The 59837-nt window shown below is 37.9% G+C and overlaps 3 protein-coding genes, 2 long non-coding RNA genes, 10 other non-coding genes and 3 pseudogenes across 19 annotated transcripts; all 18 read left to right on the top strand.

The window, feature by feature from the left end:
- Positions 1–8590: 8590 nt before the first annotated feature.
- Positions 8591–11219, top strand: LOC122004809. The gene is made up of 2 exons (XM_042559637.1): positions 8591–8794; positions 10835–11219. Exons 1-2 carry the CDS (start codon positions 8676–8678, stop codon positions 10968–10970), a joined length of 255 nt encoding a protein of 84 aa, XP_042415571.1. The 5' UTR covers positions 8591–8675; the 3' UTR covers positions 10971–11219.
- Positions 11220–11679: 460 nt separating this feature from the next.
- Positions 11680–16281, top strand: LOC122007254 (protein NETWORKED 2A-like). Of its 2 annotated transcripts, XM_042563083.1 has the most exons (4): positions 11680–12034; positions 12145–12369; positions 13479–15925; positions 16006–16281. In XM_042563083.1, the coding sequence occupies exons 2-4, from the start codon at positions 12276–12278 to the stop codon at positions 16009–16011; spliced, it is 2547 nt and encodes an 848-aa protein (XP_042419017.1). In that variant the 5' UTR covers positions 11680–12034; positions 12145–12275; the 3' UTR covers positions 16012–16281. The 2 variants fall into 2 exon arrangements, with proteins under 2 accessions (XP_042419017.1, XP_042419018.1); XM_042563084.1 differs by having other exon boundaries at positions 11686–12369.
- Positions 16282–16446: 165 nt separating this feature from the next.
- On the top strand, positions 16447–16519 carry TRNAE-CUC. Its single transcript has one exon. It is a non-coding gene; the product is annotated as a tRNA-Glu (tRNA).
- A 551-nt stretch (positions 16520–17070) lies between these two features.
- LOC122007658 lies at positions 17071–17291 on the top strand. Its single transcript, XR_006119106.1, has one exon. It is a non-coding gene; the product is annotated as a small nucleolar RNA U3 (small nucleolar RNA).
- Positions 17292–19421: 2130 nt separating this feature from the next.
- Positions 19422–19563, top strand: LOC122007621 (annotated as a pseudogene).
- A 4744-nt stretch (positions 19564–24307) lies between these two features.
- TRNAE-CUC lies at positions 24308–24380 on the top strand. The gene has a single exon. It is a non-coding gene; the product is annotated as a tRNA-Glu (tRNA).
- A 197-nt stretch (positions 24381–24577) lies between these two features.
- Positions 24578–26324, top strand: LOC122007253. Of its 2 annotated transcripts, none has more exons than XR_006118876.1 (3): positions 24578–24760; positions 25830–25900; positions 25979–26324. It is a non-coding gene; the product is annotated as an uncharacterized LOC122007253 (long non-coding RNA). The 2 variants fall into 2 exon arrangements; XR_006118875.1 differs by having other exon boundaries at positions 25827–25900.
- Positions 24917–25131, top strand: LOC122007656. Its single transcript, XR_006119104.1, has one exon. It is a non-coding gene; the product is annotated as a small nucleolar RNA U3 (small nucleolar RNA).
- Positions 26325–27846: 1522 nt separating the features above from the next.
- Positions 27847–27989, top strand: LOC122007663 (annotated as a pseudogene).
- Positions 27990–33246: 5257 nt separating this feature from the next.
- On the top strand, positions 33247–33319 carry TRNAE-CUC. Its single transcript has one exon. It is a non-coding gene; the product is annotated as a tRNA-Glu (tRNA).
- Positions 33320–33517: 198 nt separating this feature from the next.
- Positions 33518–35215, top strand: LOC122007252. 3 transcript variants are annotated; one of them, XM_042563081.1, is made up of 3 exons: positions 33518–33700; positions 34732–34804; positions 34881–35215. In XM_042563081.1, the coding sequence occupies exons 1-3, from the start codon at positions 33595–33597 to the stop codon at positions 35041–35043; spliced, it is 342 nt and encodes a 113-aa protein (XP_042419015.1). In that variant the 5' UTR covers positions 33518–33594; the 3' UTR covers positions 35044–35215. The 3 variants fall into 3 exon arrangements, 2 of the variants coding, with proteins under 2 accessions (XP_042419015.1, XP_042419014.1); XM_042563080.1 differs by having other exon boundaries at positions 34729–34804; XR_006118874.1 differs by lacking the exons at positions 34732–34804; positions 34881–35215 and adding an exon at positions 33871–34294.
- Positions 33853–34071, top strand: LOC122007660. The gene has a single exon (XR_006119108.1). It is a non-coding gene; the product is annotated as a small nucleolar RNA U3 (small nucleolar RNA).
- Positions 35216–38026: 2811 nt separating the features above from the next.
- On the top strand, positions 38027–38096 carry TRNAE-CUC. The gene has a single exon. It is a non-coding gene; the product is annotated as a tRNA-Glu (tRNA).
- A 538-nt stretch (positions 38097–38634) lies between these two features.
- LOC122007655 lies at positions 38635–38849 on the top strand. Its single transcript, XR_006119103.1, has one exon. It is a non-coding gene; the product is annotated as a small nucleolar RNA U3 (small nucleolar RNA).
- Positions 38850–48228: 9379 nt separating this feature from the next.
- On the top strand, positions 48229–48371 carry LOC122007671 (annotated as a pseudogene).
- Positions 48372–58293: 9922 nt separating this feature from the next.
- On the top strand, positions 58294–58366 carry TRNAE-CUC. The gene has a single exon. It is a non-coding gene; the product is annotated as a tRNA-Glu (tRNA).
- Positions 58367–58564: 198 nt separating this feature from the next.
- LOC122004808 lies at positions 58565–59285 on the top strand. The gene is made up of 2 exons (XR_006118245.1): positions 58565–58808; positions 58921–59285. It is a non-coding gene; the product is annotated as an uncharacterized LOC122004808 (long non-coding RNA).
- LOC122007657 lies at positions 58903–59122 on the top strand. Its single transcript, XR_006119105.1, has one exon. It is a non-coding gene; the product is annotated as a small nucleolar RNA U3 (small nucleolar RNA).
- Positions 59286–59837: the final 552 nt, after the last annotated feature.

The following is a 59837-nucleotide window of genomic DNA, read 5'->3' as shown; positions in this document are numbered from 1 at the left end:
AAGCCGGGCATTCGAAATCCTGGTGAGTGAAGCGGTGAAAATCCTAGTGAGTGAAGCTAGGTGAATGAGAAAGTCCTAACGGGATGTTAGGCGGTGTGGAAAGTCCCGTGAGTGAAGCCAAGAGTGGGAAAGTCCCGTGAGTGAAGCCAGAAGGAGAAAGTCCTAACTGGGATGTTAGGCGTGTGGAATCTGGTGAGTGAAGCTGGTGAAAGTCCCGTGAGTGAAGCCAGCAAGGAAAATCCAGATGGATCGAGGATGATCGGACTTCTGGTGTTGAAAGTCCAAGTAGGTCAAAGGATTGACCGGACACTTGGCGTGGAGTTCTAGCAGTCAAGGAGTGACCGGATGCTAGGGATGAAGTACCAATAGGTCAAGGTTGACCGGATATTGGTTTGAAGTCTTGGGACTTGGTTTGGGCAAAATTGCTCGGATCGGTCACCGCATCGATCCGGATACTGTTGCTTCGACGGTCCGGTGACCGATCGATACAACAAGCTCTGTTGCCATCGATCGGTCCGGTGACCGATCAGATTAGTTCTGATCGGTCTGCCACCGATCAGAAACATCAGGCGCAAAGAGCAGAGAAGAGAAGCCTGATCGGTCTACGGACCGATCAGAGGTTCCCGGACCGATCCGAGGTTCCCCGATCGGTCCATGGACCGATCGACCGAAGGGACGGAACAGAAGCGAATGGATCGATCAGGGAACCTCCCGATCGGTCCATAGACCGATCAGTACCAGCCGCTGACGCAACGCCAGATTTCTTCCGTTTTCTTCGCTTTCGCAGTTATAAAGGAGGGCTGCCGCGAGCCTCTTCTTCTTCTTCCTCCTTCCTGTTGCTGCTGTGCTTGAGCCTTGTTGAGCTCGTCCAAAGCTTTGCGTGAGCTTCCCCGACTGGAACAGCTGCTGCTGTTAGAGTTTTTGAAGCTGCTGCTTCATCCGGACTCCAGTCGACGAGAAAGCAAGATTGGTAGAGTGCTTGAGTATTCTTATTGTATTTCTTGCTTATTCTTTGTACTTGTACTTTTTGTTTGCTGTTGCAAACGTTTGTGGCGAGGTTTCTCCACCCACAAGGAGTATATTGTATTAGCCGGTTCTCCGGGGACTCATCCACCGACGGATTGACTGGACTCGTCCACCTTACGGACACGCCGAGGAGTAGGAGCCCTAATCTCCGAACCTCGTTACATCCTTGCGTTGAGGTTTGATTTCTTCTCCTGTTTTCGTTTCTATTTGTATTTCCGCTGCACTAACCTAATCGTAGGAAGAAACGAGTAATTTGGGGTCGGCTATTCACACCCCCCTCTCTAGCCGCGTACGAAGGATCCTAACAAGTGGTATCAGAGCGAAGGTTCGCTCTTCATCGGATCAACACCCGTGGGAGCAAAGCTAGAGAATGGATCTCTATGGAGAAGACGTCACCATTCCACCCTTCTACGAATGCGGCGACTTCGCGTATTGGAAGGTAAGGATGAAGTATTTTCTTATGACTAACATAATGAATTGGTTTTGTGTACAAGAAGGATTTACTCCTCCGGTGGATAAGGAAGGAAAACCACTTGAGAAGAAGGAGTGGACAAGAGAACAAATTCACAAATCCGAAATCAACGAAGAGGTAACGAAAATAATTGAATTTTCATTGCCTACTAACATCTTGTGTAAGATAGGTTACAACAATGCCAAGGAATTATGGGATAACTTGGCTAAGTACCATGAAGAGAGCTCCACTTCAAGCCATGAAGAGGAGCCTAGTGAGCCAAGTAGCTCACATCATGGAGGGAGCAAATTAGAAGTTGAGGGTTACTCAACATCTAAGGACGAAGAGGAGGAAAGTTCTTCTTCAAGTTCGGAGCAAGAAGAAGAAGCTTCTACCTCCGAAAGAGATGAAGAAGAGAGCTCGCATCCACCCTCAACCCTAGGTAACTCGAGCAATTTAAGTTCAATTAAATTACACATTATGTGCTTTGAGTGTAGGGAACATGGACATTACAAGAGTAAGTGTCCAAAGAGGGTAAGAAAGACTCCACCGGCGCCAAAGGTCAAGGTAGCCAGAGTCCCGACACGCAAGGGCAAGGAGCACGTGGTGTGCTTCCAATGCAAGCGAAGGGGACATTATCGGAGTCATTGTCCGAGGGGGAGGCAACCTCACAAGAGCAAGAGACCGAGCACTTCTATAGGGGGAGCTAAGGCAAACCTTAAGGTATCATTTAAGTCTCATTCGTGCAATACTAGTAAGATGCATGCTAGAAATTTTATTGCACTAGTCAATAATGATAAGCATGATAACATTAGAAATCGATACACATGCTTAGGTGCCAAACATGTGAGCCTAGATAAGGATAACACTAGGAAAGCCAACCCTAGAATTACCTCATCTAAGGTTAAGGAGAACCTAGGTAGGAATCCCAAATCAACTAGACACATGCCTAGGAATGCCTCAAAGAAAAATGACAAATCAAAAATTGAGGTACTAGAGAAGGAGAATCAAGTCTTGAGGTCAAGACTTGATACTTTGGAAAATGCTCTTAAGAACTTGGAGAAGTCATCTCTAGGGTTTAAGGGTCAAAAACCAATGTCCAAGGACAAAAAGGGTTTGGGTCACAAACTTAAGTCCCAAGTGGTCAAGCCCACTTATCATAATGTTCCATTCGATTATGGAACAAAACCTAGGGCTAGGAAGACCATTGCCAAGGTCACAAGGGGAGTCACCCCTAGAGTTGATCTTGATGAGTCCCAAATGGCCAAGGCTTTAAAGCCTAAGAGGGTCATTAGGAGGGTTGCTAGGGAAGTTATCCCTAGTGAATATTTAGTGAACCCAATGAGCTCAAGTAGGTATTGGGTTCCTAGGAGCATTTTCTCTACCCCATAGATGGGTTAGAGAGTGTCAACTCCAATAAGAAGGGTAGTTAACCCAACTTTGAGGAAATTGACACTCAAGGAGCATTTTCAAGGTTTTGTTAACCTTTGAAAATGAAATAGAATTACTAGTTACTCCTTGAAGAGCTAAATGTGCCTAATGGTGGAAATATCATTTTTAATCTTAAGTGGCACAATTTGAGGAAAACCTAGGGAAATACCATAATTGGGATTTTGGTTTCCCTTAGGGATATAAGGGCAATCTAGGATTAGATGTTAAATTAGCTAAGTGATTAAGGATACTTAGATAGGTAATCTAGGTATTTCATTTGTGCTAACTTACCATGATTGTTTGCCATATGCCATGTCATGACATCATATTTAATTTATGATCATTTGAAATGTCATGATAATGCTTAGGTTATTTATATGTCATGCTTTAGTTAAAATTCAAACTTTATGCCATGACATCATGACATTGGCACATGTTTTTACTTATGATATCATTATATGCCATGTCATCATCTCTTGCATTATAATCAATAAAATTGATTTAAGGACAAACATATAATTTGATATTGAGATCAAATTGATGTTTAGAAAATGCATGAGAACTTAGCCTAAGTTGACCTTAACCCATATCTCACATCAAATTGACTTGAATGTGGTTTGATACACCTTAGATGTGTGTGAGATATTAGGATCATGAGTTAGGATCAAGGTGCATAGTTTTTTTTACCTAGATGAGCCTAATTCAAGAAAAGGAGGATCATAGGGAAAGCTTGTGTACAAGTCATGTACATCTAGCCCTAAGATTATGGTCCTAAATTCAAATGATTTTAAAAGCATTTTAAAATTGATTTGAAAAACCTTGATGAAGCTTTCCTAGTGATAGCATTCATCATTGAACATTGTGATACAAAGTTGAGTTAAACTTGAACTATTTCAAAGTTTTGAACTTTGTATCAAGATTGAAAATGGAAACTATTTTCATAGAAAATTATTTTTCCGTGATAGTATATGGTATGAGGAGTGTATCCTCAAAATTTTACGATTTTGGAATTTTCTGGAATTTATTAGGAGTTTCTGAAATTTCCGAAGGGAAATCGAAATCGATTTCAGAGTATGGATCGGTCACCGGACCGATCCAGGAAGTTCGATCGGTCCGGTGACCGATCGGGCGTGCTAAAATGCTGAATGTGGTCTGGGGACCGATCCATTGGGATCCTGATCGGTCCGGTGACCGATCGGGCGTGCTAAAATGCTCTGAAATTTCAGCTGGAAGTTGGGTTTTGTGGATTTCTAAAGGTTTGAAACTCTCCAAGACATTATTGGTGCAATGGTCAAGGGGGAGTTGACTTTTAGGGGGAGTTTTACTCCAAAAGATTTTTAAGGATTAGTGATATGGGATTATCACTAAGTTGATTGTTGAGTTTAGTATCAAGGGGGAAATTAAGAGTTTCAATGAAAGGTATGGGACTTTCATTAGGAAGAAACTCTTGACCTTGATACCCTCCTTTTTCTTTTTGATGTGTGTCAAAAAGGGGAGAGTGTTCATTGGAGAATTATTGGAGAACCCAAGTTAGGTTATCGGGTTAACCTAAGCTAGGGAAAGAATGCCAAGGAATGTTCAAGGAAGAACTTTGGAATTCTTTTTGATGTGTGTCAAAAAGGGGGAGAATTATTGGAGAACCCAAGTTAGGTTATCGGGTTAACCTAAGGGGAGAATGTCCAGAGAATGTTCAAGGAAAGAACATTGGACATTGGAAGATGATTGAAAACCTAAGTTAGGTTATCGGGTTAACCTAACTTGATTATGGTTTTGTCAAACATCAAAAAGGGGGAGATTGTTGGTGCAACCTTAGGTCAAGGTTGACCTGGTTGACCCGACTCGAGTTGACGTGACTCGAGTTGTATTTTGATGTTTGACTTGGGAAGATTGTCGGTGCAACCTTAGGTCAAGGTTGACCTAGTTGTGTTGCATGTTGATGTTTGACACTCGTGAGAGAGTTCTATTCTTGATGTGGGACAAGAATAGATGTTTGGGAGATTATTGGCGCACCGTAGGTCAAGGTTGACTGGTTGACTGATCGGGAAAAGTCCAAGTATAAAGACTTGCACGGAAAAGTCCAAGCAGGAGCTTGGCGAAAAGTCCAAGTATGGAGACTTGGCACGGAAAAGTCCAAGCAGGAGCTTGACGTGAAAAGTCCAAGTATGGAGACTTGCACGGGAAAGTCCAAACAGGGAGTTTGGCACGGGAAAAATCCTAGTGAGTGAAGCTAGGTGAAGGTGAAAGTCCCGGTGAGTGAAGCCAGGCATTGGGAAAATCCTGGTGAGTGAAGCGGTGAAAATCCTAGTGAGTGAAGCTAGGTGAATGAGAAAGTCCTAACTGGGATGTTAGGCGGTGTGGAAAGTCCCGTGAGTGAAGCTGGGAAAGTCCCGGTGAGTGAAGCCAGGAGAAAGTCCTAACGGATGTTAGGCAAGGGAATCCTGGTGAGTGAAGCCGGTGAAAGTCCCGTGAGTGAAGCCAGCAAGGAAAATCCAGATGGATCGGGGATGATCGGACTTACGGTGTTGGAAAGTCCAAGTAGGTCAAAGGGATTGACCGGACACTGGGCGAGGGTTTCTAGCAGTCAAGGAGTGACCGGATGCTAGGGATGAAGTACCAATAGGTCAAGGTTGACCGGATATTGGTTTGAAGTCTTGGGACTTGGTTTGGGCAAAATCCACTGGATCGGTCACCGACCGATCCGATGGCTACTTTCCTCGATCGGTCCGGTGACCGATCGGGCGTGCTCTTCCCTCGATCGGTCCGGTGACCGATCGGGCGTGCTAATGCTGATCAGACAACGATCAGAGGCGCGAGAAGAGAAGCCTGATCGGCCTACGGACCGATCAGGTTCCTGATCGGTCCTGCGGACCGATCAGAGCTTCCCTGATCGGTCGTGCGGACCGAAGTTTCCCTGATCGGTCCATGGACCGATCGGGGGAAGCAAAGTTAGGAATGGATCGGTCCGTGGACCGATCAGAAGGACCTGATCGGTCCATGACCGATCAGTACTAGCCGCGACGCAACGCCAGATTTCTTCGTGTTTTCTTCGCTTTCGCAGTTATAAAGGAGGTCGCCGCAGTCTCTTCTTCTTCTTCCTCCTTCCTGTTGCTGCTGTGCTTGAGCCTTGTTGAGCTCGTCCAAAGCTTCCGTGAACTTCCTCGACTCACAACTGCTGTTAGAGTTTTTGAAGCTGCTTCATCCACTCAACGAGAAAGCAAGATTGGTAGAGTGCTTGAGTATTCTTATTGTATTTCTTGCTTATTCTTTGTACTTGTACTTTTTGTTTGCTGTTGCAAACGTTTGTGGCGAGGTTTCTCCACCCACAAGGAGTATATTGTATTAGCCGGTTCTCCGGGGACTCATCCACCGACGGATTGACTGGACTCGTCCACCTTACGGACACGCCGAGGAGTAGGAGCCCTAATCTCCGAACCTCGTTACATCCTTGCGTTGAGGTTTGATTTCTTCTCCTGTTTTCGTTTCTATTTGTATTTCCGCTGCACTAACCTAATCGTAGGAAGAAACGAGTAATTTGGGGTCGGCTATTCACACCCCCCTCTCTAGCTGCGTACGAAGGATCCTAACACCAAGAGCTTTAAATATTTAGGATCATTTTTACAAAATGATGGAGGGATTGAGAGAGATGTCTTATATAGAATCAAGTAGGATGGTTGAAATGGAGGAGAGCGTCGGGTGTTTTATGTGACCGTAAAGTACCTTTAAAACTTAAAGGAAAGTTTACAAAATCGCAGTTAGACCTACTATGTTATATGAAGCTGAATGTTGGGTTATAACTCGAGTACATGAGCAGAAGATGAGAGTTGCAAAGATAAGGATATTAAGGTGAATGTGTGGATATACGAGGATGGACAAAATAAGAAATGAGAGCATTAGAGAGAAAGTCAAAGTTGCATCTATTGAGAAAAAACTCCAAGAGACACGTTTAAGATGGTACAATCATATACTTAGATGACCAATGAATACTTTAGTTAGGCGATGTAAAACTATAACAAACACACATATCAAATGAGGAAGAGGAAGACCAAAAAGACTTGTTAGCAATAATAAAATAAGATAAAATTTATTTAAGTATAGATGATGATATAGTAAGAGATAGAACTTAATAACGTAAAACGATCCATATATCTGACCCCATTTAGTAGTTGTTGTTGTCATTTTTATCATCTTTTTTGTTTTAAAAAAATAAATATCATTTCAAAATCTTTAAAATAATAAATAGGCTAAATAACTTTAAGCTCCCCTGTGTTTTCTATCAAGTCACAATTTGCCCCCTATATTTAAAAAATAACACTTAACCCTTTTAACCTCAAGTAAAAATTAAAAAAAAAATAGTAATGACCAAAATAACCCTAAAAGAGAAAAACATTGCAATGACCAAAATAACTCTAAAAGAGAATAAACCCTAATTCTGAACGTTGAAAATTTGTGTGTTGACCTAAACCCTAATTTTGAACGTCGAAAAAAAATTGGTAATGACCAAAATAACCAATTACTTTTTATCCTGTCCGAAAGCTGAGAAGACGGCTAGTTGGGAACGTGACTCTGGTGTTGACTAGAAGAAGACTCCATGCTGTGTTGCAAAACTAGGAGCGTTGGTGTTGGGCCATGAAAGGGGTCATCGGCATTGACCCTCCGACGCTCAAATCAGTCTTCAGTTTCAGAGGAAAAAATAGTAGCAGTGAATAGTAGTAGTAGCAGAGAGCGTGTAGAATAATGAAGCATCGTATACCTCCGCTTGTAGATTGAGACCCCCTTTTATAGTGTCACTGTAGCGTCTGCGCACACATCCCAAAATATATGCACGTTTTCTAAAGTTTTTTAGGAAAATATAAGCCAAAAAGTGTTCCTGATATCTTTCCTTAAATGAGCACACAAATCTCTGATGTGACAGGCTAGAAGTTTCGAAAGGATGATTTGCCTGTAGGACATTCTCTGTTATCGATGACACAAACTTTCAAAAGAGTACGATAAGATGTGTATGTGGGTCCCGTTGTAGGTCAACCGAAGGCCACCCAGTCGGGACGTCAGCAGCTTGACCATGCTGAATGGAGCTATCGACTTATTCTTCACTCGACCTTACTATTGTCGGAGAGGCGTATTACGTCCATTCGGACCTAAGGTCCGATCGGCCAGGGCTATGGACCGGATAACTTAGTATTTGACTCTTAACCTTGGTTGCAAGTACGAAGGATGACCACTCGGATGGTCTGGTCGACCCTTCATGTCCGACTGACTCTTAGGGTTCGTTCAACCAACTTTGCCTGATTCGCACTCTGCGATCTCATAGTTCACCCAACCTAGCTAGCCATCTTCACGTCTCACCAGAGTCACATTCCCAACTAATCATCTTCTCAGCTTTTGAACAAGATCAAAAGTAATATATTATTTTGGTCATTATCATTTTTTCAACGTTCATAATTAGAATTTAGGACAACACTTAAATTTTTAACGTTCAAAATTAGCGTTTATTCTTTTTCAGGGTTATTTTGGTCATTATATTTTTTTTTCATTTTGACTTGAGGTCAAAAGGATTAAGTATTATTTTTTAAATAAAAAAGGATAAATTGTAATTTGATATAAAATACTGGGGCTTAAAGTTATATGTAAAAATGGGGAATTTTAGCATTTTGCATAGTGCAAACGCATTGGGTTAAGATGAAATTTCTCCTTTAAATAAATAATTTGTTCTCGCTGTGAACTGCCGACGGAAAACCCTAGCCAAAACCCCGTAGTTGATCCTTGATCGATGGAGTCCATGGATAAGCTTAAGCTGGGGCTCCGAGCTCTCCTGCCGGAGCCGAACGCATCCTCCGGATTCTCCTCTCCTGGTCAAACCGAAGTTCTTGTTCGCCGTGCTTCCATCGGGTACTTGGATTGCTCATAATTTTCTGTTCCTTGTCTCTTCAATTTGGGTTCTTAACATTCTGAAAATGGAATGAACTTTTTATGCTAATTTTCAATATTCACTTTTGCTAATCTGATATAGATTGGGTAAGAACACATGTCGGGAAAAATCAGAGTTTTTTTTTTTTTTTTTGGATTCAGTTCCAACAACAACGAAAAATCATGGACAGATCTGATGAAAGTGCAACTTTCTTTCTTATTCTATTTATTTAGGGTTTAGGTGCATCCTTCATAATGAATATTTTCCCCAATAATACTGATTTCCTGGTAGATTATGGAGATTTTCCGATAGAAATAGCATGGTTATAGTTCTACGCTCCCTTTTTGTTTTCTTGGCGTTTGCAGACGCCTGCACTAGCCTTTTGACCTTTACAGAAGTTTGATCGAAAATGTTACTGGTCCATTTTCCTTTGAACAGCATGATCCTCACTTCTATGTTAATTCATTATGTAGCTAATAAGCTCTTTGATTTTACATTTTTCTTGATTCTTTTGCTATCGCTGAATTCTGACTTTTTCTATTCCCTAAAGAATCATATTTGGATCCTTTATTATCATACACCGTCAATCTTATTTTTCACTGGTAGCTCGTAGCCTCATATTGGTTGATGCTCCTCTTGCATTAGAATGAACTCATGTTGTCGAAAGATATTTTTGAATCTTTAATGCTTTGACATGATCATACACAGTCAATCTTCTATTTTACTGTTACCCAAGCCTCATATTGGTTGATGCTCCTTTTGCATTAGCATGATCTCATGTTGTTGATTGGTTCTAAATCTACACATGCCATCATTGACCAAAAAGACAGTGAGAATCAAATTGAACACAGAAGTGTTTCTCTTTTGAAAAGAAGAATTTGTTTCATCAAACCCTAATTTTCCTTCTCCATTTAGCTAGCGAAATTTTACCATGGCACATAAAACTCAATTTATATGATAGTGAAAGTTGAATTCCTTGTTTTTTTAGGACTTGTTATTTTATTTCCATTCTTCGCTTTGTGGAAATGACTTCATACAAAAGTGCATTTACTCTGCGAGAGTTTTGCAAAGAAATACTAGATGCAAATAACATTTTCTTGCACTGAAACAAATGGTCTATATTTAGGAATTTATGATTGTTCATGAAATATATCTACGAACAGCAATTCCATGCTCTGGATTATGAGATCACTTTGCAAATGTTCCATAAAAATGAACCGAACGATACATGAATTTAAGAACCAGAGTGATACTTGTAAGTGAGTGGCTTGCCTTATTGTTGCAATGTTCATTGACTGCACTATCTAGTAAAACTATGCTTGATGATGTAATTCAAGGTGAATTCATAAAAAAAAGCACAAAAATGTTAAATGTTATTGTTGTCTTAGTTTCTTTAATCGCTAGACTCATTGAAGTAAAACTATGCTTGATGATCAGTTGTCTATGTTGCAATTTTTTTTTAGTTGGCGCTGGGTATTCAGGTTACGTTGTTTGTTGCAACCTTTGATGTTATGAAAAGTGTTGGACATTGTCGGCTGATGTGGTTGGCATTTAAGGGTCAGCACAAGCAGTTGTATGCACCTAGCCACTACGATCCTTTGTTGTTGTTGCATCGTAAGCAATATAATTATGTCCTTATTGACGATGATGCCTTGGCTCCAACCAAATAGCAGATTTGTCGAATAGTAGAACATAATAAGAATCTAAAGGCTTGGGAGTGTAGAATGAGAGATGAGAGCGGAGAGATCGGAGAATGACAGCTGAAAGATGAGATTGAAAGAATAAGAGAAGAGATGAGGATTTCAATTGGGATGCTTTATCTTCTTCCATTCTCGATTTCACATAGGCAATAGATTGTCCTTGACTGCCCCTTGTATTGTACTCTAATTCCATAAGCCTTCTTAGGCATAGTTCAACTAATAAGCAAATGACGAATATGTTCCATCTTTCTTTTAAATTCCATGAAGACGGATCATCGTTGACATGCATACTCACAACTTCCAGTCTGTTTAAATTCACAGGCGGGTGGTTTCTCTATCGACCTGTGGTAAGATTTGTGCATTCAGCTTTGTCGTAGGAGTTGTTGTCGGCTTCACGCTAAAGAGACGCTTGAGGAACTGGGCGAAAAGGCTGCTCAAAGGATTGAAGGACGATTAAAGCTCGCAAATGATGGATATGTTCTTCATAATCATCCACCCCTACCCCCATGATGTACCTCAAATTTACACATCTCTTAAACGCTGATATTTGTTGGATATTCAATGCCTTTTGTGATTACGATTGTGCACGACTTAGAGGTCACGGATTCGAATCGTGGAAAAAAAAGAAACTTTTAGGATAAGATTGTGAACCCTAGACTCAATGTGGTCGGATATTTTTCTAGTATCTCTTTTGTTGTTCGTTTTATACTTCCCTTTCAATGTCTTGTATCCTTGTAAATTGATTGTTAGTTGCTTTAAAATAAAAAATTTTGATTACGAACTTTTTGGATTTTTTTTAGTATATTCAAAAGAGATTATTCGATTAAGATTTTGTATCCTTGTAAATTATTTTGTATTTTTTTTTGTGATAATTTTTGAAGGGTAAGTTAAAAATTAGCCCTGTCACTCGAACCGTGGTCGAATTAACTCTCCCCATTAAACTCCAGTTTGATTCGTCCAAGTTTAAATAATTAAGGTAGTGTTTGGTAAGGTAATTTTTTATTTGTATTTTATGAGAAAGGGGAAAATATTGATTGGTTGGTAATTTTTATATTTATTTTTTGAAAAAGAAGATACCATTTTATGGAAAATAAAAAAGCTTTATTGTCTATTGTTTTTTTTTTGTTTTCCTGAAATTATTATCATTTTTTTCATGTAACAAATGATTTAGTATAATTTTAATGCAGCTAATTCTCCGACGTTCACCGGCAGGTTGTCCAGCAGCTCCTACTTCCGCATTTGTCTTGATGGCCGGTCTGTGCGGCGACCGGCGATCAGATCAGCCAACGATCACGTCACGCCGCAGTCACCACTCCGGCAAATCGTTGTCCATCCACCGTCATCGTCTTCAAGACCGCATCCGAAGGCCGTCGACGAGTAGAGCTACGTCTTCGTGCCGCCGTCCTCATCTTTGGCCTTGAATCAGTAATGCCGCAGCGGCACTCCAGTGCCGGCGCCGCCCAATTCGGGTGCTTCCGTTATCGATTAGCTCGAGACAGAGGTGAAAGCGATTATGTTCTGGTAACGCAGCTTGCGCCGTCCATTTCTCCTCTTCCTCCCTTCGTTTCGGAGCTCCAGCTCGTATTTTGCCAATCCCTTCTTTTGATTTGCTATTTTTGTCTCTATTGCAGATGGGAAAAAGTGATAATTCCTCTCCCCAGAAGGAAATTTTGTTCTTTTCCTCTCCTTCTCCACCTCCTCCCCCCTTCTCTCTACGGAGAAGGCGCTAGGAGGGAGGAAGCCGGAGGAAGAATTTCACGAGATGCTGGAGAAGGCTGAGAGCAATGCCTATTCATGGTGGTGGGCGAGCAACATCAAGGCGAAGCAGTCGAAATGGCTCGAGAACAACCTGCGAGGCTTGTGCCCTAACCTTTTCTTTAACGGATTTTTTTTTACTTGTGCATATGATTTCTGTTTTTGCTTTTCCGATTAGAATCGTGATCTAATTCTCTCATCTGTCATGAACTTGTTATATGTATTTCATGATACTTTTCGATCGATTCTGTTCTTGTTTTTCCAATTTGAATCATATTCTTTTTCCTCGTTTGCAAGGATTGTTCTTTCTCACTTGAGAGATTTCTAGATTTCTAGATTGGAAAGCAGGCAATTTTGGTTCCATTTTGAAACAATTTCTCATATTCAATGGTAGAAACATCATTCTGATTCTGACTTGCTTAAAATATGTAGTGGAATTCTGGCCAAAAGAAAGTCCAACCAAAAGAACGATGGCCATGGATAACTTTTTTGAATCGATTTTCTTGATGAAAAGACATCAAACGAAAGAATTTGTATGAATTGGAATGTTTATGCACCATTTCCTTTAGCTTGTCAAATCTTTGTCTTTTGTGAAAACAAATTATATTTTATACACCTTATCAAACTCATTGAAACCAGGAAAAGAACTTTCAATTTCATGAAATTTTCCCTTGGCCTCACCATCTTCGTAAATCACCAAGGATCTGATTGCTTGAGAAGCTCGTTGATCAAAGACATAAACATGCAGTTTCCCATGAGTTACCGATTGAATCTCTGTATACAAATTCTTCTTCAAAAATATTAATCCCTTTCTTCTTTTGTGACAATCAAATGAACCATGTTTGAGAATGTAAGAGTACTATACTACTAAATTATTGCTTTGATGCCAGAATATACATAGTGAAACTTGATTTTAGACATAGATCTTCAAAGCACTTAAATTATACGGCAAGATTTTTTTTTTTTTTTCCTCACGAACTCACTTTGTGTGGATTTCAAAAAAGTAGGATTGAAATTTAAGACTGTTCAAAATGGAAGTTCAAGATAGACTTTTACCTGATTTCTGTATGCCATAGTTGTTACTGCTCCTGAGTTCTTATATCGAATTGTCTCAACTAGATATTCCAAAACTAGAATCTTTTTACATTTCTAGCTATGAACATTAGTCTCTGTGTCGGTATTTTCTTAATGTGGAAAGTATTGACTGCAGAGATGGAGTATACAGTCACAAATATGCTTCAGGTTGTCGAGTCAGATGCTGATTCCTTTGCTAAAAAGGCAGAGTTGTATTTCAAGAGGAGGCCAGAATTGATAAGTTTTGTGGAAGATGCCCACAAAGCATATAGAGCATTGGCTGCAAGATTTGACCGCGTCTCTGGAGAACTACAAAAAGCCAACCACACGATTGCAACGCATTGTCCTGACCAGGTCCAATATGCCATGCTAGAGGAGGAGGAGGAGGAAACTTACCCCAAAGCAATTACCCCAATTGACTCAAGTAAAGTTAACAGGAGAACGGTTGATGGACTGATGAAGAAGAGGAGAGAAAGTGAATCATCCATAAAGGCAGATGAGATAAGGGACAAATCTCAGGCAGATGAAGGAAAGGCGCAAGAGGAGATACATAAGCTTCATGAAGGAATACTATTTCTGCAAGCTGAAAAACAATTCATCAAAAGCTCGTATGAGAATGGTATAGTCAAATATTGGGACATTGAGAAGCAAATCGTGGATATGTATGATGAGATGTGTTGGTGGCGTGATGAGTTTAGTAGCAGTGATGTCCTCAAAGATGTTGAAGAGCGTATGATAATGACAGAACAAGCCCTTAAATCTTGTGAAGATGTCATAGTTAGATTGCAGGAGCAGAGAAAGACATCATTAGAACAAGTACAACTTGAATACGAAAGAATCAGAATTGCTAAAGAAAAGTTGAATGCTTTAAAGAGAGGCTGTTATCAATCTGAGATGGATATGACAGAGTTGGCTAGCGAAACAACAGAGATAAATTCCACTGCTGAAAACATGGCAAAAGAAATTGATTCTCTAAACAAGGCAAAGCTAGACCTGCAAGTCATACAGGACAAGATCAAGGAATACTTTGAAACAAACACTGAAAGTTCCACAGCTGATATTATTGGAAACATAGATAAACTTGTTGACAAAGTTGCTGGATTGGAACTTTCATTTTCATCACAGGTTGAACAAATAAATCAATTTATTTCAGTTAGTAATGAGCTTGAGAAAAATGTAGAGAACTTGGAAGAGGAGGAATTGATTCTAACCAAGGACTCGCATGTGTTGCCTGAAAGATTTAAGAATACCCAAGATGAGTTGAGGAAAGTTGAGGTGATTGGCAAAATTATCCGAGATGAAGAATCTAGTTTCTGTGAAAATGCACTCGAAACTTGTCATAGCATCAATGCTATTTTAGAGAAGATTCTGCCTCCTACACGCACAGAAAATGTTTGTGATGAAGTTGCATTCCCAGAGGAAGAGGCAGCCTCTTATGCTTGTAGCATTGAATCACATAGTGAGTGTAAGGATATAGAAGTAACTGAATTCCATGATGTCAAAGAAGAATTGTTAGAGATCGATGCAACTCATCCACTTGTTGAATTTCTAGAAGAATTTCTCCAGAAAAAGGAAGATGCTTCACTTAAATATGCTTCAGAAGTAGAGAACAAGAATGAAAACTACATCCGAGAGATGATGGCCCTGATAGGGGAACTAGTGAATGTCATTGCATCGAGAGATGAGGAAATCACCTTGCTGAGAGAACAATTGGCCTCTCTAAAGGCAAGGTTTGATCTTTGTCAAGTTGCTTCATATGTCGACTCTTGTCACAGTGAGTTGATGATCTCAAACACTGCAACTATTGTGAAAGATTCTGAGATGTCTCAATCTACTCTGCAAAGAGATTCATCTGTCAGTGGCATTAGTGTAGAATGTGTCTACGAACAAAAGATAACTCAACCTTTTGAAGAGAAGCTTGGGAAGGATGTTCATCATTTACTTGGCAAAAACTTAGAATTCTGGTTAAGATTCAGCACAACATACCACTATGTACAGAAGCTCAAAGCCAAGTATGTAGAGTTGCAAGCTGATATCAATAAGCTGGATGCCAATAAGACAGAAGGTGGCAAAACTTCTGATACTGACATTCAGACTAGCAATGCTGAGTCAGAATCAGTTTCTAAAAGACTGAATGAATTGAAGACTGAGTTCTTACTATGGTCGGAGCAGAGCATGTTGTTGAGAGAAGAGTTGGAGAAGAGGTTCTTATCCCTCAACAACATGCAAGAGGAGATATCAAGTGTTGTGAGCAAAAGTTCATCTGTAGGAGCATTGTTTACTCCTCATGAAGCTGCGAGGTTACAAAGTGAAGTGATGAACATGAAGCAGGTGAGCAGTAAGGCTTCAGGCCACCTGCTGGTAGGACTTGATCAAATCAAGGGGGTCCAATCTGAAATCGAGAGGCAGTTGGCTAAGTTGTATGAAACCTTCCAAATATTCATATCACGAGGCAAACATGATCCAAACAAGTCAGGAGTAGCATTGAGTGCCTTCCTTTATGGTTTCAAGCCTAAAAAGCCATCGATATTTTCACGCATTCTACCTATTTTCCGGAAACAAAAGGCTAAAGCTCACAGTCGGGTAGGTCGAACACAATTTGAATAGCTTCAATCTGTAACTAGTTTCTAGTGTGTGTCAACTTGTGGAATTTTTTTTAACAGGTCTAGGTAGATTCACTCATTTCGAGTTGGACGATGTGGATACCATCTCATGAAGGCTGTTCAGGGACAGATTCATCTCTTGCTGAAATGTGTACCAAGGTTCAGATTTTGAATCACATATCGATGATCAATGAATCTTTGGAAGGATAAATGCATTTATCATTTGAACACTGATCTTTCATTTTCTCTTTGTACTTGAATAAACCAGACACATTTTTCCTTCTCTGTCAACATTATCCTTATGATTCCTGAACAATACATTCCGATGCATATAAATACTCTCAAATTCCAAAAGATTTATCGTGATCTATTTTGTTTAAGCATATCGGCTATATAAATGGAAGGAACAAAATAGAAATTGCCAAGTCACTGGATCATTCTTGTGTTCTTGTGCTAGGAGGATAGAGATATATATCCATTCCGTAGATATCAAAACCAGAATCCGTTGTAGTCTAGTTGGTTAGGATATTCGGCTCTCACCCGAAAGACCCGGGTTCGAGTCCCGGCAACGGAAGTTTTTTTATTTGCCCTTCAATTTTAGGACGACCGAACCGAGTCATGCGAACCCGGCCGACCAAATTGAATCGCAACCGTTCGAATAATGACAAACGGGAGGGCGGTCTTCTTCATCCAACGGCCACCATTTCGCTACCAGAACCTTCTTCCTCTATCGGCTATAAAACCATGAAGCAGAGTAGCAGACGTGCGTTCGCAGATACGCAGCTTCTCCCTCTTTGTTTTTTTTATCCTTTGCCTCTTTTTTTCCTTAGGCGCTTGCGCTTCGTCGTCGCTGTTTCCGACATGGGGAATCGTACAAGGCCGCGGTGGTGAAGGTCGAGAGGAAGAAGCTCGGCGGACTGGTCGCCGAGGAGAACTGCGGCCCGTCGATGCTCCGCCTTGCATAAATGAATCCCATCTTACTTTGATTTCGTGTTTATGAGTAGATCCTTCATCCTTGAAGGACGGTCGGGCCGTTGCTGTTTTTATCATCTCGTTATTTAGTCCCACATCTGTTGTTTGTTCTGAAACGAGTCTTTTATGTATGAGGCGCTGGCCTTGCTTGTCACGACCTTACTTGAACAGGATCTGTTCTATAGGCTCGTACCACTGTGTTCTTGAGTGTTAAGGAGACAGGCAACCTAATCTGGATGATGACATAAAGAAGATTCGAGATCAGAGCGTGATTAACGGCTCAGATTCTATGGGGATTGGAGGCTGTGGAGGATCGTTCTCAGTGGGGGTCTCTACTCGCCTGCTGAGGTGGTCTCGAATCTGTCTGACAGACTCAAAAACACTTTTTTTGTAGGTTCATCTCGTTTTATGTTTTTTATAAATTCAAAATTAAATAACGAGATCAGGACATTAAATCTAAATAAAATCTGACGGAAACCATCAAAAAATAGTTTTTGCCTTAACAAAGAAGCGACGTAGCAGATTAATATAATAATTTTATGTTTTTTATAAATTCAAAAATAAATATCGAGATCAGAACACTAAATCTAAATAAAATCTGATTTTCCTCCATTACAACAGCAGCCGTGTTATAGATACGTATATTTTCTTCCAGTAGATACGTGATTTTCCTTTCCTTTCCAGCTGGCTTTAATAGCATTAGTATTTCCATTTTCATTGACACAATGATGCATTCAGAAAAGGCATACATGAAAGACAGTATGACTGTAGAAGTTGTACATTGCATCTCATGTATTGTTTATTTCCGAAACTTGCCACTTGTGGGTGCGCTATCAGTGTCATCTCAAGCTTCCTTCTTCTGCCTTCTGAAAATTGTTAATTTTTCATCAAAATTCAGCAGGTTCTGATCACCTCAGGGATGTATTTGGACACATGGGCCTCAGTGATCAGAGGACATCGCTGCACTGTAGATAAAATATTATGGAGTTAGTAGATAGAGATTGAATATTATGAGATGATAATTAATGGATAGATGAGGTGATAATTATGGATAAGAATGAGAGTTCATGGTAAAAAAAATTATTTAGATTCAATTTGTTTGAGATAACGGTGATGTAGTTAGAAATAAATGTGGAATTAGTAATTATCTAATAAGTCTATAGATATGTTAACATTTTTAATGAATGAAATTTGTGTTTATGTGTTTTTTTTATTCTTCTATTCCATATAAAGTGTATTTTTTTCATAATTTTTTTCTTCCAATAAAATAATAGATATATGACTCCGTTCTGAATTTTGATGTTCAATGTGAATAATTATAATAATTAAAGTATCAAGATAAAAATATTTTTTTTTGGAACTCATGATATTTTGGAGGTGCTATGATTGTCCATGTGATGATTCAACATTATCTCTGATTCAAATAAGACATTAAGAAAAAGAGACAAAAGTGCACACTTTCTCATTTTTCAAGTTTAGGATAGTTTTGAGAAAATTTAAGTGTCATTTCCGTCAAATAAGCATGGAAAAAATTTTATGTCTTATATCAAAGAGAAGAAAAGGCAAATCAAGAAGCGAGAGGTTAAAAGAAGTAAATATCATTGAGAAATTTTTTTTGATCATTGGATTCAAAGATTGACAGTATTACAATCGAAGAGATCAAGGATCTACAAGCCATAATGATAGAGTAACTCCTGGGTGCATTACAAACCCATGAGGAAAAGAAAAAAAAAAATGAAGAGATTACTCAATAACTCTTAAAGATAACTATTCAACCAATAAAGAAAGATAAAAGATTTACTAACAATAGAAGTCAACGTGGAAGAGACCGTGGATATGGATGAGGTCGTGCTAATGAGCAAGGATGGGGTTCTAATAACAACAATGAAAGAGAAGAAATTCAACAAGAGGACATGCAAAATTCAGGTACGATAAATCTCAAATTAAATGCTATAATTGTGATAAGTTTGGACATTATGCTAAAGAATGCATATTACATAAGAATAAAGTATATGAATGACCATATTACATAGAAGAAAAAACAAAAAGATAACACCCTACCGTTAGCATTTCTTACTATTTTATTAAGAATTTAGATCTTTAATTAACTGATTTTCAATTAATTTAGTGAAACTCGAAATTAAATTATGTTAATATTTTTTTCACATTGAAAATAATTTCAAAGTTTATTAGTGATTTCCACAAACACATTATTCAGGAATCTAGAGTTCAAGACTTAGTTATCGTGTATTTTTAGGATTTTTTTTCTCATTAATCAATCAGTGATCTAGAGTTCGAGAGTAAGTTGCAACATATTATTGAGAATTTTTCTCATTAATCAATTTAGAATATAGAATTCGAGATTTAGCTGCTGTATTATTGAGAATTTTTTTCATTAATCAATTAGGAATCTGGAGTTTTTCTTTAGTCTCACATCTTAGGATTGATAATACTGCGAACGTAGAAGTTTCTATAAATACCTTGGGTCGGCAATATTAGAAAACATATTTTCTCGACTTTTTGGCTAAGATCAAGTATGGTATTAAATTAATTTTTTATGAGGGGGAGTTCGTTATAGTAGCTTGTTGCTGAGATTCTCGAGCGTAACTCTTGCATTATAATATTGCATGGATCTGCCACACCCTTATCTAATTTATGGGCGACCTTTTAACTAAGATTAAATATAGTATTTGTTCTTATCAGTTTAATATCTGATATAAAGAATTAAATGATTTTTTATGAAGCAGAGTTTGTTACAGACATAAATACGACACTCGAGAACCCAAATAATTCAGATTCTCAGAGAGACAGGTACTTTGGTATTCATGTATTATATTCACAAGCAACGTGTGTACACGATCGCTAGTAAAGATAAAGAAAAAGGGGAAGATACAATATGGTCTCTCGACAATGATGTGAGTAATCATATATTTGGAAAAAGAAGTATGTTCATAGAGTTTAATGAATCAGTTGGTGGTAATGTATCATTCGAAGATGAATCAAAAATGGGCGTGAAAGGCAAAGATAACATTTTCATCCATTTGAAGAATGAAAAATATGAATTTATTTCAGATATTTTCTTTGTGTCAAATATGAAGAGTAACATTTTGAACTTATGATAACTCTTGGAAAGAGGACATGATATTCATCTAAAAGATAATATACTCATCTTAAAAGATTATATTAGTTGTTTAATTATTGACATGCTTATGTTCAAAATAGAATGTTCTTACTTAATATTTAAAATAATGTTTCCAATTGTCTCAAAACTTGTTATAAAGACACCACTTGGCTATGACATCTTCGATTTGGGCATCTCAATTTCGGAGGGTTAGAATTGCTTTCAAAAGAGGAAATGGTGAGAGGACTATTTTGTATCAAATATCCTAACCAATTATGTGAAGCAAGCCTACTAGGGAAGCAATTTAGAAATGGTTTTCCAAATAAGTCAAGTTCAAAAACCCAAAAGCCGCTTGAAATTAAACACATAGATGTTTGTGGTCTAATAAATCCAAATTCACTTAGTAAGAGTAATTATTATTTTTTATTCATAGATGATTTTTCTTAGAAAACTTAGGTATATGTCTTGAAGCAAAAAATCAGAGGTGTTCAGCATATTCAAGAAATTTAAAACTACTATAAAAAGGAGAGTGGTATCGAGATCAAAGTCATGCAATCTGATCGAGGAGGAGAATTTACCTCAAAAGAATTTCAAGAATTCTATGAAGCCAATGGAAAACAGTGACCTCTGATAGTTCCAACATCCCTCAACAAAATAGATTGACGGAAAGAATGAACAAAATCATCCTTAACATGGCAAGGAGCATGCTTAAAAGCAAGAAACTGCCAAAGGAATTATAGTTAGAAGATGTTACATGTGTAGTATTGTCACGCCCCGGAGGTCATGTACTTGCCCGATAGAATGGACGTTACCCCCTTGTAATAATATTTGATACAATATGATAAAGCCCACATGGCTGGTACAAAAACAAACCATACAAGATAACAATTCACAACCCACACAGTTGGTTCCAGCACAAACCATGCAAAATAATAATACACAGTCTACATGGATGTATAAACATAAACCACGCATGATAAACAGCAATCATGCATAGTACAATCAAAATAGACTACGTGCCGGCACGACTTAAATACAATAAGTACAAATATCGGAAACAAATATCCAACCAGAATTAAAAATTCACATACAAGTGAATTATTATAGAAACAAGTCCAAAAGTCTAAAGTACAATTAAAATGCAAATCAAACGTGGAAAGCTCTCGATGAGATATGGGAATGATAGATAAGATCTTCCAACGACTTCGCTTTATCTCTGTCTACTACTTGAGAAAGAAAAATATAACTAGGGTGGTGAGTCCAAATGACTCACGAGTAATATAAGATAAACAATGCATGAACAGAATATATATCTAGAGAATTAAAAATATACAATTTCATGAGAAATAATAAAAATAACAGTGATGCTATAATAAATGTCCATTCTTAAACCTATATACTAAGCAAGTAATAAAAGCAACTACAAGAATGGATCTATAACAGTATTGCTTGTATCTACAAGAGCATCATATATGACATATACAAATACTAATAAATAATCCAATGTCGAGCACACGCAACAGACATATCTCAATCATATATAAACATATCACAAACATATGGATACAATAAATCGACAACATACTCAAACACATATCATATGCATATGCACGAGCATGGTCATTCCCGCCCACCCCTCAAGTTACTACGATCCCTGTGTGGTTGAGAGGCTAGTATAATGATAATTGTACGACACTCCAGCTACCACTATTCTCAAATAGTCGAGTGGATAGTTTGTAAAGTAGTTATCTAACTACATAGCAATGAGGTCTCTACTTGCTCGCAACTCTAGCTACCACTACCCCTGAGTAGTTGAGTGAGCACGACAGGACATACTGCATGCACTCCAGACACCACTACCTTAAGTGGTCGAGTGTCCAGAAATGACTGACGACTCTCTCAACCACAATAGAGACATAGTCACCGACATACATGCAATGTTATGATGAGCAAGATGTGAATAATCATATCTATAGATCTAATAATCAACTATACCACAATAACACAAGCATGTCTAACAATATATATATAGTAACCAATGTTAATAAACAAAATAATCAATGTCAACTAATATCATGGATAACAACAAGAGACTCTATAGATATCAAGTCAATCATCTCAAAGATCAGGCAAAATAGGTATCAAACTCAAGAAGTAACATGAATAATGTCAAGGTAAATATAGTTGACTATCTAATCATAGCTTATGTACTAAGGACAAAGCACTAAAGAAACAAAGTAAAAAATATCCGTCTCAAATGTAGATTAAGCGAAATATCCATATGTAATGTTTACCACGAGCTTAAATCCTACATTATACAACACTAGTTATTACAATTCTCTAACATAAATCAAATAATTAACCTAAATCCGAATCCAATTAGGGAACCCTAATTGGATCAACCTAATCATCGATTAGCTCTGATTAATCCAGCTCTTTTGATTAAATTAGGTGATCCTGTCCGAAAGCTGAATCAACGGACGCTGGGCACGTGGCGCTCTCCAGGTCGATGACGTAGATTTCCGACTGGTCACACGAACCTCCTGTGAACCTGCACAGAAGTCGGGCCGGGAAGGGGTTCCCGGCGACGACCCTCCGACGCTCAAGTCAGGTAAACGAGTAGTGAAAAAGTGGCTCCAAATATTGTAGAATGCGTACCTCCGGCGAAGTATAAGGCTCCTTATATAGAGCGGTGAAAGAGCTCACACACACCTACCGAGGCAAACACGTGTCCTTAGCCCATACCTCGGTATGTGTTTGTCAGAAAGCTTACCTGACACCATACTGCTACAGTCCAGGCACGTCTTCGATGGGACAGCAGAACGCCTCATCGCCAGATTTGGAGTATGGCCTAGTCATAGGACTTGACAGCTGTCATAAGATGTTCCTTGTCCTTCTCTCCCTACCCCATGCCGGGGCGTCCGTCCGGTCGGCTGGACGGGGCGTCCGTCCGGCCGGCACTCATCTTACGCCCGGCCGGACGGCACCCACATCACGTCCGACCGTCCGTATGCTGGGGAGATCCTCGGTAAGGTGCTATGTAGGGACTGCTAGCAGTATGTTACCTTATGTCTTTGGCCGAGCATGACTTCCGCTCGGCCCTTCGTTACTGTTCAATCGAGCGCCGGAACCCCAACTCCTGTCGGGGCGCCTTTTGCCATCGGTTATTCATCGGTCGGCCCATCCTTCCCCGGTCGGCCGACCGGTCCGCCCTTCTCCGGTCGACCACCTGGCCCTTTGACTTCCACGTGGCGTTGACCCATTAAAATGGGGGTCCCCTGTTCTAACTGCCGGATCATTAGGTTTAGCCAAATTCTGAAACCTAATTCTAACCGATTAAGAAACATTGCTTAATTCAACCTTTAAGATCATTACTTAGCCAATTGATCACCCATTTGATCTTTCAATCAATTATGGAAGATGTTAGCTAATCAACATTAGACTAATTCTTATCAATAAAGTATCAGTCATCAATCAATCTAAACTGATCCGAATTCTTTTTTCACATGCTTCAATATAATTCAAGCAAGACATGAATTAATAATCCAAAGAAACTCTTAAATATAATAGCTCATCTACGACGGAAATCAAGGAGGGGAAAAACATTGAAGGGAACATATATCGACGAATGGAACAATGATCGAATGCCTATGTCTTAGCGATGATTTGATGGAGCTGCTCCTTGTCGACCAAAGGATCGACCGAGACAGAAGAAGACGACGCGTCCTCTTCCCTCAACGGTGCGATAGAGATGTGGCAACAATGGTGGCCAGTTGGTCATAGAGACACGCAAATGCTCTAGAGAATGAAACTACGGAAGTAAAACCTAACTCATGGTCAACCCGAGCTCATAGCCAAGGCAAAGGCAGGTGCCCAACGAGGTAGACAACAATGGGGATGCTGTTGGAGCACAATCCCGGCGATGACATGCAAGAGGGACAGGTGACGGTGAGAAGGAAAGGTAAGCCAAAGGCATGAGTCTACCGTCTCTACAGCAAGTCGGCAAACTGAAAGAGAAATAGAAGATTGAGCGGATCAATTTTTCGCTCGGGAACGGATTAGAAGACCGATTGATTCCTATGAGGACATCCGCATCATATTGTTTTCCAGGGATTCTATTTATGCTCTGCCTCAAGTACTTTAAGAAATATTTGTGATCATTGGCATCCTACTTTCTGTTAGCGCAGTTAAGTTGCTTCATGTTTTTATGCTTATTTGGTGCTGGTTAGTTATGTTATATTAGTTTTAGTGGAAGAAAGAAGAACACAATCCGTTGTAGTCTAGTTGGTTAGGATATTCGGCTCTCACCCGAAAGACCCGGGTTCGAGTCCCGGCAACGGAATTTTTTAATTTGCGCTTCAATTTTAGGACGACTGAACCGAGTCATTCGAACCCGGCCGACCAAATTGAATCGCAACCGTTCGAATGATGACAAACGCGATGGCGGGTCTTCATCATCCAACGGCCACCATTTCGCTACCAGAACCTTCTTCCTCTATCGTCTATAAAACCATAAAGCAGCGTGCGTTCGCAGATACGCAGCTTCTTCCTCTTTGTTTTTTTTTTGCCTCTCTTTTTCCTTAGGCGCTTGCGCTTCGTCGTCGCTGTTTCCGAGATGGGGGGAAAACGTACAAGGCCCCGGTGGCGAAGGTCGAGAGGAAGAAGCTCGGTGGACTGGTCGCCGAGGAGAACTGCGGCCCGTCGATACTCCGACTCGCATAAGTGAATCCCATCTCCCTTTTATTTCGTGTTTTTGGGTAGATCCTTGAAAGGACGGTGCGGCCGGTGCTGTTTTTTATCATCTCGTTATTTAGTCCCACATCTGTTGTTTGTTCTGTAAACTAGTCATTTATGTATGAGGCGCTAGCTTCCCTTGTTACGACCTTACTTGAACAGGATCTGTTCTATAGGCTCGTACCACTGTGTCCTTGAGTGTTAAGGAGACTGGCAACCCAATCTGGATGATGACGGGAAGGTTCGAGATCAGAGCGTGATTAACGGCTCAGATTCTATGGGATCGGAGGCTGTGGAGGATCGTTCCTAGCGGGTGTCTACTCACCTGCTGTGGTGGTCTCGAATCTGTCTGACAGACACGAAACATGTTTTTTGTAGGTTCATCTCGTTGTTTAGTCCCACATCCGTCCGTGATTGATCGTTCTCTGCAGATCTCTACTCCTGCTGGGGTGGTCTCGAGTCTTTCCGACAGACCATAAAATAGTTTTTACCTTAACGAAGAAGCGACGCAGCAAATTAACGAGATCAGAACACTAAATCTAAATAAAACCTGATGAAAATCATCAAAAATTGTAGCGATCAGGGCACTACCGTCATTTACTTATTTCTAGTTCAACGATACATGTACCACATCGCGCGGGCCCCATCGTCCGACCGTAAGTGAATCATTATGGTTCAAATAGTGACAAAGTGACGCGACATCTTTTTCGCCCAATCTTCCAGTAATGTCAGAGCCATCAAATCTTTTCTTGCGCCTTTACAACAGCAGCCGTGTCGTAGATACGTATCTTTTTTTCAGTAGACACGTGATTTTCCTTTCCTTTTCAGCTGGCTTTAATAGCATTAGTATTATCATAGTATTTTCATTTTTCATTGACACAATAATGCATTCAGAAAATGCATACATGAATGACAGTATGATTGTAGAACTTCTACATTGCGTCTCAAGTATTGTTTATTTCCCAAACTTGCCACTTGTGGGTGTGCTTTGAGTGTCATCTCAAGCTTCCTTCTTCTGCCTTCTGAAAATTGTTAATTGTTCATCAAAATTCAGCAGGTTCTGATCACCTCAGGGATGTATTTGGACACATGGACCTCAGTGATCAGAGGACATCGCTGCACTGTCTGGTGGTCACATGTTAATTGGTAACCTTGCTTTCTGATAATTATCTCTAAACCTTTTTCCTTTCATTTTGTTTCTGGCAGGGAAATCCTAAGTGGTGAGAAAAAAACTTCTCCATCTGCCTTCCGACAAGGCCCTATTAGTTGGGGATTAAATTTAACAGCAGATAAAGTTAAAATATAATGGAGTCAGTGGATAGAGATAGAGATTGAATATCATGAGGTGATAAATAATGGATAGATGTGGTGGTAATTATTAATAAGAAAGAGAGTTAATGGTAAAAAAAAGAAATTATCTAGATTCAATTTGTTTGAGAAAAACTCGATGTAGTGGGAAATAAATGTGGAGTTAGTAATTATCTTATAAGTCTATATATATATATATATATATATATATATATATATATGTTAACATTTTCAATGAATGAAACTTGGGTTTATGTTTTTTTTTCTTATTCTCCTTTTTCATATAGGGTGTATTTTTTTTCTTCCATTAAAATATTATCAGAGTTATGACTAATAGAGATATGATTCCCTTCTAAATTTCGTATTCAATGTGAGTAATTATAATAATTAATGTATCAAAATGAAAATAAATTTTTAGAACTCATGATATTTTGGAGGTTATGGATAAAGATTATGATGATCCAAGTGATGACTCAACTATCTCTGACGACATATTTAAGAAAGATAGTACGAGAATTTAAGAAAAAATGACAAATGCACTTTTTCTTATTTTTCAAAATTTTGACTTAGGATAGTTTTAATAAAATCTCAAATGTTTTTTCCATCAAATACGTATGGGAGAAGTTTTAAGTCTCATATCAAAAAAAAAAGAAAAGACAAATCAAGAAGCGAGAGGCTAAAAGAAGTAAATATCATTGAAAAAAAATTTTGATTATTAAATTTAAAATTTGATAGTATTACAATCATTATCGAAGAGATTAAGGATCTATAAGTCATGATGATAGAGTAACTCCTGGATGTATTACAAGTCTACGAAGAAAAGAAAAAAATTAATTAAAATTAAATGGAGAGATTACTCAATAACTTCTAAAGACAATTCTTCAACTGCTAAAGATAAATATTTAGTAACAATAGAAGTAGAAGAGACTGTGAATATGGATGAGGTGATGCAAATGAGCAAGGATGGAGTTCTAATAACAACAATGAAAGAGGAGAAATTTAATAAAAGGATATGTAAAATTGAGGTACGACAAATCTCAAATTAAATGTTATAATTTTGTTAAGATTGACGTAATGGTAAAGTTGTTATGTGACCGGGTTCGAATCCTGGAAATAGTCTCTTGCAAAAAGCAGGGTAAGACTGCGTACAATGGATCTTTCCCTGGGACCCCGCATGACGTGACCTTCATGTACCGAGCTATTTTTTTTTATTAAATTGTGATAAATTTGGGCATTATACTAAAAAATGTAGATTACATAAGAATAAAGTATATGAAAGACCATATTATATAGAAGAAGAAAAAAGACAATACTCTACCGCTAGCATATTTTACTATTTTATTAAGAATTTAGATCTTTAATTAACTAATTTTCAGCTAATTTAGTGAAACTCAAAATTAAATTATGTTAATGTTCTTTTTTTTTTCACATTAAAAATAATTTCTAAAATTATTAGTAATTTCCATATACGCATCATTCAGAAATTTAGAATTCAAGACTCAATTATCGTGTATTATTCAGATTTTTTTTCATTAATCAATTAGTGATATAGAGTTCGAGACTCAGTTGTGACATATTATTGAGAATTTTTCTCATTAATCAATTTGGGATATAGAATTCGCGATTCAATTGTTGCGTATTATTGAGAATTTTTTTCATCAATCAATTAGGAATCTAGAGTTTTCTTTAGTCTCATAACTTAGAATTGATAATACTGCGAACAGAGAAACTTCTATAAATACCTTAAGCTGACAATGTTAGAAAATATATTTTTCTCGGCTTTTTGACTAAGATCAAGTATGGTATTAAATTAATTTTTTATGAGGGGGAGTTCGTTATAGTAGCTTGTTACTGGGATTCTCGAGCGTAACTCTTGCATTATAATATTGTGTGGGTCTGTAACACCCTTACTTAATTTATGGGCGACTTTTTAACTAAGATTAAGTATAGTATTTGTTCTTACCAGTTTAATATATGATATGAAAAATTAATTGATTTTTTATGAAGTAGAGTTCCTTACAGATGTAAATATAACACTTGAGAACCTAAATAATTCAAATTCTCAGAGAGACAGGTACTTTAGTATTCATGTATTATATTCACAAGCAACGTGTGCCCACGATTGCTAGTAAAGATAAAGAAAAAGGGGAAGATACAATGTGGTCTCTCGACATTGATGTAAGTAATCATATGTGTGGAAAAAGAAGTATGTTCATAGAGTTTAGTGGATCAGTTGGTGGTAATGTATCATTCGAAGATGAATAAAAAATATACGTGAAAGGCAAAGGTAACATTTTTATCCATTTAAAGAATAAAAAATATGAATTTATTTCAGATATTTTCTTTGTGCCAAATATGAAGAGCAACATTTTAAACTTATGACAACTCTTGGAAAGAGGACATGACATTCATCTAAAAGATAATATGATCTTAAAAGATGATAGTAGTTGCTTAATTGTTGGTGTACCTATGTTAAGTAATAGAATGTTCTTGCTTAATATTTAAAATAATATTTTCAATTGTCTCAAAACTTGTTATAAAAACATCACTTGGTTATGACATTTTCGATTTGGGCATCCCAATTTCGGAGGGTTAGAATTGCTTTCAAAAGAGGAAATGGTGAGAGGATTATTTTGTATCAAATATCCTAACTAATTATGTGAAGCAAGTCTACTAGGGAATCAGTTTAGAAATGAATTTCCAAATAAGTCAAGTTCAAAAACCCAAAAGCCGCTTGAATTTAATCACATAGATGTTTGTGGTCTGATAAATGTAAATTCACTTACTAAAATTAATTATTTTTTTTATCTAGAGATGATTTTTCTAAATCCACGCAAGATAACAATTCACAACCCATACAGTTTGTTTAAACGCAAACCATGCAAATTAATAATACACAATCTACATGGTTGTGCAAACACAAATCATGCATGATAATCATCAACCGCGTATAGTAAAATCAAAACAATCTACGTGCCAACACGACTTAAATACAACAAGTACGAATATCGGAAACAAATACCCAACCAGAATTAAAATTTCACTTACAAGTGAATTATTATAGAAACAAGTCCAAAAGTCTAAAGTAGAATTAAAATGAAAATCAAAGGTGGAAAGCTCTCGATGAGATATGGGAATGACAGATAAGATTTTCCAGTGACTTCACATTACTTCTGTCTACTACCTAAGAAAGAAAAACATAACTGGGGTGGTGACTCCAAATGACTCAACGGGTAATATAAAATAGACAATGCATGAACAAAATATATATCTAGAGAATTAAAGATTTACAATCTCATGGGAAATAATAAAAATAACAATGGTACTATAATAAATGTCCATTCTTAAACCTACATACTAAGTAATAAAAGTAAGTGCAAGAATGGATCTACAACAGTATTGCTTGTATATACAAGAGCACCATATATGACATATACAACTATTAATAAACAATCTAATGTCGAGCACACGCAATAAACATATCTCAATCATATATAAATATATCACAGACATATGGATATAATAAATCAACAACATACTCAAACACATATCATATGCACATGCACGAGCATGGTCACTTCCGCCCACCCCTCAAGTTACCACGATCCTTGTGTGGCTGAGAGACTGGGATAATGACAATTGTACGACATGTAGGGAGATCAGTGGCCGGCATGAAAGGGGGTTGGATAGACGGTACCCCCAAATCTTGTGCTTCCTACCAATGTTAGCTTGCACAGGGAAAATACAAACAAAACAAACAAACTAAACTAAAACTAAGACAAGAAATTAAAATGCAAACCAATACACGTCCGTTTAACGTGGTTCGGAGATTATGGCTCCTACTCCATGGCTGTCCGCAAGGTGGACGATCCCGATCCTTCGGTGGATTACTCCTCGACAAACTCCGTCTAGCTCACGTAACTCCTTGTGGGTGAAGAAATCTCACCACAACCCTCACAAGAACTCCTTTGACGCTAGGGCACAGGTAGACTACTAATAGAGATTAACTACCTCTATTTCGTCAACCTCAACTAAGCTTCCAAGGTTTGGTTATATAGGCCGCAGGTTAGAAAACCCCGCCTACTAGTCGACTGCCAAAACATGCAGTCGACTGCCCTCTGTGGAAATTCGATCGTTACATCTCAACGGCTCGGTACCAGTTGATTGCTAAAACATGTAGTCGACTACTCCACATTAGCTAAGCGAACAGAAGCATTCTGTTCGCTCCCAGTCGACTGATGAAACATGCAGTTGACTGGTGCCGAGTACATTCTCTCACAGCATTTGGACCCTCACTCTTACGACTCTTTTGATGCTTCCTTCGCAGCCTTGACCCCTTGCCTTCAAGTCTACTTTCTTTAGCTCTCGTCCCTCGGATGCATACAAGCCCGTGGCTCGTCCCCAATGTCATCTTTCGCATATGCCTCGAAGTCGTTTCCCTCGGCCCTTGTCCTCGCTGCCTTGTCCACGGTCCCTCGGATACATACAAGTCCGCGGCTCGTCTCCAATGTTATCCTTCACCGAACCCGAAGCCGTCAACCTGAGTCTCATGTGTATCCTGCGGTCCTACACAACTCAAGTACACATATCAAATACAAGGGTGAACCTAACTTAAACTCTTTGCTCAAACACCAAAACACATGGTCCCACGGACCATTGGGATTGCTCCAACACGACATTTCAGCTACCACTACTCTCAAATGGTCGAGTGGATAGTTTGTAAAGTAGTTATCTAACTACATAGCAATGGGGTCTCTACCTGCTCGCAATTCTAGCTATCACTACCCCTTAGTAGTTGAGTGGGCATGACAGGACATGCTGCATGCACTCCAGACACCACTACACTAAGTAGCTGAGTATGCAAAATTGACTGACGACTCTCTCAACCACAAGGGAGACATTGTCACCGACATACATGCAATGCTATCATGAGCAAGATGTGAATAATCATATCTATAGATCTAATAATCAACTATACCACAATAACACAAGCATGTCTAACAATATATATGTATATATAGTAACCAATGTTAATAAACAAAATAACCAATGTCAACTAATATCATGGATAACAAGAGACTCTATAGATATCAAGTCAATCATCTCAAAGATTAAGCAAAATATATATCAAACTCAAGAAGTAACATGAATAATGTCAAGGTAAATATAGTTGACTATCTAATCATAGCTCATGTACTAAGGACAAAGCACTAAAGAAACAAAGTAAAAAGTATCCGTCTCAAATGTAGATTAAGTGAAATATCCATATGTAATGTTTACCATGAGCTTAAAATCCTACAGCATACAACACGACAATTCTCTAACATAAATCAAATAACTAACCTAAATCCTAATCCAATTAGGGAACCCTGATTAGATTAACCTAATCATTGATTAGCTCTGATTAATTCAGCTCATTTGATTAAATTAGATTTAGCCAAATTCTGAAACCTAATTCTTACCGATTAAGAAACATTGATTAATTCAACCTTTAAGATCATTACTTAGCCAATTGATCACCCATTTGATCTTTCAATCAATTATGGAAGATGTTAGCTAATCAACATTAGTCTAACTCTTATCGATAAAGTATCAGTCATCATTCAATCTAAACTGATCCGAATTCTTTTTTCACATGCTTCAATATAATTCAAGCAAGACATGAATTAATAATCCAAAGAAACTCTTAAATATAATAGCTCATCTACGACGGAAATCAAGGAGGGGAAAAACATTGAAGGGAGCATATATCGACAAATGGAACAATAATCGGATGCCTATGTCTTAGCGATGATTTGATGGAGCTGCTCCTTGTCGACTAGAGGATCGACCGAGGCAGAAGAACAAGACGTTTCCTCTTCCCTCAACGGTGCCATGGAGATGCGGTAACGATGTTGGATGCTCTAGAGAATGAAACTACGGAGGTAAAACCCAACTCACGGTCCAATCGACCTCACAGCCAAGACAAAGGCAGATGCCCGACGAGGTAGACAACAATGGGGATGCTGTTGGAGTACAATCCCGGCGATGGCATGCAAGAGGGATAGGTGGGTACAGGTGACGGTGAGAAGGAAAGGCAAGCCAAAGGCATGAGCTTGCCGCCTTTCACGTAGCCAAGATTTTAAACTAGGAGGGGCGATTTTTAAAAATTTCAAAGTTTAGTATAGGTCAATTTTCATAATCTAAATTTTGAATTTATGGAGACAAGAATGAACTTAAATTTAAAATCTTTAACATTAGTACTAAGTTCTAGTTGAAACAACAATCTGTCAATCTCAAGTGCTTATCGATGACTTAAAATTAAAAAATCAATTATGATATTGCTTCCTTATAATATTTAGCATTCCTAAATCGACGAAAGGGTATGACACAGCAGTGCTGTAGTGTGTATAGGAAGAAAAGAAGATAGAGAAATTTTTTTTAAAAATATAATAATTCATTTTAAAATGATCAAAAATTTTAAATTTGATTCGATCATAACTTGATCAAATCTACTCCAAATTAATCTCAGTTTAAACCAACGTAATTATTATCTTCGTGCCTACCAATTGGATTTAGTTCGAATCCAATCCAATTCAATTTTAATTTAGCACCATCATTTCATGGTCTACATTTAATTTATCAATTTATTATTATATATTTTATTTTTAAAATTCAACATTTAACATTCCAAGACACGGTATTTTCTCGTAAAAGAGGTACCAATGTATAGCTTAGGTCAAGGGTTTTTAAATATGTGATCAATTTTAATTTTTCGACGACGAACGGTGGTGAATCAATCAATCAAAATAGTATTGGGGACTTTTCAAATATATACTATTAGTGTTTTTCTAAATTTCAGAGGGGGCGTTCGCACCCCCTCCTCACAATATGGCTACGCCTTTATTTGTAGCAAGTTAGCAAATTGAAAAAGAAAGAAAAGATCAAACGGATTAATTTTGTGCTCGGGAGCTTATTAGAAGACCAATCGACTCTTAAGAAAATATCCACATCACATTGTTTTCCAGGGATTCTATTCATGCTCTGCCTCAAGTACTTTAAGAAATATTTGTGATCATTGGCATCCTACTTTCTGTTAGCGTAGTTAAGTTGCTTCATGTTTTTATGCTTATTTGGTGCTGGGTACTTATGTTATATTAGATTTAATGGAAGAATCAAAAACAGATTCCGTTGTAGTCTAGTTGGTTAGGATATTCGGCTCTCACCCGAAAGACCCGGGTTCGAGTCCCGGCAACGAAAGTTTTTTTATTTGCCCTTCAATTTTAGGACGACCGAATCTAGTCATTCGAACCAGGCCGACCAAATTGAATCGCAACCGTTCAAATAATGACAAAAGGAATGGCGGGTCTTCTTCATCCAACGGCCACCATTTCGCTACCAGAACCTTCTTCCTCTATCGTCTATAAAACATTCAAGCAGACGTACGTTCGCAGAAACGCAGCTCTTCCTCTTTTGTTTTTTTTGCCTCTCGTTTTTCCTTTACTCGCTTGCGCTTCGTCGTCGCTGTTTCCGAGATGGGGGAAATCGTACAAGGCCGCGGTGGCGAAGGTCGAGAGGAAGAAGCTCGGTGGACTGGTCGCCGAGGAGAACTGCGGCCCGTCGATGCTCCGCCTTGCATAAGTGAATCCCATCTCACTTTGATTTCGTGTTTTTGGGTAGATCCTTGAAGGACGCTCAGGTCGTTGCTGTTTTATCATCTCGTTTTTTAGTCCCACATCCGTTGTATGTTTTGTAAACGAGACTTTATGTATGAGGCGCTGGCTTTTTTCACCTCGACCTTACTTGAACAGGATCTGTTCTATAGGCTCGTACCACTGTATCCTTGAGTGTTAAGGAGACAGGCAACCCTATCTGGATGATGATGTAAAGATTCAAGATCAGAGTGTGATTAACGGCTTAGATTCTCTAAGATCGGAGGCTGTGGAGGATCGTTCTCAGCAGATCTCTACTCCTGATGGGGGTGGTCTGGTCTCGAGTCTGTCTGACAGATCATAAAATAGTTTTTGTAGTTTCATCTCCTTGTTTAGTCCCACATCCGCCTGTGATTGGTGGCTGTGGATGATCGTTCTCAGCAGATCTCTACTCCTGCTGGGGGTGGTCTGGTCTCGAGTCTGTCTGACAGATCATAAAATAGTTTTTCCCTTAACGAAGAAGCGACGCAGCAAATTAATATAATAATTTTATGTTTTTTATAAATTAAAATTTAAATAACGAGATCAGAATACTAAATCTAAAATAAAATCTGATGAAAATCTTCAAATATTGTAACGATCAGGGCACTACCGTCATTTCATCGCGCGGGCCCCATCTTCCAGTAATGTCAGAGCCATCAAATCTTTTATTGCTCCTTTACAACAGTAGCCGTGTTATAGATACGTATCTTTTCTTCCAGTAGATACGTGATTTTCCTTTCCTTTTCAGATGGCTTTAATTGCATTTGTATTATCGTAGTATTTCCATTTTTCATTGACACAATAATGCATTCAGAAAAGGCATACATGAAAAGAGAGTATGACTGTAGAACTTCTACATTGTATCTCAAGTATTGTTTATTTCCAAAACATGCCACTTGTGGGTGCGCTATGAGTGTCATCTCAAGCTTCCTTCTTCTGCCTGATGAAAATTGTTAATTTTTCATCAAAATTCAGCAGGTTCTGATCACCTCAGGGATGCATTTGGACACATATGGGCCTCAGTGATCAGAGGACATCGCTGCACTGTCTGGTGGTCACATTAATTGGAAACCTTTCTTTCTGATAATTATGTCTAAACCATTTTCCATGCATTTTGTTTCTGGCAGGGAAATCCTAAGTGGTGAGAAAGAAGCTTCTCCATCTGCCTTCCGACAAGGCCTTATTAGTTGGGAATTAAATTTAACAGCAGATAAAGTTAAAATATTATGGAGTCAGTGGGTAGAGATTGAATATTATGAGGTGATAAATAATAGATATATGAGGTGGTAATTATTGATGAGAATAAGAGTTCATGGTAAAAAAAAACTTATCTAGATTCAATTTGTTTGAAATAAACTCGATGTAGTGAGAAATAAATGTGGAGTTAGTAATTAACTAGTAAGTCTATAGTTATGTTAACATTTTTAATGAATGAAATTTGTGTTTATATTTTTTTTCCTTATTCTTCTCTTCCATATATAGTGTATTTTTTTTTTTCAATAATATGATATCAGAGCTATGATTAATAAAGAGAGCTATGATTAATAAAGATATGATTCCCTTCTAGATTTTAGTTTTCAATGCTAGTAATTATAATAATTAAAGTATAAAGATAAAAATAATTTTTTGGAACTCATGATATTTTGGAGGTTATGGAGAAAAGTTATGATTGTCCATGTGATGATTCAACGTTATCTCTGATTCAAAAAAGACATTAAGAAAAATAGACAAATGTGCACTCTTTCTCATTTTTCAAGTTTCAGACGAGGGTAGTTTTGAGAAAATCTAAGTGTCATTTCCGCCCAGTAAGCATGGAAAAAATTTGAAGTCCCATGTCAAAGAGAAGAAAAGATAAATCAAGAAGTGTGAGATTAAAAGAAGTAAATATCATTTAGAAATTTTTTTTGATCATTGGATTTAAAATTTAATAGTATTATAATTATTATCGAAGATCAAGGATCTACAAGTCATGATGATAGAGTAACTCCTGGGTGCATTACAAGCCCATTAAGAAAAGAAAAAAAATAAATGAAGAGATTACTCAATAACTCTAAAGACAACTATTCAACCGATAAAGAAAGATAAAAGATTCAGTAACAATAGAAGTTAACGTGGAAGAGACCATGAATATGGATGAGGTCGTGCTAATGAGCAAGGATGAGGTTCTAATAATAACAATGAAAGAGGAGAAATTCAACAAGAGGACATGCAAAATTGAGGTACGACTAATCTCAAATTAAATGATATAATTGTGATAAGTTTGGCGCAACGGTAAAGTTGTTGTCATGTGATCAAAAGGTCACGGGTTCGAATCCTAGAGCAGCCTCTTACAAAAAGTAGAGTAAAGCTGTGTACAATAGATCCTTTCCCGGGACTCCGCATGGCGGGAGCTTCGTGCATCGAGACAACACCCTACCGCTAGCATATCTTACTATTTTATTAAGAATTTAGGTCTTTAAGTAACTAATTTTCAATTAATTTAGTGAAATTCAAAATTAAATTGTGTTAATGTTCTTTTTTCTTTTCACATTGAAAATAATTTCAAAATTTATTGATAATTTCTACTGACGCATCATTCAGGAATCTAGAGTTCAAGACTCAGTTATCGTGTATTATTGGGATGTTTTCTCATTAATTAATCAGTGATCTAGAGTTCGAGACTCAGTTGCGACATATTATTGAGATTTTTTCTCATTAATTAATTTGGGATATAGAATTCGAGATTCAACTACTGTGTATTATTGAGATTTTTTTTCATTAATCAATTAGGAATCTAGAGTTTTCTTTAGTCTCAGATCTTAGGATTGATAATACTGCGAAAAGAGAAGTTTTCATAAATACTTTGGGCCGACAATGTTAGAAAATATACTTTTCTCGACTTTTTGACTAAGATCAAATATGATATTAAATTAATTTTTATGAGGAGGAGTTCATTATAGTAGCTTGTTGTTGGAATTCTTGAGCGTAACTCTTGCATTATAATATTGCATGGGTCTGTCAAACCCTTACCTAAGTTATGAGTGGTCTTTTAACTAAGATTAAGTATAGTATTTGTTCTTATCAGTTTAATTTTTGATATAAAGAATTAAATGATTTTTTATGAAGCAGAGTTCGCTACAGACGTAAATACGACACTCTAGAACTTAAATAATTCATATTCTCAGATAGGCATGTACTTTAGTATTCATGTATTATATTCACAAGCAATCTAATTTTAACGGATTAAGAAACATTGATTAATTCAACCTTTAAGATCATTATTTAGCCAATTGATCATCCATTTGATCTTTCAATCAATTATGGAAGATGTTAGTTATTCAACATTAGACTAACTCATATTGATAAAGTATCAATCTTCAATCGATCTAAACTGATCCGAATTCTTCAACGAAGTCATGAATTAATAATTCAAAGAAACTCTAAATCCGAATTCTTTTTTCACATGCTTAAGTATAATTCAACGATGACATGAATTAATAATTCAAAGAAACTCTTAATCTGAATTCTTTTTTCACATGCTTCAATATAATTCAAGGAAGACATGAATTAATAATCCAAAGAAACTCTTAAATATAATAGCTCATCTACGAGGAAATCAAGGAGGGGAAAACATTGAAGGGAACATATATCGACGAATAGAACAATGATCAGATGCCTATGTCTTAGCGATGATTTGATGGAGCTGCTCCTTGTCGAGCAGAGGATTGACCGAGGCAGAAGAAGACGACGCGTCCTCTTCCCTAAACGTTGCCATGGAGATGCGGCAACAATGATGGCCGGTAGGTCACAGAGACATGCAAATGTTCTAGAGAATGAAACTACGGAGGTAAAACCCATCTCACGGTCAAAGCGAGCTCACAGCCAAGGCAAAGGCAGGTGCTCGACGAGATAGACAACAATGGGAATATTGTTGGAGCACAATCCCGGTGATGGCATGCAAGAAGGACAGGTGACGGTGAGAAGGAAAGGCAAGCCAAAGGCATGAGCTTGTCGCCTCTGCAACAAGTCGGCAAACTTAAAGAGAAAGAAAAAATCAAATGGATCAATTTTTCACTCGGGAGCAAATTAGAAGACCGACTCCTACAAAGACATATGCATCACATTATTTTCCAGGGACTCTATTCATGCTATGCCTCAAGTACTTTAAGAAATATTTGTGATAATTGATATCCCACTTTCTGTTAGCGTAGTTAAGTTGCTTCATGTTTTTATGCTTATTTGGTGCTGGGTACTTATGCTATATTAGATTTAGTGGAAGTGATAAGAACAAAATTCCGTTGTAGTCTAGCTGGTTAGGATATTCGGCTCTCACCCGAAACCGGGTTCGAGTCCCGGCAACGAAAGTTTTTTAATTTGCGCTTCAATTTTAGGACGACCGAACCTAGTCATTCGAACCCGGCCGACCAAATTGAATCGCAACCGTTCGAATAATGACAAACGCGATGGCGGGTCTTCTTCATCCAACGGCCACCATTTCGCTACCAGAACCTTCTTCCTCTATCGTCTATAAAACCATCAAGGAGCCGTGCGTTCGCAGATACGCAGCTTCTCCCTCTTTGTTTTTTTTTTTTTTGCCTATCTTTTTCCTTGGGCGATTGCGCTACGTCGTCGTTGTTTCCGAGATGGGGGGAAATCGTACAAGGCCGCGGTGGCGAAGGTCGAGAGGAAGAAGCTCGGCGGACTGGTCGCTGAGGAGAACTGCGGCCCGTCGATGCTCCGCCTCGCAGAAGTGAATCCCATCTCGCTTTGATTTCGTGTTTTTGAGTAGATCCTTGAAGGACGATCAGGTTGTTGCTGTTTTATCATCTCGTTATTTAGTCCCACATCCGTTTTTTGTATTGTAAACGGGGCTTTATGTATGAGGCGCTGGCTGCTCTTGGCCCGACCTTACTTGAACAGGATCTGTTCTATAGGCTCGTACCACTGTATCCTTGAGTGTTAAGGAGACAGGCAACCCAATCTGGATGATGACGTAAAGATTCGAGATCAGAGCGTGATTAACGGCCTAGATTCTTTGCGATTGGAGGTTGTGGAGGATCGTTCTCATCGGGTGTCTACTCACCTGCTGGGGTGGTCTCGAATCTGTCTGACAGACGCCGAAATTATTTTTTGTAGGTTCATCTCGTTGTGGATGATCGTTCTCAGCATTTCTCTACCCATGCTGGGGTGGTCTAGAGTCTGACAGACCATAAAATAGTTTTTACCTTAACGAACAAACGACGCAGCAAATTAATATAATAATTTCATGTTTTTTACAAATTCAAAATTAAATAACGAGATCAGAACACTAAATCTAAACAAAATCTAACGAAAATCATAGAAAATTGTAGCGATAAGGGCACTACCGTCATTTACTTATTTCTAGTTCAACGACACATGTACCACATCGCCCGGGCCGCATCTTCCGACCCAAAGCGAATCATTTTGGTTCAAATACTGACAAAGTGACGCGATATCTTCTTGGTCCAATCTCACAGTACTGTCAGAGCCATCAAATCTTTTCTTCCTCCTTTACAACTGCAGCCGTGTCATAGATACGTATCTTTTCTTCCCGTAGATACGTGATTTTCCTTTCCTTTCCAGCTGGCTTTAATAGCATTAGTATTATCTTAGTATTTCCATTTTCATTGACACAATAATGCATTCAGAAAAGGCATACATGAAAGACAGTATGACCGTAGAACTTCTACATTGCTTCTCAAGTATATTGTTTATTTCCGAAACTTGCCACTTGTGGGTGCGCTATGAGTGTCATCTCAAGCTTCCTTCTTCTGCCTTCTGAAAATTGTTAATTTTTCATCAAAATTCAGCAGGTTCTGATCACCTCAGGAGATGTATTTGGACACATGGGCCTGATTGATCAGAGGACATCGCTGCAATTTCTGGTGGTCACACATTAATTGGTAACCTTGCTTTCTGATAATTATCTCTAAACCTTTTTCCATGCATTTTGTTTCTGGCAGGGAAATCCTAAGTGGTGTGAAAAAAGCTTCTCCATCTGCCTTCCGAGAAGGCCCTATTCGTTAGAAATTAAATTTAACTGCAGATAAAGGTAAAATATTATGGAGTCAGTGGATAGAGATTGAATATTATGAGGCGATAAATAATGGATAGATGAGCTGGTAATTATTGATGAGAATGAGAGTTTATGATTAAAAAAAATTATCTGTTTCTGGCAGGGAAATCGTAAGTGGTGAGAAAGATGCTTCTCCATCTGTCTGCCCTATTAGTTGGGAATTAAAGTTAATTGTAGATAAAATATGATGGAGTTAATAGATAGAGATAGAATAATTATAAGGTGATAAATAATGGATAGATGAGGTGGTAATTATTGATAAGAATGAGAGATCGTTGTAAAAAAAAGAAATTATCTAGATTCAATTCGTTTGAGATAAACTAGATGTAGTGAAAAATAAATGTGTAGTTAGTAATTATCTAATAAACCTATAAATATGTTAACATTTTCAATGATTGAAACTTGTGTTTATGTTTTTTTTTTCTTATTCTCCTTTTTCAAATAATCAGTAGGTATGGTAATTTCAATCCAATTGAAAAATTAAGCAAGATGTAATCTCACAAGGGATTTACCTATTCTAGCTCTCATATTCAAAATATGTATTAGTGGAGCTCACTTAATGCAACTCACAACATTTCACTACCATAAGCTTGCTTAGTGTCGAATTCTCCACCACAATAAACATAGCATATATGAATCAAAAGGATTTGATCAACAAGAATTGAAATGGAAGCAAAAAGAACAATGAAAAAGAATGAAATGGCAAAAGAAAATAATTCAATGAAAAATTGAAAAGATAAGAGTATTGGGGGAATATATTTGATGAGTTGATCATTTTGATGTGAAAAGAGATGAATATCATATGTTTTAACCAATTCAAAGTATCAAGCTAATCTCCTTCAATTTGATGGGAAACAAAGAATCTTGATATTTTATCTTCCATTTGATACTCTTTTGAATGTGCCAATTTTCTAAATTTTCCTGTTTTCACTGTTTTTTCACTTAATATCCAGCATTTGGAAGCTCAAAAATAATCTTAAATCATCTCTCGGAGAAGAATTTCCTCCCCCACACTTAAAGTATTGTCTGTCTCAGACAATTAAAACAACACATGTATCTAATGTCATGATATTTTTGTAGCCACTGTACTTCCTCATCTGATTTCCCACAAAACACATGCTCATTTTCGAATTCATTCCTGAACTACTCCAACTCGCTGAATATGCTCTGAAGTACAGTTGATTTTTTTCATTCTGAATTCTGGGAAATCTTTGTCAATGAGAAGGTAAAGAGTTAACTTGAGTACCTTCATGTTCAAAGTTCTACACAAGGAAATGATACTCCCCAGACTAGAATTGGCACACCATGCTCCTGAAATCACAGTTTCACTGTAATCTGTAACTCATTCTCAGATTCAGAATCAAAGATTTGAAGAGATTCGAGCTGGACTCATGAAGATTAAGTTTGGAAGCAAGCATCATGTAGCATTGAAATGTTTGGAACTTGAATTCGATGCAGTTCAGAAATGCAGCCCCTGATCAGTTCAATTCTAATTGATTTTTGTTAAGAAACAATATCTGAAATTGGCACACAATTAAATCCAGCTTATCTAATAAAAAATTCTGTTAAACAAACCAATGCCAATCAACATTTGATTGCTTAGCGTATCAATTCAGTGAGGTAAAAACTCAATTTCAATAAATTCTTACTCTTAGTTTCAAATTCAGTTTCATTCTTCAGTTTTCAACAATCCCTGAACAGTTTGGCACAGAAATGCCACATCCATTTCCCTGCAGAATTTTGCATTTCCCGATTTCCTACTCTTCAACCAAATTCCATCGGCTACATTTCCATTTCCCATTCGTTTAAAAATGGATGTCTTCTGTTTATCCATCGAGAGTAACCTCTTCAATTTCCGAATTGAATTTTAGAATTCTACTAAACTGCACAACTTTTTAATTCCTACAATGATCAGATTCCACCTTTCTGTTTCTTTACTTCCTTCATCAGTATTCAGCATTCTCTGAACTTCCCTTGTACACCATTCCAGACCTCACTGAATGCTTCAAATTCCATATTAAGCTACTAAAAAATACATCAACAATCAGCAACAAATCACACATCTGCCAGCTCTGTTGACAAAATATCAGCCTTCTATCAAAATTCTTTCTCTGTTCCCTCACGTAATTCTGTAGGTATTTAATCATGAAGAAGTGAACTTCATGAAACCACATGAAATTGTTTCCATCAATCCATGTAATAAGAGTTTCTGCTAGCGAGAAAGTTACAATAGAAATTCAAACTGTTTTGACAAAATTTCCAGTAGCTGTCGCTGAAACTCACTACAATTTATCCTTGAAATTGTATACCTTCATGAATCAATTCAGCATCATTTTGTTGCTTCTTTTATCAAATTTTTGAAAGCATGCTCCTCAAATATGCATCATAGATTGGCACGCACAATTTTTTTTTTTTTTACTGTGGTGCAATTTCCTGCATTCCCCTTTCCAAACATCAAGTGGTTCCCATGTTTCTCAAGTCATCATTCGTTGAGTGATATCATCACCTATGCATTCGAATAACGAATTCAGCTTCAGAAATCTAGAATACAACTCAAAATTTCTAAATGTTGGCACAATTGATCCTTTTCCTTTCCTCTGTTCTGTAGTGTCCCTGCACATTTCTGCCTTCTTGAAACTCCATTCATACAATTCAAGTTAATGTAACCTAGCAGTAACAATTCTGGGATTTTGGAACTAAGCTTGGCACAAAACACACCAACAAACATGTTACACAGATTTGATAAGTTCTGGAAATTACAGCACTTTGAAGTTGGAAGTAATTCTTTATCCAAGTGTGTAATTTCCACTCAAAAACTCCACATTCCAGCATCAAGGTAAATCAGAAATTCAGCTAACAAATTTCAGCAAAATTCATTTTCAGACCAACTCTCTCTTTTACTGATTCCTTGCATTTCAGTAGCACTGGACAATTCCAGAAATCCCTACCATTGTTCATTTATTGCTTTGACTCTTAGTAGATGTAAGGATATTAGAAAACCAAATGGTAATAGGAGATCAAATGCTTCGTTTGAGCTTAACAGGCCCAGATGCTAGTAACATGAGTTGACACATAACTGGTACCACTTTCAGATTCCAATTTTGCATATTTTCATTTACCTCCTGCCTTCCAGCAATTATTAATGAAAGATATCATTAACATTTCAGTGGTGTTTCCAAATTTGGTGTCTTCATTAGCTGCCCATTCCTGTACAGCAGGAATGTTCAGATTTGAGCATTTTCCTGCAGATTGAACATCATTCTGTTATACACAATTTCCTGCTATCATCAGTAACAGGCCACTTGCTTCAATTCCTGCATTTAGCTCTGCAAACAAAATTTCAGCATTCGAAACCTTACTCAGACGTTGAGTGTATCACCATAGTATCAACTTCCAAAATTCCAAACTATTGGAGCTTGCTCTTTCCATGAATAAACTCAAAGAATGATTAGATTTAGCATTCAATCCAATGAACCCTCCATTCACCACTTCCTTGTACAGAAGGAATCTTAACCATGTTGGCACAAAAATACTACAAAATCAGCCCTTGTCTTCAAACCGTTTCCTGAATTATAACTTGTGTACACTCCATAGCATCTACCATTGAACTCCAATGCATTCAAACTTATCTTTCAACATTCAATATTCCGGCCATCCAATCTCCATGAACTTTGATCATGTGTACCATCATCATACTTAAAATATTGAGCTATCATTAAACAATCTAACTCATCAAGATAATTAACAAAAACTCTCAATAAGAGAATGAGAAGCAAAGATTACCTAGGGTTTAGATTGCTAGATGAGAATGTTTCAAGAAAATTATGGAGAAAGAAATGGGAAGTTATGAGCAAACAAGAATGATAAATATCCCTCATTTCCATGCATACATACGCTATTGTGACCTTGAAAAGAAGCAAAACAAGTTCTAGAGTTTCAATTGCTGTGAGTGCATGCCACACAAAGATAAAATAGTGTTTAGGTTTAAAGTGATCCTCTCTAGGTATTTTTATGCAATCAAGCTTAATTGATCAAATTGGAATCCACTACCATTTTAACTAAAATCATGTAAGAAAAGCATCCACTCATGTCCAATGACCTAAAATTGATGATCAAATTTAAGAAACTTTTATCATCTTAAAAATATTACTAGAAAATTTCCATGGGAGAATTTATTCCAATTAAAATGCTATATACTAAACAAAGTGCAAATCTGAAAACAAAGTGTGAAAGTAAAATGCAAAATGCAAAGTATGTAACTAAAGAAATGCATAAAAATGATTTATTAACAAAGCATGAATTAAAATGCAAAAGAAAATGAAATTAGAACCAACTCCCCTTTCATTCCGGTGGTCGAAGAATATTTAGCAATAAAATCCACACCGGACATGGAGTAATCGTGGTTGCAATCAATTTCTTTTTATTAATCATTTTTCCTTTCAAGGCTTTTTCCAGAGGTATGAGGCGGTTCAGTTCAAGCATCCACTCCGGAAGCTTGTGTTCTCCTACAACATCATGAAAAGAAGTAAACTCCCACACGCATGTGGGGTAAAAAGAAAATAGGAGAGTATTAGTGTGGGTATAAAATATATCAAAGAATGAATCACATCTAATAAAGTTAACAATTGGTACCTCAATGAAATTTTCTGATGTATCACAAAAATTGCTCACCTTGTCTTGTTGAAAAATACTTGGAGTGGTGATTGTTACCTCCTTTTCATCATGATATAACTCAAGCTCTTGTTCTTGTGAATGTTCAGGTGGATGTGCAACTTCATGTAGTGATTCTTGGGTGCTTGGCTCCATAGCACAAGTCCCTACACTTACATCTTCATCAAATCTAGGTGATTCTTGAGGTAATGCTTCCATTAAGCAATCCCCTACACTTAAATCTTCTTCAAAGAAATGTTCAGAACCTGAATCACTCAAATCATCTTCAATAACAAAATCAGTAGGATCAGAAATTTGCATAATCACATAATCATCACAAATATTACTAGAAAAATCATGTGAATTAATGGAAGTAGGGTCAGGCCTGACAGAATCGCTACTTTCCATCTCTCCACTGGCACGTGTTTGAAGCTGATTTATTGATGATGCAATATAATCTAACTGAATCTGTATGTTCTGTATCCTTAAAAACTGTTGCTCTTGATACTCACTCGTCTGTTGCATAATCTCCTTGAGTTTTCATGTTGATTCATTCATCTGAAAATCATTCTGTTGATAAGGATGTGGTTCAAATGATGTTGAAACTTCTTGAAATCTATATGATCTCTGGTAGACTGGATATGGCTCAACAAATGATCCTTGTGTATTTTCATACCTGAAACATGAATTATCCACCCAATTAGTATTAAAACCATTATGAAATGATGCATACCTATTTTGTTGATCTATGCTTGGGTAAAATTGATACTCAGGTTGAAAACACTGATAACTCTCCATTCCACCTCCAAAATTATGAAAATATGGATCCATGCTAAAGAAATATCCTATTTTGCACTACAACACTAGAAATCAATGTTAGAAGACTCAAAAGCATAAAGTTTCAAACACATGAAAATATGAACAGTAAAAGCACTTAAAAATTCAAGAACAAATCAACATGAAAATATAAAAAGAATAAGCAATCAAATCAACCAAGAAAAATGCTAACCAATTAAAATCACACAATAATCAATCTAAAATCAAAATACATTGCTAGTTAGTTCCCTGGCAACGGCGCCAAAATTTAATATTAGCCTTTTTTGCATGTCACAAGGCTCACCAAATTGATAAAGATTGGAACTCACATAAACTAAATGAAACACGTGTAGTAAGGAGTCTCAAGTGGTATTTTTCCAAGGGTAACTAGTGTATGTGCGTGAATTCTAGATTCGGTTCCAATCATAATCTAATTTCAATTTGAATACATCTTCTGCCAAAATTAGACAACAACAATCAAAATCAAGATCTAAGAAGATTCACTCTCATCTAAATCTAATTAAAATTCATCTCATTAAATTAAAAACAATTAAATTCGGATTCCTTGGTATCATCCAATCAAATGAATCAATTTCTTCATTCTTAACTCACAATCACAAAAATAACTAAATACAAAGCTCAAATAGAATTATAGAAACTGAGATATCATTCAATTCATAATCACATTCCACTCCACAATCAAGCTCAACATCAAGACTACAATTTTCTACTTCATTCAGCATCGTTAAATAGAGATACACATCCAGAAACATCAAGTTAAACATTCAACAATTCAATTCAATATCGGCACAAAGTATTCATTTGAAAGACAAAGAATTACTAAATTCAAGCATTAAAACTAAGCATGAACTTGTAGAAACGAAATAGGAAATTCATAGTAAAAAGTAAATTGCATCTAAACTATCAGATCCTCATATCTGAGCAAGATAATGAATAATTCAAAAGAAAACAAAGATGCAGAAAATTAAACTACAAAACTAAAATCTAAGTCATCTTCAATCCAAACTACTCTTCTAATGAATCTCTCTCTGCTGTCACACAAGGATCCTTAATGAAACCTCACTTCGGACTTGAAGAAGAAGCTCTCAAACACTAAACTCAATTCAGAATTCTCCAGCACAGAAGAACATCTTCCTGGAAAAGCTGGTGAAGATTGAATCTGCCAAGCTCGAAATTCTGCAGGTCTGAAATCTGGATTCTCTGGATCGATACTCTCAAATTGAGAGCGAGCCACTATCAACAGAGAAACACCTCCGCTGATGGCTGAAACAGAGAGAATATCCGAACAAATCTAAGCTCCGAAGAGGAAATCGCCGGCGCGTGCAGAGGATCAGAACTTGGAAGCCAACGGATGGAAGCTCCGACTCCAATGAGACTCACTGAGAAGTAGATCTGGAAGAGGATGGGGAACACCGACGTTGCAGCGGAGAAGAAGATCGCACTGTGGAGAAAATCGCGACGCCGAGCTCGAAATTCTGCACTGTAGCTTCTCAGATTTAAATCAGATCTGGATCTGATCGGACGACTGAGATGATTCCGGGCTAAATCAACGGTGAAAAGTCATCCAAAATATGATCTGAAGGTACTGATGTTGATCTAGGGTCGGGATCTACTCTCCTGCAGGTCGGATCGATCAGATCATCACTGGATGGTCCAGATCCGACCAGTCTTCAATGAACGGTCCAGATTAATCCGGCTGGATCAATGGCTGGATGAACTCAGATCTGGATCAAAACTTCTGGATCTTCATAAATAGCTCAGATCTGCTCCCCATTAAGTTGGATCGGCCATATCTTCAACGGATGACTCAGATCTGCTCAATCTTGGATGAACGGCCTATAATGCTCCGAGGCTTGATCGACTTGATTAGCCCTTGATTTGAGCCCAAATGCAGCCTGATCTGATCGGGTCTATGACCCTTTTGATGCCTACAAAATAAGGATCAAATATTAGCATCAAATTAAGTCATAATAACATAATTTGTAATTTAGTCCAAAATTGATACAATGTATAAAAATGTAATGTAAATATGGGTTTTATATATGAAAACTACATCAAACCATGATTATATGAATGAGAATAGTATAGTAAAATCATGGTTATCAGGGTTCTATTAACAACAATGAAAGAGGAGAAATTCAACAAGAGGACATGCAAAATTGAGGTACGACAAATTTCAAATTAAATGTTATACTTGTGATAAGTTTGGTGCAACGGTAAAGTTGTTGTTATGTGACCGGGTTTAAATTCTGGAAATAGCCTCTTGCAAAAAGCAGGGTAAAACTGCGTGCAATGGATCTTTTCCTAGGACCCCGCATGGCGGGAACTTCGTGCATCGAACTGTCTTTTTTTTTTGTTAAATTGTGATAAGTTTGAGCATTATGCTAAAGAATGCAGATTACATAAGAATAAAGTATATGAAAAATCATATTATATAGGAGAAGAAAAAAGACAACACCCTACCACTAGCATATCTTACTATTTTATTAAGAATTTAGATCTTTAATTAACTATTTTTCAATTAATTTAGTGAAACTCAAAATTAAATTATGTTAATGTTTTTTTTCTTTTTACATTAAAAATAATTTCAAAATTTATTAGTAATTTCTACAGACGCATCATTCAGAAATTTAGAGTTCAAGACTCAGTTATCGTGTATTATTGGAATTTTTTCTCATTAATCAATCAGTGCTCTAGAGTTTGAGATTCAGTTGCGACATATTATTGAGAATTTTTCTCATTAATCAATTTGGAATATAGAATTCGCGATTCAACTGTTGCGTATTATTGAGAATTTTTTTTCATTAATCAATTAGGAATCTAGAGTTTTCTTTAGTCTCACATCTTAGAATTGATAATACTGCGAATAGAGAAGCTTCTATAAATGCCTTGGACTGACAATGTTAGAAAACATACTTTTCTGGACTTTTTAGCTAAGATCAAGTATGATATTAAATTAATTTTTTATGAGGGGGAGTTCGTTATAGTAGCTTGTTGCTGGGATTGTCATGCGTAATTCTTGTATTATAATATTGTGTGGGTCTGCAACACCCTTACCTAATTTATGGGCGACTTTTTAACTAAGATTAAGTATAGTATTTGTTCTTATCAGTTTAATATCTGATATAAAGAATTAAATGATTTTTACGAAGCAGAGTTCGTTACAGATGTAAATACAACACTCGAGAACCCAAATAATTCAGATTCTCAGAGAGACAGGTACTTTAGTATTCATTTATTATATTCACAAGCAACGTGTGTCCACAATCACTAGTAAAGATAAAGAAAAAGGGGAAGATACAATGTGGTTTCTCGACATTGATGTAAGTAATCATATGTGTGGAAAAAGAAGTATATTCATAGAGTTTAATGAATCAGTTGGTGGTAATGTATCATTCGAAGATGAATAAAAAATGAACGTGAAAGACAAAGGTAACATTTTCACCCATTTGAAGAATGAAAAATATGAATTTATTTCAGATATTTTCTTTATGTCAAATATGAAGAGCAACATTTTGAACTTATGACATTCATCTAAAAGATAATATCATCTTAAAAGATGATATTAGTTGCTTATTTGTTGGTGTGCCTATGTTAAGAAATAGAATGTTCTTGCTTAATATTTAAAATAATATTTTCAATTGTCTCAAAACTTGTTATAAAGACACCACCTGGTTATGACATCTTCGATTTGGGAATCCCAATTTCGGAGGGCTATAATTGCTTTCAAAAGAGGAAATGGTGAGAGGACTATTTTGTATCAAATATCCTAACCAATTATGTGAAGCAAGCCTACTAGGGAAGCAATTTAGAAATGAATTTCCAAATAAGTCAAGTTAAAAAACTCAAAAGCCGCTTGAAATTAAACACATAGATGTTTGTGGACTGATAAATCTAAATTCACTTAGTAAAAGTAATTTTTTTTTTTTTATCCATAGATGATTTTTCTTGAAAAACTTAGGTATATGTCTTGAAGCAAAAAAGAGGTCTTCAGCATATTCAAAAAATTTAAAACTACTGTAAAAAGGAGAGTGGTATCGAGATCAAAATCATGTAATCTGATCGAGGTGGAGAATTTACCTCAAAAGAATTTCAAGAATTCTATGAAGCCAATGGAAAACAGTGACCTCTGACAGTTCCAATATCCCCTCAACAAAATGGCCTGATGGAAAGAAAGAACAAAATCATCCTTGATATGGCAAGGAACAAGCTTAAAAGCAAGAAACTGGCAAAGGAATTATAGGTTGAAGAGGTTACATGTGCAGTATTATCACACCCCGGAGGTGTACTTGCCCAATAGAATGGGTGTTACTCCCTTGTAATAATATCTAATACAATATAATACAGTCCACACGTCTGGTACAAAAATAAACCACGCAAGATAACAATTCACAACCCACACAGTTGATTTAAACACAAACCATGCAAAATAATAATACACAATCTACATGGTTGTGCAAACACAAACCACGCATGATAAACATCAACCACGCATAGTAAAATCAAAACAAACTACATGCCAGCACGGCTTAAATACAACAAGTACAAATATCGGAAATAAATACCCAACCAGAATTAAAAATTCACATACAAGTGAATTATTATAGAAACAAGTCCAAAAGTCTAAAGTAGAATTAAAATGAAAATGAAAATCAAACGTGGATAGCTCTCGATGAGATATGGGAATGACAGATAAGATCTTCCAACGACTTTGCATTACTTCTGTCTACTACCTAAGAAAGAAAAACATAACTAGGGTGGTGAGTCCAAATGACTCAACGGACTATAATAAACGTCCATTCTTAAACCTATATACTAAGTAAGTAATAAAAGTAAGTGCAAGAGTGGATCTACAACAGTACTACTTGTATATACAAGAGCACCATTTATGACATATACAACTACTAATAAACAATCCAATGTCGAGCACACGCAACACACATATCTCCATCATATATAAATATATCACAGACATATGGATACAATAAACCAACAACATACTCAAACACATATCATATGTATATGCACGAGCATGGTCACTTCCGCCCACCTCTCAAGTTACCACGACCCTTGTGTGGCTGAGAGGCTGGGATAATGACAATTGTACGACATGTAGGGAGATCGGTGGCCGACTTGAAGGGGGTTGGATAGACGGCACTCACAAATCTTGTGCTTCTTACCAATGTTAGCTTGCGCAGCGGAAATACAAACAAGCTAAACTAAAACTAAGACAAGAAATGAAATGCAAACCAATACACGTCTGTTTAACGTGGTTTGGAGATTAGGGCCCCTACTCTACGGTTGTCCGTAAGGTGGACGATCTCGATCATTCGGTGGATTACTCACCGGCAAACTCCGGCTAGCTCACGTAGCTCCTTGTGAGTGGAGAAACCTCATCACAACCCTCACAAGAACTCCTTTGACGCTAGGGCATAGGTAGACTACTAATAGAGATTAACCACCTCTATTTCGTCAACTTCAACCAAGCTTCCAAGGCTTGGCTATATTGGTCGCGGGTTAGAAAACCCCGACTACCAGTCGACTGCAAAACATGCAGTCGACTGCAAAACATGCAGTCGACTGCCCTTTGTGGAAATTCGATCGTTACATCCCAACAGTTCGATACCATTCGACTACTAAAACATGCAGTCGACTGCTCTACACTGGCTAAGCGAACAGAAGCATTCTGTTCGCTCCTAGTCGACTGCACCAGTCGACTGGTACCAAGTACATTCTCTCACAGCACTCGGACCCTCACCCTTATAACTCATTTGACGCTTCCTTCGCAGCCTTGACCCCTTGTCTTCAAGCCTACTTCCTTTGGCTCTTGTCCCTCGAATGCATACAAGCCTGTGGCTCGTCCCCAATGCCATCTTTCGTGTATGATGAGTGTGAGTGTGTAACAAGGTGCAGTCCAGTCGGTTGCAACTTTTAGCAGTCAACTGCACCAGTCGACTGCATATTTTAGCAGCCGATTGACAGCGAACAGAAATATTCTGTTCGCTCAGTAAACAGCTACCAGTCGACTGCTAGTTTTAGCAGTCGACTGGTAAATGACTGTTGGCAGATCGTTGGTGCTGCAAAGTAGCCGTTGGCTACCTCCAACAGTTGCACCAGTCGACTGATGGTTTTGCCAGTCGACTGGTGTCGAGATGAGTTGATATGCTGATCAACTCTCTCCTCTTATTTAAGGGAAGTTTTGGGGCTTGAAGGAGGTTACTCATGCTTGTTGAATAACTCCTAGTCCTTGTCCAAAGCTTCCAAGTCATATTCTCTTCCTCCTAAACCTAAGTTCATCTTGTAAGACGAAGAGAGCCTTGTGAGAAGTTTGCTCCACCGATAAAGAGTAAGAGTTAGCCGGAGATTGTCGGGGATTGATCCATCGAAGGATCAAGGGTTCGTCCACCTCAAGGACACGCCGTGGAGTAGGAGTAAGTAATCTCCGAACCACGTAAACGATCGTGTTAGCATTTGTGTTCTTACTCATTATTTTCATTGCTTTGGTTTTTGTATTCCGCTTGCGTAACTAACCTTGTAGAGAAGAATTGAAATTGGGGGTGGCCTAGCTATCCAACTCCCTTTCAAGCTGGCCACCGATCTCTTACAAGTGGTATCAGAGCAATGACGCTCTTCAACGGACTAATCGTCAAGAAGAGCACTTCATCAAAATGGCTGGCTCAAATATTCATCCACCCAAATTCGAAGGAGACTTCTCTTGGTGGAAGAAGAAAATGGAGGTATTTTTCAATACCGATTTTGACATTGTGCTAATCATGAAAAGTGGTTTTGAAGAGCCCAAGGATGAACGCAATGAGACAATCGACATAATAAGATGGACCAAAAGGCAAAAAGAAGAGCATCTAGCCAATTTCAAGGCAATGCATTACCTACTACATGTTCTTCCACAACAAGAAGTAATATGAATTGGAAACTATACAAGTTCCAAAGACTTGTGGAAAAAGCTAGTGGAGCTTCATGAAGGGACATCGGAAGCAAAATTGGCAAAAAGAGATCTCCTTCGAACTCAACTCAACAATATCAAGCTTGAGAAAGGAGAAAAGGTATCAATTTTACATTCTAGAATTAAGGAAATTATTAATGGACTAACAAGTGTAGGTGAGACACTTTCAAATCGAGACATGATGATGAATGCCCTAAATCCTTTTCCAAGAACCACAACTTGGAGCTCCATTGTAGATTCATATTACATATCAAAGGACCTAGAGAAATCCTCTCTAGACGAACTTTTCTCAACAATGGAGCTTCACGAGACAAGAGTTGAAGGATTAGATGGAGAAGCTCATAGATCAAGAGGAGTAGCCCTTATGGCAAACAAGGGAAAGGGAAAGAAGAAGAAATCTTCATCACCACCATCTTCCGACTCCGAAGAATCAGGTGCCTCAATGGATAGCGATCAAGAGGCATATATGGTAAGGAAGATGAGAAAGACATTTAAATCTTTTTCTTCTAACAAATCTCGTGCTAGGAAAAGTTCTAGAAGCAAAAGTAGGACAAGGAAGATCATTTGTTATAATTGTCAAGGAGAAGGACACATAAGAGATGATTATTCTCTCATAAAGAAGAAGGAAGGGAAGATGAAGGAGGAGAAGAAGACAAAAGAAAAAGGGAAGAAGGCTCAAAACCTAAAAGCAACATGAGATGATCCATTATCTTTATCGGAGGAAGAAGAGAACCATGTAGTCAATTTTGCTCTAATGAGAATTGATGATGTAGCCTCCACTTCATCAGAACAAGAAGAAGGAAGAAGCTCAAGTGAAGATGAAGAAGGGAGCTCAAGTGAAAGAGGAGGTCAAACTTTGGATTCGGACTTCTCGGTAAGTGAGGTACATAATCTTCCTCCCCATATTTTAATTAAAATTATTACAAGTACAAATGATGATTTGTTTAAAGCTAAAAGGAAAAATGACATTTGCATGCTTTATGAAAAATTAGTGTTCCGGATATGAGAATGGCATGAGAGGAGTTAATGAGAGGTCAAAGGGCGTTTTGGTCTTTTGGGGCTCATTGAGGGTTTGGAGTGCTTTTAAGCACTGTTCACAGATTCAGGGAAAAGGGGGGGTTCGTGATTTTGGGCCGCCGCCAGCCATCAAGGAGACTCTCTCTCCTTCTCCAGCTCTCCGCCGGCGCCGACGAAGCCGCCGGCGCTCCCTTCTTCTCTTCCTCTCCTCCCTCGCCGGCAACCTCCGCGCGCACAGCAGCTCCCTCGCCGGCAGCCCCCGCGCGCACAGCGCCTTCCTCGCCGGCAGCCTCAGCGCGCACAGCAGCTCCCTCGCCGGCAGCCTCCGCGCGCACAGCGCCTCCCTCGTCCTGGTGTCGACTTTGCCTAGTGTTCCGGCCTACGCGCCGTTGTCACATTCCGGCCATCGCGCCGAGGTATTTTACTTTTTGCATCATTATTATCATTGTGGGTTATTGGGCTTATCCGGCCTGCGTGCCGAGTTCCGGCCTGCGAGCCGTTGTGGTATCCCGGCCTACGTGCCATCTTTTGGATCCATGCCGCACTGGATTCCGAGTTATCGCCCGCGGATTCGGCTGCCCGACCGACTTGCATTCATCCACCTCACCGGAACCAGCTCACTGCTCCATCCGAGGGCGCCCCCCTGGGCCAGGGTACGTTCTCGTACCTTTTCTGCATTCAGTTAATTGTGCTATACTATTATGCGGTTATTTATATGTCTGTGGGATTCGCCTCGAGCACCGAGGTACCAGAGACCGGGGGCGACCCGGTCGCTGGATACAGGTATAGTTGACCGGAGGAGGACTTCTGACGATCTGGTCAACGCAGCGAACAGATCATCGACCGGGTTATGGGGATGCGGTCAACCTTCCAGACACGTCACACCGGCAGGTTCGTTTTCTCAGCTTCCAGACAGGATCAAATAGAATTCATGTGTTATAAAGACAACAATATGCATGATTCTTCTAATTCTTCTAATGATTCATGTTTAGAAGAAGAAAATAGGAAATTAAGAGAAAATGTAGAATACCTTACCAATGCGCTTAGAAAATTTAAAATTGGTTTTAAAATCCTAAACATGATAATTGGGAGCCAAAGGGCAAGTTTTAAGAAAAATGGATTAGGATACAATGAACCCAACAATGAAAAGACCTACCTTTATCTACTTGCTAGGGGACAATTAAAAACCAAGACCATAGATAGAAAATGGATCCCCAAGGAATATTTTGTTAACCCAATTAGAAAGAATTTCTATTGGGTGCCAAAATCAATCCTCAAGGGTTAGAGGATTTTAGGTCAAGTCAACCATGGAAATCATAATTCAAATCCTTGAAAATGGTTGACTTGAGATCTTAAGGAGGAGCACTTAGCCTTGATAGAAATTCATGATCAAAAGGGCTAAGTAGAGGTTACCTTTATCTCACAATGATTTGCATTATTTTCTAACCATAAATGTGAGATATTAGGATGATACAAATAATTCACTTATGCTTATGACATTTTGATGAGTTATGTAATGTATCAATTTTTAGTGATCATAGGCCAACTATGGTGAAAGTAAATGTTTAATTAATGGACATCTTACCCATAGATCAAAGTTGGACATTTCAAATGTTTTGAAAATAATTCTATGTTTTATTTACGGTGGATAGTTATTTTGAAACATATGAATTCAAAACTAGGGTTTAATTTGATAAAAACATGAGTGTTTTTCAAGGTGTTTGAGTTTTTATCAAAACTTCAAAAATATGGTGAATTTTCATGGAAACATATTTTTCCTTGTTAAAGAACATTATAAGAAATATGTGTTCAAAATTTCATGATTTTTCGAATTTTCTATAATTTTTTATGCATTTCTGAAGTTGACTTCGGAAAGCTGAAATTCAGCCTAGTAATGTGTCTGTCGACTATAACAGATGACAGTCGACTGGTACCTATTTTCAAGCACTGTCAAGAGCTGATTTTGGAAAATTTTAAAGTCCACAGTGATACCTTGGTATGAGTACATGTTTGGTACAATTTTTTAATGGTGTCAAAGGGGGAGAAATGAGTTGGTTTAAGTTAGAAACCTAATTGTATGCAAAACTTGAAAATTAAGGTTGAAGAGCATATGTTAAGGGGGAGCTTGGGAATTATGCTTCATGTTTACATATTGCTTTTAATTTTCATGTTGTTATTAATGCCTAACTTAAACATATTGCCACATATCAAAAAGGGGGAGATTGTTGGTGCAATCGACCCAAACTTGATCGGTACGATCATGGTTTTGATGTATGTGTCAAAGAGTTTAAGTTAGGCTTTCATATGTGTTTGATATGTGTGTTTGAGTCTTGCAGGACTTGGTGAAACACACATGAGGAGCTTGGTGCAACTAAGCTTGGGAAGCTCATCCTAGGGCTCGGATCCTTGAGTCGGTGAAGGATGCTGTGAAAGGCATCTGAGGGACCGTCGGACGAGGAATAACAGAGTGGAGTCGAGGGAAGTGGACTTCAAGGCAACGTGAAGGATGGCACGGAGAGGAGCCGCGGGCTCGGGTGCATCTGTGGGATGAAGGCCGAGGAAGAGGACTTCAAGGGTGACTCCGGAAAGGATGAGTGTGAGTGTGTAACAAGGTGCAGTCCAGTCGGTTGTAACTTTTAGCAGTCGACTGCACCAGTCGACTGCATGTTTTAGCAGTCGACTGACAGAGAACAGAAACATTCTGTTCGCTCAGCAAACAACTACCAATCGACTTCTAATTTTAGCAGTCGACTGGTAAATAACCGTTGGCAGACCGTTGGTGCTGCAAAGTAGCCATTGGTTACCTCCAACAGTAGCACCAGTCGACTGATGGTTTTGCCAGTCGACTGGTGCCGAGATGAGTTGATATGATGATCAACTCTCTCCTCTTATTTAAGGGAAGCTTTGAGGCTTAAAGGAGGTTACTCATGCTTGTTGAATAACTCCTAGTCCTTGTCCAAAGCTTCCAAGCCATATTCTCTTCCTCCTAAACCTAAGTTCATCTTGTAAGAGGAAGAGAGCCTTGTGAGAGGTTTGCTCCACCGAGAATGAGTAAGAGCTAGTCGGGGATTGATCCACCGAAGGATCAAGGGTTCGTCCACCTCAAGGACATACCGTGAAGTAGGAGCAAGTAATCTCCGAACCACGTAAACGATCGTGTTAGCGTTTGTGTTCTTACTCATTATTTTCATTGCTTTAGTTTTCGTATTCCTCTTGCGTAACTAACCTTGTAGAGAAGAATCGAAATTGGGGGTGGCCTAGCTATCCAACCCTTCAAGCTGGCCACCAATCCCTTACAATTACTTAGTCAATTGATAACCCATTTGATCTTTCAATCAATTTTGATAGATGTTAGCTAATCAACATTAGACTAACTCTTATCGATAAAGTATCAGTCATCAATTAATCAAAATTGATCCGAATTCTTTTTTCACATGCTTTAATATAATTCAAGCAAGACATGAATTAATAATCCAAAGAAACTCTTAAATATAATAGCTCATCTACGACGGAAATCAAAGAGGGGAAAAACATTGAAGGGAGCATATATCGATGAATGGAACAATAATCGGATGTCTATGTCTTAGCGATGATTTGATGGAGCTGCTCCTTGTCGACTAGAGGATCGACCAAGGCAGAAGAACAAGACGTGCCCTCTTCCCTCAGTGGTGCCATGGAGATGTGGCAACGATGGTGGTCGGTTGGTCACATTAGACTAACTCTAGATAATGAAACTATAGAGGTAAAACCCAACTCACGGTCCAACCGACCTCATAGCCAAGACAAAGGCAGATGCCCGACGAGGTAGACAACAATGGGGATGATGTTGGAGCACAATCCCGACGATGGCATGCAAGAGGGACAGGTGGGTACAGGTGACGATGAGAAGGAAAGGCAAGCCAAAGGCATGAGCCTGTCGCCTTTGCAGCCAGTGGTGTAGCCAAGATTTTAAACTAGGAGGGGCGATTTTTAAAAATTTCAAAGTTTTGTATAGGTCAATTTTCATAATCTAAATTTTGAATTTATGGAGACAAGAAAGAACTTAAATTTAAAATCTTTGACATTAGGACTAAGTTCTAGTTGAAACAACAATCTATCGATCCCAAGTGCTTATCAATGACTCAAAATTGAAAAATCATTTATGATATTATTTCCTTATAATATTTAGCATTCCTAGATCGACGAAAGAGTATGACACAGCAGTGTTGTAGTGTGTATAGGGAGAAAAGAAGATAGAGAAAATTTTCTCAAAAATACAATAATTCATTTTAAAATGATCAAAAATCTTAAATTTGATTCGATCATAACTTGATCAAATCTACTCCAAATTAATCTCAGTTTAAACCAACGTAATCATTATCTCCGTGCCTACCAATTGGATTTAGTTCGAATCCAATCCAATTTTAATTTAGCACCATCACTTCATGGTTTACATTTAATTTATCAATTTATTATTATATATTTTATTTTTAAAATTCAACATTTAACATTTCAAGACACGGTATTTTCTCGTAAAAGATGTACCAATGTATAGCTTAGGTCAAGGGTTTTTAAATATGTGATCAATTTTAATTTTTCGACGACGAATAATGGTGAATCAATCCGTCATTCAACTTTTCAAATATATACTATTAATGTTTTTCTAAATTTCAGAGGGGGCGTTCGCACCCCCTCCTCACAATATGACTAAGCCTTTATTTGTAGCAAGTTAGCAAATATGGCTAAGCCTTTATTTGTAGCAAGTTAGCAAATTGAAAAAGAAAGAGAAGATCAAACGGATTAATTTTTCGCTCGGGAGCTTATTAGAAGACCGACTCTTAAGAAAATATCCACATCACATTGTTTTCCAGGGATTCTATTCATGCTTTGACTCAAGTACTTTAATGATCATTGGCATCCTACTTTCTGTTAGCGTAGTTAAGTTGCTTCATGTTTTTATGCTTATTTGGTGCTGGGTACTTATGTTATATTAGTTTTAGTGGGAGAAATCAGAATATGTTCCGTTGTAGTCTAGTTGGTTAGGATATTCGGCTCTCACCCGAAAGACCCGGGTTCGAGTCCCGGCAACGGAACTTATTTTATTTGCGCTTCAACTTTAGGACGACCGAACCTAGTCATTCGAACCCGGCCGACCAAATTGAATCGCAACCGTTCAAATAATGACAAACGGGATGGCGGGTCTTCTTCATCCAACGGCCACCATTTCGCTACCAGAACCTTCTTCCTCTGTCGTCTATAAAACCATCAAGGAGACGTGCGTTCGCAGAAACGCAGCTCTTCCTCTTTTGTTTTTTTTTTTGCCTCTCGTTTTTCCTTTACTCGCTTGCGCTTCGTCGTCGCTGTTTCCGAGATGGGGGAAATCGTACAAGGCCGCGGTGGCGAAGGTAGAGAGGAAGAAGCTCGGCGGACTGGTCGCTGAGGAGAACTGCGGCCCATCGATGCTCCTCCTCGCAGAAGTGAATCCAATCTCGCTTTGATTTCGTGTTTTTGAGTAGATCCTTGAAGGACGGTCAGGTCGTTGCTGTTTTATCATCTCGTTATTTAGTCCCACATCCGTTTTTTGTTTCGTAAACGGGGCTTTATGTATGAGGCTCTGGCTGCTTTTGACACGACCTTACTTGAACAGGATCTGTTCTATAGGCTCGTACAACTGTGTCCTTGAGTGTTAAGGAGACAAGCAACCCAATCTGGATGATGACGGAAAGATTCGAGATCAGAGCGTGATTAACGGCCTAAATTCTTTGGGATTGGTGGCTTCGGAGGATCGTTTTCAGCGGGTGTCTAGTCTACTCACCTGCTGGGGTGGTCTCGAATCTGTCTGACAGACGCCGAAATTATTTTTAGTAGGTTCATCTCGTTGTGGATGATCGTTCTCAGCATTTCTCTACCCCTGCTTGGGTGGTCTAGAGTCTGACAGACCATAAAATAGTTTTTACCTTAACGAACAAGCGACGCAGCAAATTAATATAATAATTTCATGTTTTTTACAAATTCAAAATTAAATAACGTGATCAGAACACTAAATCTAACGAAAATCATCGAAAATTGTAGCGATCAGGGCACTAACGTCATTTACTTATTTTTTATTCTCTTTTTCCTCGTAAAAAATTTATCTATCTCAATTTATCTTATATATGGTTTGTCGGATCACAGTAATTATCATGGGTTTTATCGTTTCAATTTTAATATCATTTCACTGAATATTCACTACATGAGTCGGATATATAATTTTTTAATTTATATTTAGATTATTGATATACTGAACATTCACGACATGAGTCGGATATATAATTTTTTAATTTATATTTAGATTATTGATATACTGAACATTCACGACATGAGTCGGATATATAATTTTTTAATTTATATTTAGATTATTGATATTTTAAAAATTATGAAAAAAATTATATATTAAATATTTAATGATGTAATCTTTTGATAGGCTTAAAACACTACAATAACAAATAAATAATAAATTTATTATATATAGATTTATATAGAATCGATGATATTAATTAAATGTTTTAGGTTTTAGATTTTAAT

This window comes from Zingiber officinale, chromosome 7B (assembly GCF_018446385.1).
Source record: "Zingiber officinale cultivar Zhangliang chromosome 7B, Zo_v1.1, whole genome shotgun sequence".
NCBI lineage: Eukaryota > Viridiplantae > Streptophyta > Magnoliopsida > Zingiberales > Zingiberaceae > Zingiber > Zingiber officinale.
This window is presented reverse-complemented; position numbering and strand designations above follow the sequence as displayed.

Bases quoted from the DNA above. Each gene is read 5' to 3' on its own strand.
- LOC122004809 (XM_042559637.1), top strand. From the start codon at position 8,676: ATGGAGTCCATGGATAAGCTTAAGCTGGGGCTCCGAGCTCTCCTGCCG. The intron at 8,795-10,834 runs GTACTTGGATTG...TTAAATTCACAG, and splicing joins GTTCGCCGTGCTTCCATCGG to GCGGGTGGTTTCTCTATCGA.
- LOC122007254 (XM_042563083.1), top strand. From the start codon at position 12,276: ATGCTGGAGAAGGCTGAGAGCAATGCCTATTCATGGTGGTGGGCGAGC. The intron at 12,370-13,478 runs GCTTGTGCCCTA...TATTGACTGCAG, and splicing joins GCTCGAGAACAACCTGCGAG to AGATGGAGTATACAGTCACA.
- LOC122007252 (XM_042563080.1), top strand. From the start codon at position 33,595: ATGGGGGAAATCGTACAAGGCCGCGGTGGCGAAGGTCGAGAGGAAGAA. The intron at 33,701-34,728 runs GTGAATCCCATC...ATCAAAATTCAG, and splicing joins CGATGCTCCGCCTTGCATAA to CAGGTTCTGATCACCTCAGG. The intron at 34,805-34,880 runs GTGGTCACATTA...TGTTTCTGGCAG, and splicing joins GGACATCGCTGCACTGTCTG to GGAAATCCTAAGTGGTGAGA.